This window comes from Chenopodium album, chromosome 6, assembly GCF_948465745.1.
Source record: "Chenopodium album chromosome 6, dcCheAlbu1.1, whole genome shotgun sequence".
Classification (NCBI taxonomy): domain Eukaryota; kingdom Viridiplantae; phylum Streptophyta; class Magnoliopsida; order Caryophyllales; family Amaranthaceae; genus Chenopodium; species Chenopodium album.
In genome coordinates this window covers 8,717,672-8,776,007 of record NC_137839.1, presented here as the reverse complement: position 1 = coordinate 8,776,007, position 58,336 = coordinate 8,717,672, and the positions used below count along the sequence as shown (strand labels likewise).

The 58,336-nt window shown below is 36.4% G+C and overlaps 5 protein-coding genes across 5 annotated transcripts; 1 reads left to right on the top strand and 4 right to left on the bottom strand.

Moving 5' to 3' along the window:
• The first annotated feature begins 24,235 nt into the window (after nucleotides 1-24,235).
• On the top strand, nucleotides 24,236-25,150 carry LOC145636629 (uncharacterized). Its single transcript, XM_081688196.1, has one exon. The coding sequence runs from the start codon at nucleotides 24,236-24,238 to the stop codon at nucleotides 25,148-25,150; it is 915 nt and encodes a 304-aa protein (XP_081544322.1).
• A 1,508-nt stretch (nucleotides 25,151-26,658) lies between these two features.
• LOC145636628 (auxin-binding protein ABP19a-like) lies at nucleotides 26,659-27,422 on the bottom strand. The gene is made up of 3 exons (XM_081688195.1): nucleotides 27,407-27,422; nucleotides 27,089-27,215; nucleotides 26,659-26,998 (listed from the first exon to the last, which is right to left on the bottom strand). The coding sequence occupies exons 1-3, from the start codon at nucleotides 27,420-27,422 to the stop codon at nucleotides 26,659-26,661; spliced, it is 483 nt and encodes a 160-aa protein (XP_081544321.1).
• A 5,349-nt stretch (nucleotides 27,423-32,771) lies between these two features.
• Nucleotides 32,772-33,715, bottom strand: LOC145634516 (auxin-binding protein ABP19a-like). The gene has a single exon (XM_081685940.1). It carries the CDS (start codon nucleotides 33,626-33,628, stop codon nucleotides 33,002-33,004), a length of 627 nt encoding a protein of 208 aa, XP_081542066.1. The 5' UTR covers nucleotides 33,629-33,715; the 3' UTR covers nucleotides 32,772-33,001.
• A 15,989-nt stretch (nucleotides 33,716-49,704) lies between these two features.
• Nucleotides 49,705-50,584, bottom strand: LOC145634515 (auxin-binding protein ABP19a-like). The gene has a single exon (XM_081685939.1). The coding sequence runs from the start codon at nucleotides 50,501-50,503 to the stop codon at nucleotides 49,877-49,879; it is 627 nt and encodes a 208-aa protein (XP_081542065.1). The 5' UTR covers nucleotides 50,504-50,584; the 3' UTR covers nucleotides 49,705-49,876.
• Nucleotides 50,585-54,661: 4,077 nt separating this feature from the next.
• Nucleotides 54,662-57,559, bottom strand: LOC145636626 (uncharacterized). Its single transcript, XM_081688194.1, has 2 exons — nucleotides 55,798-57,559; nucleotides 54,662-55,176 (listed from the first exon to the last, which is right to left on the bottom strand). The coding sequence occupies exons 1-2, from the start codon at nucleotides 57,557-57,559 to the stop codon at nucleotides 54,662-54,664; spliced, it is 2,277 nt and encodes a 758-aa protein (XP_081544320.1).
• Nucleotides 57,560-58,336: the final 777 nt, after the last annotated feature.

Below are 58,336 nucleotides of genomic sequence, written 5' to 3'. Positions count from 1 at the left end.
CGCAACACTAGACTTTCCACACTTTCACTTCATTCGATTATGATTTGACGTGAAAGGTACTCATCACTGGTTTGGTTTTGGGGAGACACAAACGGGTGTCTACAGAAGCCCCCACTTTGACTGAGTTTGGAGAAACGCAAGTTTCGAAAACAAAAGTCAAAGTAGCGATAGGGACGGAGAATGACTCAGAACGTTCTGCGATCCTAAATCACTCTTGTAACGCCAAATACCTGCAAAACTAGCATTAGTTAAACAGATAAAAGAGTTAAGAAACGCGTATCTTGCACCGTCGAGCTCACGCCTCTGAAAGTAACCGATTTGTTGCGACTTCGCTGTTTTGATGACCTTCTGCAAGCTAGAGAATGCCATCCCGCTTGAAAACCGCTATGCCCGTAACTGCTTCCAAATTAGAAGATTGCTTCGCCTGAAACGATCCTCCTCTGCTATGATAGTATTCCACATCCAAGGGAATACTATCGAAGATTATTTCTCTTGAAACAATCCTCAGTTGTTTGTGACAACTCTCCACAATCTAGGGAACGCCACCTTGCTGTTTCGATATTCACTCATCTCTGAACAAAGAGCTTCTTTTTGATATGTTCACGCGTCTCTAAACAAAGAGCTTCTTTTTGATATGACTCCAATTTTCGCTCTGATAGTCTTCGAAAAGATCACTGCTTCTTAATCCTTAATGCTGCTATGCCAGTACGTCGGCGCTTTGCTGCTTGTGAACCAATATGTCGGCGATCCTCTTTTATTTGGGAATAGTTGCCAACACAACTCTTGTATGATGTATGACAATTCGATTTAGGGAAATTTGTCAATGCCACGTAACAATCCATCCTTGGAAATGTTGCCACGATGAAGCGACAATCCGTATCTCGGAAAATTTGCCAAAATCTAATCTTTGGAAAAGTTGCCAATGCTTTGTAACAATCTTTCATAAGAACTTTGCTATGATTGACAATCCACATCTTGGAATATAACTCTTGAAAGCAATCCACCTTGGAAATTTGCCAACTATATGCAACAATCCTTTTAGGAAAATATTGCCACGATTGACAATCCGCGTCTTGGAATATTTGCAAAAAAGAGTCGACCGACAATACACTTCGGGAAAATTTGCCACTTGCTGAAATGAATGACAACCCACGTTGAGGAACCTTTGCCGATATTTATGATGAATAGAGACCTACAACAATCCTTTGGGAAATTTTGCCATAGGGAAATGGGTGTATGACAATCCAATCTCGGAAAACTTGCCAACGAGACGATGAATGTATGACAATCCGAATTTGGAAAACTTGCCAAACAAAGAAGGAGCACGACAATCCACGCTTGGAAACTTTGCCAGAGATGACAATCTAATCTTGGAAAAATTGTCGTTGAAGAAGATGCACGACAATCCATTTTTGGAAATATTGTCAGTTGGGGATGACAATCCAATTTTTGGAAAACTTTTTCGTTTAATAAGAACGCGCGACAATCCATATTTGGAAATATTGTCGTTTAAGTGCTTGATTTTGAACCGATTGTAATGAGCCAGTGTTTTAGGCGCTTAAGCTAAGTGAGACGATATTTCATCAGGTCGACCACTTATTGTGATTGTAATCAAACCGGCTACTTAATCATGTCAAATTGCTTATAGGGGCTAACTGGCGTACCAAGGAACCCGAAATTGTTGTATGAGGTCGAAATCACTTTTCTGAGAGGCTTCGAGCTCTGTCGTTGCTGAGATATTTCTGGCGCCAGGAATTGGAGTAGGGTCCTCCCTATTCTGCTGCACCTGTATTTATTTTGAATATAGAACTTTGCCAATATTTTTAATTATCTTAGGGTTGACCTAAGGTTTAGCATTGCTTGACTCATTGACTTGACACGACTCAAGGTATAAACTTGACTCGATGTGATCGACTAACTCGAGGTTGACTCGATTGAAATGACACGTGTGACTCATGACCCGTGTGTGCATAGTGTTGACTCAATGTGATAACGCGACATGACTCGTGTGTGCATTGTATTGTGATCGTGCGACTCGAAGATGCAAAAAAGCAAAAATTTTCCGTCATTTTTGTGGAGGGTGCCGACTTTCTCCCGAAAAAGAAAGACGCGAAAAAAGAATCAAAGTTTTCGAATGCATGTTGAATGAGCTTAGTCAATTGTTGTTTGATACTATCTCTCAAGGTGCAAGGATTAATCCATCCTAGGCTATCTCAACTGTTGACTCAACGAAAGTATTTGGGTAACTTAGGCACGGAGGCTAAGCACTTCATACTTCGTGATGCAATGACAATTATGAGTGATGAGTGATGTGACAAGGCATGCTTCATCGTTATGTTAAGATTTCATGACAAAGGGTTCCTAAGGGAAAGTATATTTGGTCATGTATCTGTTTTGTGTGTGATAGTGACACTAAAGCTAGGCCGCAAGGGCTAAGTGTGTGGAGAGATATTGAGAAGAGTCAAATGGTGGTGACTCTTAGGCTAGGTAAGCTAATGATGTAAGGATCAATCCCCCAAGTCTAGCTCTAAATGAAAAGGCCGGGATGAGCATAGGAGATCCCTTGATATGATCATGGTGTGAGTGTGTGAATGTGAATATGAATGCATGTTTATTACGGCCGCACCTCGATGTGAGGTTGCCTACGTATCCGTTAGGAATCAGGCCGAACGTAGCTCTAGCCGAACCTCACACAAGTGTGTATACCTCAAAAAGGTCTTTTTAAGGGTTGTAACGTGGTTAGGCTAAAGGCTGAAGAAGAAGAAGGGGATAAAGGCTCAAGACCTTAGATAAGCCCCCAAGGTGTGCAACCTCGCTTTTGAATCTTTATATTTTTATGCTTGAGTTTCTACTCTTTTTTAGCTCTCTTTCTTTTTGCTTTAGCATCTATTTTATTTTAATAAGTGTGGGCAATCCCGATCATGCGGTCTATCACTCACTCAGCATTCATGTTTCTCAGGCACGGTACCGAGCACTCGATAAGAGACGCAATCTGAGACATGTTCATATCGAAGATATTTTCATATCAAAGACGTTGGAACACTTGCCCTTTTGTACACTTGTTTTCATTTTTTGCTTATGCTTATTTTTGCTATTTATTTTAATCTTTTGAAATCACTCAAGCTTTTTTAGAATTGCATAAGTTACACACCATCCCATCCCAAGGTTAGGTAGATGTAGGTTGAAAAAAGAAAGGTCTATCGTTAGACGAGGCTCAAAGTGGCTTATGAAGAAAGGATTGTATATTTGAATGGTGAAAGGAGATATGATGTGGCTACAAGGGGTGCCTCAAATCATCGGTATACCTTGTGCTTAATTCGACATGGTTTTTTTTTTTTTTTTAATGCAATATAATGAAATGATCATATATAAGGAAATAAATGCTCATTTTATTAAAAAGGGGAAAAGGAAAAAAAAAACAAAACTACAAAATTAATCTAAAGGAAAAGAAAAGGTGCCTATTCTAGACTTATTGGGGAAAGGAGAAAATGAAAAAGAAATAGAAAAAAGAGGTCATGAAATCTTGTCGTTGAAGCTCGCCTCTGCCTTGTGTTGTTTGTTCCGATATCATCCAGTCTTCTCGCTAGCGAGAGGCAATGGGATCTTATTTGCCTCTATGAGATCTTGAATGAGGTTTTGAAACCTGTAGCATTCATCAGTAGTATGACCGCGCCCTCGATGGTACTTGCAATAGAAGTTTGGATTCCATCTCGAAGATCGATTTTCTGGTGTTGGATCCTCGGTAGGGCCAATAGGTTTGATTAATCCTCGATCATAGAGACGATCGAAAGCAGCATCGTAGGTCATTCTTGATTGTCCATGATTGTCCATGGCTAAAACTTCACTGAGATCAAAGGTACTAACATTGTTACTAGAGTGGGCGTTTTCGGAAGAAGAAGGATTGTCGCTCTTCTTTCCTTTCCAGCCACCGTGGTCACTATTGTTAGTAGCTTTTTGCTTTGCGATGTCATCTTCGATTTCAATTCCGATGTCATAAACGGCCTTGAAAGTATTCAAGTTGTGTTGATATTTTAAGTGCTTTGAATACTTTTCTTGGAGATTCTTGATAAACATCCTCACAGACTCCTTTTCGGTGGGGACCTCAATCATCTTAGCGGAAGTTTCCCTCCACTTATTAAAGAAAGAAGTAAAACCTTCATTCTCTTTTTTGTCTTAGCATCTCAAGTTGTCTATGGTCGGTTTCAACTTGGATATTGCACTTGTACCTATCAACGAAAGCGTTCACTATCGATTCCCAGGTAGAGGTTTTCTCCTTGTCAAGGGAGAAGAACCATTGTTGGCAAACGATTTCAAGAGATAGTGGGAACAGAGAGGGGAAAACCTTCTTATCGATACCCTTAATGTTCATTATAGTTTCGAAAGCTCTTAGATGGAAGTAAGGGTTATCTGTTGCCTTGAATTTTGGGATGTCAGTGGCGTTGAACTTATGTGGAAGAAGTTCCTTGTCCAGCGAGACCCCTTGTGAACTCATGCCCTGAAATTTATAGCCACTAGATAGCTTGCTTAGACTCTCTTGCATGAGATCCATCTGTTGTTGCTTCACGGGATCATTGATCTTGAGTGCCAGAAGCTTTAGTGTCTCAGTCACGGTAGCTAGTTGGTTCTTAAGATCATTGACTTCTTCTTGACTTGCCCTTATCTTCTTAGCCTTCCTCTTTTGACGAATTGGTTTATCAAAAAGTGAGACTTGAATAAAGAAGTTGTCCCTGATTAATCGCCCTTCTTTCCTCGACCAAGTACTGTGGAAAAGGAATTTGGGGATACTTATTGTTAATTATTTGACTCAAAATTTATTCAACATGCAACGGATGGAGGAAGTGAAGAAAAAATGGAATAGAATATGGAGGAAAAATGATGTAGATGGAGGGATATGAAGAATTAGGAGTAGAATGTACCCCCCAACTTCAAATGACGGAAAAGACCGACTCATGCATGAACCTAAGACATGGTCATGGTGTGGAAAGAGTATGTATGAAGTGTGTGCTAAGACTAGTGAGTGTAGGTGACATGTTAAGACTTGTGTCATGACCATGTGGCTAGACTCAAGCAAAGACTAAGTTAAGACTTCACGTATATGCATTAAACTGGACAGACTGTGGTATTTTAGTCATAACTTTTTATCTGTGACTCCGATTTGGATGAAACCAACTCCAAATTAAAGATAAAACTCGGGGCTACAGATCCATAGGCTGTAAGACTCGTATTTCTTCCTAGAACTCCGGATATGACCAAAACAAGTTGACATTTGTGCAGTATACGGGAATAAAAATCCGGGTTGACTTAAAGGAACTATGACTCGATTTTATGTTTATTTATTAGCTCAAATTAATTAATTTAATTAATTAAACAAAGTTCTTTAGTAATTAATTAGTTTATTTAGTCTTAACACAAGTCAAACAAACGGTTAAGAAAACATAGAATGTATGCACAACAAATAATGCACAATTAGTCAAGTAGGCACAATATGATGCAATGAGTTCGCAACCTAACCATGGCTCTAGTTCTCTAAAGTTCGGGATATGGTTTAGTCAATAGAGGGTCCATGGTTAATTGTCCGGATGCACCGCGTGGAAGCCTAACCGTGAAGGGTTGGCGCGAGTGGATGGGACACCGCGAGTTTTAGAAAAAACTCGCTTCCATGGTTTGGTGAATTCAACATCTCGGATGTACCCTTTGTTGCACGGAGCGTTCAATCGGGTAGATGGAGCATGAATTCCCAGAGGGTTATGTCCATATTTAGAACACATATGGGTTTCAGAAAAGTGAGAAAAAATTCAATCAGGAAGTAGGATCGAGCAAACAATACGAAAAACTGGTCGAAATTAGAACGCATATTTCTGGCTCGGTATTGGGGGAAATTGGCGCCAGCAATCAGAGACTAAAATACTGGCGTCTGGCGCTACGGCTAAAATGCTGACGCCAAGCTCTGGCCTCTGGCGCTACTTCCCACATGCCTCAGCAGCTTTCTGTGCTCGATAAAATTTTCCAGTTTCGAGCGGTGTTATTTCGGTCCTAGTTGTGAAAGATATTTCTCAAATTTCCTACGTGTAAAATCCTATGTTTTTAACTCATTACGGATGGTCTTTCTAATGAGATCTTTTTTATGCATATGACAATAATGTTAATCAAAATTACGCACATGAAATACTTAGAACGTTTCGAGTCTCATCCACTCATTCTAAATCATTGCCGAAACAAATTCAGGAATAAAAATAGAAATCCTTCCCAGTGGAGTCGCCAAAAACTGTGGGGAATAATTTCAACCTTTAATCCCACTAGCTTGAACCCCAATGTGATCATACACTAAAGTACGGTGGCGTCCAAAAGGGAAGAAGATAGAGCAAAAGAGTCGCCAACAAGTTTTTTAGGAACTTGTAAACCGTTCACGAGGTGAAGGTTACACCCCTTAACGATCCTAGAGATCGTCAACTCCATAAGGTCTTGAACCAAATAAGGGTTCGGGGATGAAGGTACAAATCCAACCTAAAAAAGATTGAACCTGCTCTAATAATAGGTCTCTACTTTATTCTGATCGTATTCATGTGCGCTTTCTGATTAACATGCAATCAATAGGATTAACCCTAAACCTGTTTATCTATGTTGGTTGAATTTAATGCACAAATAAACTATTATTGGCGATCATTTGAAATTATAATCATAATTAACCCTAAACAAGATTATTAATTATCTTATTAAGCGTGATTACAAGTACCAATTCCCTTTAAACATGCATAAAAGGCGTGATCAAGCAATAAATAAAAATATTATCAAGCAACATAATAATAATAATAATAATAATAATAATAATAATAATAATAATAATAATAATAATAATAATAATAATAATAATAATAATAATAATAATAATAATAATAATAATAATAATAATAATAATAATAATAATAATAATAATAATAATAATAATAATAATAATAATAATAATAATAATAATAATAATAATAATAATAATAATAATAATAATAATAATAATAATAATAATAATAATAATAATAATAATAATAATAATAATAATAATAATAATAATAATAATAATAATAATAATAATAATAATAATAATAATAATAATAATAATAATAATAATAATAATAATAATAATAATAATAATAATAATAATAATAATAATAATAATAATAATAATAATAATAATAATAATAATAATAATAATAATAATAATAATAATAATAATAATAATAATAATAATAATAATAATAATAATAATAATAATAATAATAATAATAATAATAATAATAATAATAATAATAATAATAATAATAATAATAATAATAATAATAATAATAATAATAATAATAATAATAATAATAATAATAATAATAATAATAATAATAATAATAATAATAATAATAATAATAATAATAATAATAATAATAATAATAATAATAATAATAATAATAATAATAATAATAATAATAATAATAATAATAATAATAATAATAATAATAATAATAATAATAATAATAATAATAATAATAATAATAATAATAATAATAATAATAATAATAATAATAATAATAATAATAATAATAATAATAATAATAATAATAATAATAATAATAATAATAATAATAATAATAATAATAATAATAATAATAATAATAATAATAATAATAATAATAATAATAATAATAATAATAATAATAATAATAATAATAATAATAATAATAATAATAATAATAATAATAATAATAATAATAATAATAATAATAATAATAATAATAATAATAATAATAATAATAATAATAATAATAATAATAATAATAATAATAATAATAATAATAATAATAATAATCATCATAACAATTATAATCATAATCATGTTCATGTTAACATTAAATCATAATAATAATAGCATGATCCTAGGCGTGATACTAACAAGATTAATAACAAACCCTAGCATGTCACTAAGCAGTAAAAATCAAATCTTTAACCCTAACATGATACTAACATGAATAAATATTAGGAATAACATAGGAAGCATCGTAACAATCATATTTAATATTAAAATTACCCTAGACATGATACTAGGAATATCATAATAACAATGTAAACATGATTTCTACATCATAATATCAATTAAAACCATTAAAGCACTTACTTTGATGCCTCGTACCTCTTTCTAATAACAAAATACACACGTTAGTAACTTCAAGAAAAATAATAAACAAACAATTAAATTAAATAATTGAAAGAGAGATTTGGGACCAAACCCTCAGAAATTAAACCTTTCACGTCTAGAGCGAAGGCAACTTCGAATATGGCTAGGTGTTTCTAGATCTTGTGAATGCGGAATTTTGTATGCGAAAAGCAATTTTTAGAAAAGAGAAAGAAAGAATTGATGAATGAATGAGAGAATTAGAGAATTGAAAACTAATTGTAAGTGAATATTCGTGAGAATTGGTTGTTGGTTAATGGAAACGGAGGTTTTAATACGTTATTTATAGAGAAAATCAGCCAAAAAGATAAAATAAACAAAACAGAGCCTGACGCACGAAAAACAGAGCTGGCGCAAACCCTGGCTAACTGGCGCCAGGCACCAACACTAGCGCCAGGCGCCAATGGTTAGCGCCAGGCGCCAATGCCTGGGGTCAGGCGCCAAGCTTGGTTTTAACGCGTTTTCGAAAATCAGATAAGTTTGCCGTACTAGAGGATAAAATCATATAATTTCCTCGAAAATGCTATTTGATTTTGATTAAAACTCTAAAAAGTCAACAAAAGTCAATTTATCAATGCTAATTAAATTAAGAATGAAAAGAACCTTCTAGAAGAATCTAGAAGACTAAAACCATTCCTAATTGCATTAGGAATGATAAATCATATTAGGCCCTCCCCAAGATCATTGGGCCGTATATAAAGCTTAAACCGGGCCCAGTTCAGTAATTTGGCCATAACTTCCTCAATATTAATCGGAATTGGGCTTATAATATATCGTTGGAAAGCTCTTGTCAAGCCCCATCCAACTACACTATTATTGGACCCATATCATGGACCAACCAAACCAACCAATAAGTTTGGCTGTTTTCTTAAAATAAGTTTTCAAAAATAGAGAGAAGAGAAAAGAATTAAAACTATCCGCAACACTAGACTTTCCACACTTTCACTTCATTCGATTATGATTTGACGTGAAAGGTACTCATCACTGGGTTTGGTTTTGTGGAGACACAAATGGGTGTCTACACTTAATTTTCAATAGGTCCATGACTTTGTCAGCCACACTTGGCTACTAGATAATATATGCTCTCCCATGTTTTCTCTTTCCAAACAACTGAGCTATGTTCGATCCTTAATTCGAAACTGGTGTCTTAATAATAAGATATTCTGGGGTGTTGACTGGAAAAAATTCTCCCAAGATCTGTCGGTTGAAGGGGAGACACTACATTCTATCTCGGATGCTTCGAACTACTTATCGAATATAGTTACCTCTAAGGAAAATATTTTGTTACAACTCCAATTCTGGAGACAGCGATGCAAAAAGGACTGGATTCTCAAAGGAGACTGCTCTTCTAAACTCTTGTTCTCAAAAGTTAAGTATCGTCAGAAGAAGAATGTTATTTCTTCCCTGGTTGACGACCAAGGTCTTGTGCATCATGGTCAGTTTTGTGGTTTTTCCAGATTTTAACCGATTTTAAGTCCGTACTAATTATTATGTGAGAATAAAAACCCTCGGTCATGGGTTAAACAAAAGAGTAAACACATGAAGGTTAGCACCAAACAACCACATAGCATTTAGGCACGATGATGTAAAAAAAGTTCGCAACCTAGAGTCAAGATCTATGTTCAACTATTGGTCAAGCTTTGGGTGTCAAAAGGGTACCATGGTTAAGAGTTTGGACGCGTTAGCAAGGCAGCCTCCCTTGAGGGTGTATGCCAACGGGCGGCTCAACGAGTTCGTGATGAAATCGAACTCGACTCCATGGTTTGGGTGAATTTAATAACTCGGATGAACCCTTATTGCCATGAGAGTTTTTGGGTCGATAGAGCTTAAATTCCCCGGGGCTAAGACGCATGTAGAAAACATACGTTTTTTTAGAAAAATCGAAGGAAGTTGACTGTGCGAAGAGAAAATAAGCCACCGTACTGATTTTAGGAGTGCCGTGACACGGCAAAAATTCCCATGCCACGGTACTGTACACCGCCAGACGGTGCACTGTACCGTGACACGGGAATTTTTGCCGTGTCACGGCAGTCAGAAGATCTGACTGGTGCCCTGTTTTCCTTTGCGCGCAACCAAGTTATCCAATTTTTTCTACGGGACAGACCTGAATGCGACGTTAAAACGTCTATGCAGATGCAAAAATGCCAAATTAATCACAGGAATATTTTTTCAAGAATCTTTCAAGTCTCATCCACTCATCTTAATTAAATACCGATCACTCAAATCGATAAATAATCAAGAATCCTCCCTAGTGGAGTCGCCAAATTGTAGGCGTCGCTCGAAGTGCGCCTACGTAAAAAGCATGTTGTGAATATGCTTGGCACTCATAGGAAGTGGGAATTGACATATACGATTAGGGACAACGATTAGGGACAAATAAAGTAGGGAGCCGCCAACAAGTTTTTAAGGAACTTGTAAACCGTTCACGGATCATAAAAGCCAACCACGATAAAGGGACAACGAAGGCAACAACGATTGACCCGTGAAGGTTACACCCCATTCATAATCCATGAGATTACTAACTCCATATGGTTCGGAACCACGAAAGGAGGATCGGGGATGATGGTACGAAGTGAGTCATGGAGTCACATTCGCCCGTATTGGCCTCTACTCGATTCTTATATTGAAAAGTGATTCCTGCGATCTCAAAGGCATGCAAACAAAAATTCAATTTGCTCCAAACTATTATTAAGCTAAATTGGTTTAATATTAATGCAACATATAATTCTAAAATATTTGTGATCACTTCAATTAATAACAAGATTAAAAAGGATTCTAAACCGGTTGTCCAAATTATCTTATTATGCGTGATTTTCAATTACGTATTCCCTTTAAACATACAATATAGTGATCAAAATAAATATAATAAAATAAACATTAACATTGGAAGCAATTTAACAATAATAGCGTTAGTCAAATCAAATATAAAATAACCTAATCATGATACTAGCAATATAAAATAAAATAAGAGTAATTAATTTAATTAATTACTCACATTCTGCGCGTTCCTTTAAATTGATACATCATAAATAAATTGTTAGTAACTTCAATAAAAATATAAAGCAAATTAAAATTATTAAATTAAATTAAATAAAAAGTAGAGTTAATTTGGTCTAAACCCTCAGTTATTTGTACCTTTCACGCCTTGGTTAAAGGACGGAACCTCGGGTTAAGTATAGACTCCTTGGAGTGCTTAGGGGAATTATTATGGAAGAATAATGAGGCTAGAAATTAGGTTAAAGAGGGAGAAGAGAATGATTTTTGGTGTAAGGTGAGAGAGAATGATTATTGGTGCCCCGTACATCAGAAATGAGGGGGTATTTATAGAGAAAATGTGCTGAGGGAGCACACGGAACCCTAAAATGATAAAAAAAAACCTAAAAAAAGTATCCCGCGACACGGCAAAGTGTACCATGACACGGGAAATCCCACCGTCAGACGGGAAAATTTCCCGTGACACGGTACAAATTTGCGTGACACGGGAAATATTTAGGTTACGGGAAGTGAAAACGCGTTAAGGGTTTACGCGGAAAAGACACGGAATGTCCCGTGACACGGCACAGGTACCGTGACACGGCAATATCCACCGTGACATGGTACAGTACACCGTGTCACGGTATGGGAGACGCGGAAATTACACGGAAACAGCTCCGTGTCACGGGGAATCCCACCGTCAGACGGTGTAAATTCCCGTGACACGGTGGAAAATGCCGTGACGCGGGAGTTGTTTAGGTACGAAGAACGCAAATAGGACACGGAATAGCCCCGCGTCACAGCAAGGGCACCATGTCACGGGGATTCCCACCGTCAGACGGTGCAATTTCCCGTGACACGGTGGAATTGCACTGTGCGCGGTGATTTCAGGTTTTTACCCGTTTTTAAAACAATCATAACTTTTGATTCGTAACTCGTAATGAGGCATATAATATATCAATGGAAATCTTATCAAGTATACTTTCCAACCCAATTAGAATCAAGTCAACATAATATGTAGATTTTAAGATATGGCCGTTTTAGTGAAAGGGTGTCGGTTTTAGGCCGAGTTTGGTGTTTTGCTCATATCTTTTTCGTTATAGCTCGGAATTGGTCTTATGATATATGGTTGGAAAGCTTATTTAAAGGCATATACAACAAAATAATAATTGGATCAAAATTGTATAGCCATAAAATCAATTTCTCTCAGTGGACACGAAAAGTGGAAAATAGGTTATGGTTTAGGGAAATGAGCTAGAAATTGGATTGGTTCATGAAATATGTTGGATAGAACATGAATTTAAGAACTCCAAAGATTAAATACTCAAATCGACCAATAATGGCGCTGAAAGGTGTTCATCAACGGGTTTTTAGGTGTCTACATAAGCCCCCACTTTGACTGAGTTTGTAGAAACGCCAATTTTGAAAACGATAGTCAAAGTAGCCGATAGGGACGGAGAATGATTAAAGACGTTCTGCAATCCTAAATCCTTCTGTATACGCTGGTACCTGCAGAAAAATGTTAGTTCTACAGATAAAAGAGTAAAGGGATAGAATGCTTATCTAACACCAGTGTATTGGTGGCAAATGAGCTTGGTAGCTTCCTATGCTTGAAGGAATCCACCAGATGACGTCTGTTGAAACGCTTTCCATGCCTGAGGAAAGCCGACTGAGGAGTTTGGTAGTTTTCTATGCCTGAAGAAACCTACCGGATAATACTTTCCATGCTTGAGGAAAGTCGACGTATGAATTTGGTGTCATTCTATGCTTGAAGAAATCCACCGATGATGCTTTTCATGCTTGAGGAAAGCCGACTTGGCGGTTTTCTATACTTGAAGAAAAATCCACCGATAACGCTTTCCAAGCTTGAGGAAAGCCGACTTGGCGGTTTTCTATACTTGAAGAAAAATCCACCGATAACGCTTTCCAAGCCTGAGGAAAGCCGACTGATGAATATGGTGTCATTCTATGCTTGAAGAATTCCACCGATAATGCCTTCCATGCTTGAGGAAAGCCGATTTGGCGGTTTTCTATACTTGAAGAAAAATCCACCGGATAATACTTTCCATGCTTGAGGAAAGTCGAAAGATGATGAGATTGCAAGTCTTTATGTATCGAGAACCTTGCGTCATGAAATGATGGTGGTCCGCTTGTCCCGGGACGTGGGCTGTAGATGGTTCGCTTGTCCCCGGACGTGGGCTGTAGATGGTCCGCTTGTCCCCGGACGTGGGCTGTAGATGGTCCGCTTGTCCCCGGACGTGGGCTGTAAATGGTCCGTTTGTCCCCGGACGTGGGCTGTAAATGGTCCGTTTGTCCCCGGACGTGGGCTGTAGATAAAACCTGCAAAAATAAATTTGCCAATGGACTCGTATATACTGTGATTGACTTGACCACTAACTTGACCAAGTTTGACTTGATGTGACATGACATGTGTATGACTTGTGTGTGTGTGTGTGTGTGTGTGTGTGTGTGTGTGTATATGTGTGTGTGTGCAGACACAAGCAAACGAAGATGCCAAAGCAAAATTTTCCGTCAATTTTTGTCATGAGTGGAGGGTACCGAATTTCTCCCGAAAAAGAAAGATGTGAAAACTGAACTTTTATTTTCGAACTTCCTTCCAAAAGAAAAGACGTGAAAAAAGGAAAGAAGTTTTGAGCTTCCTCGTTGAGCAAGACAAAATGAATCGCATGGATTGAATTGCTTTTCTTGAAAGTAATGTATGCATGATGCATGTCCTTAGGCCAGGAGGCTAAGGAAAATTACATCATGTGACACGATAAATGAATTAACTTAGGTCTTGGAGCTAAGCATCAAGAAACGATCTTGAACGTCACTTAGGTCTGGAAGCTAAGCACGTATACAGATGAAGTGATTATTGCATAATGAACGTTGCTTAGGTCAAGGAGCTAAGCACGATATGCTTTGTATGATTAAAGATCATTGATATATAAATGTTTCTCAGCACATTATGCAATGCATGAAATAATGAACATTGCTCAGGTCAAGAAGCTAAGCAAGTATACAATGTTTCTTTTAATGAATGTTGTCTTGAAAGATGATGAAGCATGCGCGGTAGGGAAACAAGATTTCATGATAAAGGGTTTCTAAGGGAAAGATGATATGGATATGTATGTGTGAAAGAAGTGTGTGAAAGTGATACTAAGGCTGGCTGCAAAGGTTATGGTGATGGAAATTTATGTGAGAAGAGTCAAAATGGTGACTCTTTAGGCTGGGTAAGCTAATGTGATGTGGGTTCAAGCCCACAAGTCTAGCTCTAAATGGGTAGGGATATAGAGATAAGCATTGGATATTCTTTGACTCGATCATGTATAGATATGAATATGAATGTGGCCGCACCTCAATGTGAGGTTGCCTACGTATCCGTTAGGAATCAGGCCGAACGTAGCTCTAACCGAACTTTGCACAAGTGTATGTACACCTCAAAGAGGTCTTTCAAGGGTTGTAATGTGGTTAAGTTGATGTTTTAAGGAAGAAAGGGGTAAAAGGCTCAAGACCCGAGAGAAGCCCCCAAGATGTGTAATTGCGAATTTGAAAATTTTGAATTTTGCAAGTTTATTTTCAATATATATGTTTTTCTTCTTTTTTTTCATTCTTTTGAATCAATGTAGGCAATCTCAGATCATGCGGTCCATCATTCACTTAGCATTCATGTTTCTCAGGCACGGTACCAAGCACTCGATGAGAGACGCAATTTGAGACATGTTCATATCAAAGACATTGGAACATTTGCCTTTAGACATTGTTTTATTGTTGCTTTGCTGCTTTTTTTTTTTACTTGATTTTTGAATGTTATACAATTACACATCTTCCAATCCCAGGGTTAAGTGAATGTGGGTTGAAGAAATGAAGGCCAAACGTTAGACGAGGCTCAAAATGGTTGATGAAGAAATGGAATGTGATTGAACGGTTAACAGGGAATGACATGGTTGCAAAGGTGCCTCAAGTCATTGGTGTACCTTGGGTTTAGTTCGGTAATTGATTTTTTATTTTATTTTTTTTTAATTGAGAATGAATGAATGAATGAAAAATTCTATGATCGAGATGTAAAGGAAAATTGCTCATTTTATTAATGGAAAAGGTGAACGAAACACATGAAACATATAAAAATTCAAAATGGAAAACCTATGCTAGACATGAATGGGGAATGGAGATGAATAATAAAGAAAGAAATCATGAAATCTTGCACAAAGGATCTGTTGTGCGCCTTGTGTTCATTACTTCTTGCTGCCTGGAGGGACAGGAAGTTTGTTTGCATCCACCAAGTCTTAAATGAAGTCCTTCAAATTCCAACATTGCTCCGTAGTGTGGCCCCTTCCTTGATGGTACTTGCAATGGGAATTGGGATTCCATTTGGCGCTCCTTTCTTCAGGTTTTGGCTCTAGAAATGGCCCAATAGGTGTGATCAAGCCTTGACTGTAAAGGCGATCAAAGGCCGCATCATAAGTCATTCCTAAAGGAGTGTAAGTTCTTTTCTTCTTGGGCAATGGAGTATCAAGAGCTAACACTTCATTGAGATCAACTTGGCTTATATTGTTGATAGTATTTTCGTGCTTAGAAGACGAAGAAGAAGGATGGTCGTTCTTCTTGTTTTTCCAAGTGTTATTATTGTTACTACCAGCAGTCTTTATTAGCTCATCCTCGATATTGATGCCGATGTCGTATACAGCTTCGAAAGTGTTCAGTGGAAGAAATTTGAGATGTTCCCTATATTTATGACACTACCACAAAAACAAGAATAAGTAACATACAATACACAATGGTTGAGTTTCATAGGCGATCTCTAGAAATATGCAGAGCGCCTATGTAAGATAGGTGCTTTGTAAGTTAAACCTATAGAGCGCCTGTCAGAGGTAACCGCTCTATTTGATAGATACAAATATTACACTAGATAATATAGAGCGCCTGTCTTACTTAAGCGTTCTATATATATTATATAAAAAAAAATAATCGCATCTATATATATATCACTAACCCTAACAACTTTCCTCTGAATCTAGAGGTAGCCGTCATGCACTTCTCTAGTTTCTTTTATTCATTCCCTATCTCCCTCCTCTAACCCTAACTCCTCTATCTTCAAAGTTCTACCTTTATCCCTCAAGTACACCTGCAACCCCTTCAATCAGCCTCAAAAACCCTTCAATCACCCTCATAAAACTGACTGAGAAATCTTTCCACCGTCATCGACTGAGCCGGAGAAGCTTATATTTTTGTTTGAATTATAATGTAAAAGTGTTGCAATAAAAATGATTGAGAAATCTAATAAAGATGCAAAAAAGTATATGAAGATTAATCTCATTTATGTTCAAATGTCAATGTTCAAATTTGTTTTTTTTAAAGTAATTGTTATGATTTTTTTTGCCTTTTTTTCGATCTAAATTAGTTCATGATTTCATTCTGATTCAAATATCTAATTTTCATTTAAAATTTCTTTTTACTTCTCAATTATTTTAGATCTGTGTTAGCGCGGTTGCTATGTTGGTGTTTGGTTTTCATGTAATAATCTTTGATTTATTAATTTTCGATCTATGCTTTAGATTTTATCTAATTCAAATTTTTGATTTTCATTTTATCATTTCATTTTAATTCTCAATTATTAATTTTAAATCTCATAAAACTGATTTAAACCTTTAGATTTGGCTTAATTTTTATTTTATTAATTATATTGGAGTACTAAACAATAGCAATAATTTTTTTTTTTTGGCAGTGCTGGCTGTTGTTGTGTTGATTTGTGGGTGGTTGATTCGGGAGTGTCGGTGAGCAGGGGTGTTGGTTGTGGCTAATGTGATTACAGTGGTGGTTGTCGGATCGTTGTTGAAAAAATTAGAACTCGGGTGCAAAGCAGGTGGTTGTGTCGCTGATTGTTGTGGTGTGGCCTGGTGTGGTGCTTGGAGGTGTTGCTAGCAGTGGTGGTTGTCTAAAATTGTACTAGCTAGCAATATAATTAGTATTTTTTCCTTAATTAGTTTTTGTAATTGAAATGTTTGTATATAATTTTTTTGATAAATAAAGTGTTATTATTAATTCATTATGGTGTTATATTAATTATGTACGTATTATTATTATTATTATTATTATTATTATTATTATTATTATTATTATTATTATTATTATTATTATTATTATTATCATTATCATTATTATTATTCTTCATAATAAGAATAATAATAATAATAATAATTTCTTTTTTTTAAAAAATAAGTATGGAAAAGAGATCGCCTATCTGTGATAGGCATTCTTGTTTTTCATACCTATAGAGCGCCTATCTTCAGATGACAGCTCTGTATTCCATGTATTTTATTTATTTTATACATCGAATAGAGAGTTGTTATCTTAGATAGGCGCTCTATATTCTATAAGATATAGATCGCCTCAAACAGGCGTTCTGTAAACTTTATAGGGCACCCCCTCAGAGGAGCGCCCTAGAGGCGCTCTATAAACCCTATTTTAGGCGATGTGTATTCCCCTTTTTGTAGTAGTGTGAGTCAGATTTTGAATAAAGAGGAGAACCATCTCTCTTTCTTTGGGGGGATCTACCAAGATTGAAGTTGTTTCCCTCCACCTATTCAGATAAGCGGTGAAGCCTTCATTATCTTTCTGTTTGAGAATGGAGAGTTCACGTTCAGAAGTTTTAGTTTGAATGTTACACTTGTAACGATTCATGAAACTTTCGGTGACATCTTGCCAAGTCGCAGTACGCTTGGCATCTAGGGAATAGAACCATTGTTGGCAAGCATGTTTTAAGGAGAGAGGGAACACCGTAGGGAAGAGTGTTACGTCCAATCCCTTAAGAGTCATGGTTGCAGAGAACGCCTTCAAATGGAATATTGGACTGTCAGTAGGCTTGAACTATGGAATATCAGCAGTGGAGAACTTTTCAAGGAGTCTGTCTTTCACATCCAAAGGAGTGGGAGGCCGTTCCACATAAGTGAAATCCTCAGAAATCTTACTCATTTGTTCCTTCAGTTTGTCAAGGGTGGAAACAGTGACCTTGTTTTGTTCCATGGTAGTGACCCTAGTGGTAAGGGTTTGCATCATGGAAGACAGTGCCTCGATGGATTTGTTGATGATGTTCTCAATATCTTCTTTAGTGGCCATTGTAAGGTGATGAGTAATGGAGATGGCAAAGTTCTCTTTGAACTCCTATTAGATCTGAGAGATTGTTGCGGTAATGACTTGAACCGTATTAATCTATCCCTGTTCCTTGACCAAGTAATGTGAAATAAAATAATTCACTTAATTGTTTGACTCATTGCTCAAGATAGGAAAGGAAGGAAAAAAAAAATAGACATTTGAAAACAGGAGAGAAAACTCCACTCATTTTTTTATTATGACGAAAAAAGGGTGCATGAACCTAATATACGATCATAAACGACCTGGTGCACGACTCGAGTCAGAACATAAAGAAAGTGTGTGGACTATACTTGACTCGTGAGTGACAAAGTGATGTTATAAGACTCGTGGTATGATCGCATGACTAGACATGAAACCAAAATGACTGACGCGAGGACCAAATTAACACGGAAGACTTAAAAAAAAGCTGACTGGACTTATTTCAAGGGCACCGTGACACGGAAGACTGTACCGTGTCACGTGACAAGCTGCCGTGACGCGGTGTTTTTTTTTTTTTTTTTTTTTTTTTTTTTGCAGTTCCACCGCGCCACGGTGGACTGTGCCGTGGCACGGGAATGTTTACCGCGCCACGGGAAACTCCACCGTGCCACGGTGGATGCTAACGTGGCACGGGGATTTTTTTTTTTTTTTTTAGAAATCCACCGTGTCACGGTGAAAATTTGCCGTGGCACGGTAGAATTTCCCGTGGCGCGGCAGACTTTTTTTTTTTTTTTTTGCAGGTCCACCGCGCCACGGGAAACTCCACCGTGCCACGGTGGATGCTGACGTGGCATGGGGAAATTATTTTATTTTTTTTTTCGAAAAAAAAAATCTATAATTTTGAAATTCTACTTGTTTATTTTTAAAGGGAGGATATCATCCGACTTACTCCGAAAAAAAACGACACAAAAAAAAGACTACCCTAAAATACGGTCAAAAAGTAGTGCACGACTAAAGAAAAAAGTGTGTGAACACGATATGTGAGTGAGGTGAGGCTATGGACGCGTGTTTTGACCGTACAGCTAGACATGACACCAAACCGGACACAACATCCACATACGTACGCACAAGAATAAAAAAAAGACTGACAAGACACTTTTCCTGGGCAGCGTGTCACGGTGCAGACTGTCGTGACACGGTGCAGTCTACCGTCAGACGGTAGTGAGCCCCGTGTCACGGCACTATTCACCGTGGCGCGGCAGAACATGCCGTGACACGGTGCGCAGTTCCAGGTCAGTTTTGTGGTTTTTCCAGATTTCAACCGATTTTAAGTCCGTACTAATTACTATGTGAGAATAAAAACCCTCGGTCATGGGTTAAACAAAAGAGTAAACACATGAAGGTTAGCACCAAACAACCACATAGCATTTAGGCACGATGATGTAAAAAAAGTTCGCAACCTAGAGTCAAGATCTATGTTCAACTATTGGTCAAGCTTTGGGTGTCAAAAGGGTACCATGGTTAAGAGTTTGGACGCGTTAGCAAGGCAGCCTCCCTTGAGGGTGTATGCCAACGGGCGGCTCCGCGAGTTCGTGATGAAATCGAACTCGACTCCATGGTTTGGGTGAATTTAATAACTCGGATGAACCCTTATTGCCATGAGCGTTTTTGGGTCGATAGAGCTTAAATTCCCCGAGGCTAAGACGCATGTAGAAAACATACGTTTTTTCAGAAAAATCGAAGGAAGTTGACTGTACGAAGAGAAAATAAGCCACCGTACTGATTTTAGGAGTGCCGTGACACGGCAAAAATTCCCATGCCACGGTACTGTGCACCGTCAGACGGTGCACTGTACCGTGACACGGGAATTTTTGCCGTGTCACGGCAGTCAGAAGATCTGACTGGTGCCCTGTTTTCCTTTGCGCGCAACCAAGTTATCCAATTTTTTCTACGGGACAGACCTGAATGCGACGTTAAAACGTCTATGCAGATGCAAAAATGCCAAATTAATCACAGGAATATTTTTTCAAGAATCTTTCAAGTCTCATCCACTCATCTTAATTAAATACCGATCACTCAAATCGATAAATAATCAAGAATCCTCCCCAGTGGAGTCGCCAAATTGTAGGCGTCGCTCGAAGTGCTCCTACGTAAAAAGCATGTTGTGAATATGCTTGGCACTCATAGGAAGTGGGAATTGACATATACGATTAGGGACAACGATTAGGGACAAATAAAGTAGGGAGCCGCCAACAAGTTTTTTAAGGAACTTGTAAACCGTTCACGGATCATAAAAGCCAACCACGATAAAGGGACAACGAAGGCAACAACGATTGACCCGTGAAGGTTACACCCCATTCATAATCCATGAGATTACTAACTCCATATGGTTCGGAACCACGAAAGGAGGATCGGGGATGATGGTACGAAGTGAGTCATGGAGTCACATTCGCCCGTATTGGCCTCTACTCGATTCTTATATTGAAAAGTGATTCCTGCGATCTCAAAGGCATGCAAACAAAAATTCAATTTGCTCCAAACTATTATTAAGCTAAATTGGTTTAATATTAATGCAACATATAATTCTAAAATATTTGTGATCACTTCAATTAATAACAAGATTAAAAAGGATTCTAAACCGGTTGTCCAAATTATCTTATTATGCGTGATTTTCAATTACGTATTCCCTTTAAACATGCAATATAGTGATCAAAATAAATATAATAAAATAAACATTAACATTGGAAGCAATTTAACAATAATAGCGTTAGTCAAATCAAATATAAAATAACCTAATCATGATACTAGCAATATAAAATAAAATAAGAGTAATTAATTTAATTAATTACTCACATTCTGCGCGTTCCTTTAAATTGATACATCATAAATAAATTGTTAGTAACTTCAATAAAAATATAAAGCAAATTAAAATTATTAAATTAAATTAAATAAAAAGTAGAGTTAATTTGGTCTAAACCCTCAGTTATTTGTACCTTTCACGCCTTGGTTAAAGGACGGAACCTCGGGTTAAGTATAGACTCCTTGGAGTGCTTAGGGGAATTATTATGGAAGAATAATGAGGCTAGAAATTAGGTTAAAGAGGGAGAAGAGAATGATTTTTGGTGTAAGGTGAGAGAGAATGATTATTGGTGCCCCGTACATCAGAAATGAGAGGGTATTTATAGAGAAAATGTGCTGAGGGAGCACACGGAACCCTAAAATGATAAAAAAAAACCTAAAAAAAGTATCCCGCGACACGGCAAAGTGTACCATGACACGGGAAATCCCACCGTCAGACGGGAAAATTTCCCGTGACACGGTACAAATTTGCGTGACACGGGAAATATTTAGGTTACGGGAAGTGAAAACGCGTTAAGGGTTTACGCGGAAAAGACACGGAATGTCCCGTGACACGGCACAGGTACCGTGACACGGTACAGTACACCGTGTCACGATATGGGAGACGCAGAAATTACACGGAAACAGCTCCGTGTCACGGGGAATCCCACCGTCAGACGGTGTAAATTCCCGTGACACGGTGGAAAATGCCGTGACGCGGGAGTTGTTTAGGTTCGAAGAATGCAAATAGGACACGGAATAGCCCCGCGTCACAGCAAGGGCACCATGTCACGGGGATTCCCACCGTCAGACGGTGCAATTTCCCGTGACACGGTGGAATTGCACTGTGCGCGGTGATTCCAGGTTTTTACCCGTTTTTAAAACAATCATAACTTTTGATTCGTAACTCAGAATGAGGCATATAATATATCAATGGAAATCTTATCAAGTCTACTTTCCAACCCAATTAGAATCAAGTCAAAATAATATGTAAATTTTAAGATATGACTGTTTTAGTGGAAGGGTGTCGGTTTTAGGCCGAGTTTGGTGTTTTGCTCATATCTTTTTCGTTATAGCTCGGAATTGGGCTTATGATATATGGTTGGAAAGCTTATTTAAAGGCCTATCCAACAAAATAATAATTGGATCAAAAATGTATAGCCATAAAATCAATTTCTCTCAGTGGACACGAAAAGTGGAAAATAGGTTATGGTTTAGGGAAATGAGTTAGAAATTGGATTGGTTCATGAAATATGTTGGATAGAACATGGATTTAAGCACTCCAAAGATTAAATAATCAACGCGACCAATAATGGCGCTGAAAGGTGTTCATCAACGGGTTTGGTTTTGGGGAGACATTTTTAGGTGTCTACAACTAGTAATTTGGAACGACCTTGTAACGCAACTGAGATTCAGGATGCAATGTTTGATTTGGGAAATTGCAAGTCCGCAGGTCCAGATGGAGTTACGGCAGAATTTTTCAAAGTTCATTGGCCCACGGTGGGTGCTTCGGTGGTTGCAGCTGTACAGAGTTTCTTTCTATCGGGGTTCCTTCTTAAAGAATGGAATCATTCACTCCTGGTCATGATTCCAAAGATTGCTACTCCTTTGGAGGTTTCCCACCTTCGGCCTATTAGCCTTTGTAATACAATCTACAAATGTGCAACTAAGTTCTTGGTTGCTAGAATCCGTTCGTATTTGCCTGGGTTAATCTCGGATTCTCAACATGCCTTTGTCCAAGGGAGGGTTATTTCAGATAATATTCTAGCGTCCCATGAATTAATGGAGAAAATCAATTCTTCCAAGACTGGTACTAATTGGCTTGCTGCACTCAAGATCGATATGAGTAAAGCCTATGACAGAGTTCACTAGAGTTTCCTTCTACGGGTGCTTCAAGCCTATGGGTTCCCAGCCAGATGGCTCCAAATGATTCACCAGTGCATTTCCACAGTCTCCTATAAATCTCTAATCAATGGTAATACTTCTGAGGCTTTTAAGCCTAACTGTGGCCTCCGTCAGGGGGATCCGTTATCCCCTTACCTCTTTCTATTCTGCATGGATGTTCTTTCCAGAATGCTACACTTGGGTCAGGATTTGCATTTGTTTCAAGGAATAAAAATCTCTAGGTAAAGTCCTGTTATTTCCCACCTTTTCTTTGCTGACGATGCGATGGTCTTCTTCAGAGCGTCTGCTCCTTCTTGTACGAATATTATAGAGATTATTCATCGCTTTACTAAGATTTCGGGTCAACAGCTGAATCTCAATAAGTCTCTGATTAAATTCAGTCCTAACACTACTACGCTGGCTCAGGATGAATTTAAAGCGATTTTCCGTATGACACAAGTTCAAGGGTTTGATCATCATCTGGGATCCCCCATTGATTTCATGGCAAAGAAAAAAGATTGCTTCCAATTTCTTGTCGACAAAATTGTTGGTCGCGTAACGACGCTCAATGCTGTCAGACTCTCGCAATCACAAATGTTAATCTTCATTAACTCCATCTTGGTGGCCATGGCTTCTCATCTCCTCTCATGCTTTGAAATCCCAACCTCAATTACTGGGAAAATCGATAGCTTATTATTGAAATTTTTCTGGTCCCACTCCGGAATTCAGGGAATGCATTGGGTAGGGAAAAGGAAGATGCATCTTCCTCGAGGAATGGGTGGGTTAGGAATTCGGTGTATCTCAACTCTAAATAAAGCTCTTCTTATGAATCAAGTTTGGAGAATTGTTACCCACCCTCAGCTGCTCATCTCCAAAGTTTATTCTGCTCGTGCTCGCTTCTTGTCGCCAACTCCTTCTCAGGAAAGACGCTACTCGGGTCGACAGTCCTACGGTCTTCGCGGTCTGCTTCATGCGGATGCTCTTTTGTCAACGGGGTGCAATTGGAAGGTCGGCATTGGCAATTCCATTCTAGCTGGAAGTTCAAATTGGGTAAATGGTAAATCGCCTACCTCCCACCCAGGGGTCCTCCTCGCCACTGCGAAGGATTGGACAGTTAATTTATTCATTCATCCTCAGACCCTCACTTGGGATGTGGAAAAAGTACATCAGTGTTTTATACCGGCGGATGCTTCCACAATTCTTGCCATGGAATTTCCAGCTTTGTAGAAGGAGGACTTCTGCTTTTGGGCAAGCACTATGTCAGGGAATTACTCGGTTAAGACAGGTCATGCAATGCTCACTCAGCCGCTTACTTCTTATTCAGTAAGTCCGTTTTGGAAAATCCTTTGGTCCCTGCAGTTACATCCAAAGTGGAAACTATTTTTATGGAAGTTATTCCACAACGGTCTAGCGGTCAAAAGTGAGCTTCAACGCAGGGGGGTTCCCATACAGGATGTGTCCTGTGATCAATGCAGTACACAGCAGGAAGATTTCAACCATCTGTTCCGAGATTGCACTATTGCAAAAACAACTTGGAGGAGTGGTGCCTTGGGCATCCATTCAGAATTACATGGACACCTTTCTCTTTCAGATTGGATCCAAGACTATATCCGACTTTTCATTAGTCATGATGGACTTTTCAGTCCCAGTATTAGCACCTTTGTTGGTACTCTATGGGGTCTTTGGTTATTTAGAAATAACATGGTTTTCAATCCTGACACTTCTGTCACAAGACCCTTTGATCTGCAACTAGTGGATATTCTTCACTCTCATACTATCTATATGGATGTGGACACAGGGAGGGAGCTTTCTCTCTCTCCTGCTGATCTCCCGGGTTTGCCCCCGCCTGGGTTTCATGTAGCCCATTTAGGGCACAACCACTCAGGCTCATCATTCTTAACGATTCAAGTAGATGGTTCTTGGTTCAAAGACACACAACAAGCAGGAATGGGTTGGTGTCTCGACAATACAGATCCTCTAGATGATAGGATTGTTGGTGGGAGTAGTTTTGGGTTTTGCTCCTCTTCTCTTCACTCGGAAGCCTTAGCCTGTTACTATGCCTTGCAATGGGCTTCAAATGCAGGCATTCAATCGTTTCATCTGTTTACAGATTCTTACAATCTGGTCACTCTTCTGCGCGAAGATGGACGAGGGGATATCCGGTATTTATAGCTGGTGCAACAAATCCAACGGGTAGGGTCTAATTTCCACCAGTGTAGTATTTATAAAGCTGATCGGGCACGCGTTCACAGGGCGCACCAAATTGCAGGGGAAGCTGCTGTCCATCTCATTTGCTTTAGCAGTAATTTGTTTTAGGTTATGTCCTTTTATCCTTTGTCAAAAAAAAAAAGAAATTAAATAAACCGAGAATTTAAAAATAAGTATAAAGAATACAGGAGTAGCTTAAGATGAATATTAAGCGCGCAGTGCCGAACACTTGCTTCATCCGCATTACTTTCTTATCACTTGTTGAAACTTAAAGGTTTTGATGATGAGGAACATAAAATAAAGCAAACTCATCTAATAAAGGTTTTCAAGTGTTTGATTGGTTTAGGTGAAGTTGATCGTGGTGATGGAAGAAGTAACTGGAACTAAGAAGACATGAGGAGATCTTTATACAAAAAGTTAAACAGAAAAGAAGAAGAGTTCTCTAACAAGAACTGAGTTCCCTAACAGGAACGTTCCCTAACAGGAACTTGAAGCCAGCAAGCTAAGGTCCCTAAAGGAACTTAGTCTATGTGAAGCCCAAGTAACCTACCTGTACAGAAGCGCGGCGCAGCAATTTAATTTAGCTAAGGTTTTTATCTTCTAGATTATTGTTAATTTGTTAAGTAGGTTAATGCACCAGATTTATTAGAAGCGTGGCAAGTTTGCTTGGTAAATAAATTATTAAGGAAAATATAAAAGATAGATTTTAGAAAAGATTTTCTAAAAGGTTTTATTTCTTAAAATCGGTTTGTTAAAAGATATGATTCTTTTTAACAATATCTTTCTATCTTATTTTCCGGAAAAGATTTTCTTCAAATATGATTTTCATAAAAACGTGTTTTAAAGATAAGTTAAGTTAACTTATTTATCTTTTAGAAAACCTACTTTCTATACAAGTCTTACTTTTATAAATAGTAGAGATCGAAATGGTTTAAGGTTTTTGCGAGTTTATGCGTGGAGAAATCACTGAGCATTAATTGAGTAAGTTTACCAAGCTTCTAACTTGTCATATTAGTTTCGAATTTCGTGCATAGCTTGTCTATCATATACTAGGTGTCATACATTTTTATTGGTTGGGTTATTTGGGTGAGTTTGTTATTTTTACATTGCATATACAGATTGTGTAAGCTTCTAGTGTGAAGCTGAGAGTTCTGTACTTTGGCAGTACAAGTGAATCTAAGTGTGCAGACTTGGTTGGGTAGGATAGGGTCCTACCGAGTAGCAAGTGTGGAACTTGTGAATAAAGGTCTGTGTTTAATAGGTTGTAACTTGGTGTTTGCCCTATTACAGTGAAGTGGTTTGTGTTTGAAATCTCTAAGGTAGGGTGGAGGTTTTACTTCCAGTTGGGCCCTGGAAGGTTGCCTAGTAAAATCTGTGTGTCTTTGCAAGTTCCTTTATGCATTGTTTTATTATTCCGCAAAAGTAGTCAGTAAGAACTCGATACAATTCACCCCCCTCTTGTATTAACCGTCTCAACTAACATCACTCAAGAGTGTTATTTTCTGGGCAATGTCAGCAGGTAAATTTCCAGCAAATAAGGAGGTAGGAGTGAGTTGTAGTGCTGGATTTGCACCGTTCAAACTAACAAATGCGGTAGCCGGAGTTTTACCTACATTGATTTGGAAGTGAAGCATGGCTTGTGGAAAAACCATGACATCATCAACCTCTAATCTGCTATAGTATGTGGTGTTGTTGGTATCAATAAATCCAGCAATTATTGAACCTTTTACCAAAATAAGAACTTCAGACGTACGGTGGAATGTACTGGGATCACTCCTTCTACGGCAAAGTCTAACCTGGCCATAGATATGCCTAAACCATTAAAGGCTGGAAACACATCCAAAAATGCTAATGTCACATTGTTGCCAAAAACATTCTTAGGAGTTTTTTCACCCCGAAAACCTGTTTATATAAACAAAATTATTAGTTGTAACTTTAGCAGGATCTTTACAAGCATATCCTTTAGGTCCTCTGGGAAGACTAAGATCCCCAACACAAAAGTCGAGTTCTATGGCTTGCGGGACAAAGGCTAAGAGACAAAAGATAACGAAATTCGAAAGTGTTCATATATTAAGCTAGAAATAGGTGTTACAAATGATGGATAAAGGATGTAATAAAGAGATAGGTTTTTGTAATGTAGATGGGTGGATTGTATTTTTGCCGAGTTTGCATGTTTACGTGGCAGCTCTCTGTCTAGATTATTAAGACTTGTTCAGTCACTTGATCGAGACGACATCAATGATCAATCGTTTATTGACTATCGTAAATTATATTCTATTGAGTATATTAGATTAATCAAAATCAAAGATGTTAAAGTATATGATTTTATTATTGACTCAAAGGTTGCATTTATTATATTTTATTGAATTTATTTGTATAACAATTTTTAAGAGAATGTACTGCTTTGATTTTTTTAATTAAAGGTTTCTTAGAAATGTATACTTCAATGTTTATATATTTTTTTAAAATATATATTTTTTCTTAAAATTTTACATGCTTAAAATTTACTTTGGCACCTAGCTAGTTAGTTAGTTACTTACATAAGCGTAAATTATATTCTTACATTTTTGGCTTCTAATTTGGCTTTCCTAGCTCTTCAAAAAAAAAAAAAAAAAAAATTAAAAAAAAATAAATAAATAAATTAATTAATAAATAAATAAAAAAAATAAAATAAAAATCTATTTAATAATAATTATTAGTAGTATTAGATGAAACCCATGTGATACATGATTTGTTTGTATTTTTTTAATAAATATTTTACTAAATACTTATATATTTGTCTAATAAACTTTGTGATATTCGTTTGCTTACTACTCAAATTTTTTTATTATAAAATGAATTATTAATATTTTTTGATGAAAAGATGAATATTAACTTTGTTTTTCTTATTAGATAAAACTCGTCATGTAAAAAGATGATATTTTATCACATAATATTTCATGGCTGATCACATACACTGTGCGATCGAGATTAATTGGTCAGAAGTTACTTGGTTGGTCAAGGGTACCTCAATCGATCAAGGGTTACTCAGACGATTAGGGGTTACTAACTCGATCAGTGTTTGGGTGTGTCTCAACCGGCCACACGATATGGCCAACCACACAAAAAACACGTTGATTTTATTTTTATAATTAATATAAATTTTTTATTTAAATAAATTGCAATTCTTTTTTCATTGGCTAAAATATATCTTTTTCCTATGTGACGCTCTAAAATTAATCTTTCGTGACATATATAATCTTATTGTAGCATTTTAAAATCATTAATCCTACATAGCAGTTTTTTTTTTATTTATTTATTATTATAAGCTTATGTAGCGCTTTAAAAAAATAATCTAATGCGGCATTATCCGATTGTAGCGTTTTAATTAATTTTCAATGGCACTCTAATAATTACTTTTTAAAAAGTTAAAATCCTATGTGGCACTTTAAAAACTCGGGAAAAACTCCCCTTTATATATACTAGTTTTGTGCCCGAACGATGACCGGATTGTCCTAAACTTTTTAGCTTAAATACAATCATATAACCATTTTTGATAATGTAAAGTATTTAGACATAAAATATCATACCGCTTATTTATATAATAGTGTACTTTTAAATTTATATTTTTATTTGTAAATAGATAAATATGTTATTATTAACTTGATATTTTTTTATTGCATGCACTTAAATTATTTCTAATGAACTAAAAGTATTTTTACCCAACTAAAATTATTTTTCCGACTAAAACTTATCTTTACCGATTTCCTATTTTTTAATAAAATATATTTCATTAATGGATCTCATTTTAAGAACTTTTTTAAACGAATTTTATGATGAAAATAGTACTAAGTTATAAGATATTTATTAAATGTTATAATTAATTTGTATATATGAAATATTAAAGGTTTATCAATAATATAACACTATACGACATTTTATCTTGAGAAAAGCTATCTAAAATTCGCTCACTTAGCATTACATGTGTCATAATAATACCTATTTGTTGCCTATGTGGCTCGACACATGACGAAAAACTGAAATGTCAAGTGCTAATGTCTCGTGGCCTAACTGCAAGTCTAGCTTTTTTTTTTTTTTTTTTTTGACAATAAGAAAAAGGGATTTCATTAATAAAATATTGCCAAACGACACTTACATATAGTTCTTAAGAAATCAAGAATTCCAGCACAAGTACACACCTTAAAACTAAATACATTGTAGAATTGATTAACAACGACCTTTATAAAAAACTTTATCTGAAGTAATACAATCTGTGAGTTCGCACTGATTCGGCTTCAAATTCACGGATGCATAGTCGTTTGAGTAAAAATATTCATGTGGTCCTCTGGATTCTTGTAGACAATATGAAACCCTATATCTTCAACTCTTACCATGCATAGAAACATAAAAAGAAAATAAACTCAAGAGAAAAATCATCATCTCAAGGATGAGAACTATTTATTGAAAGCAATTTTTAAATTTTTGGGCCTTACCACCGGAAAGAACACCAGTGAAGGCCCCTACAAAGATTCACAACTGAGATCAAGAGGAAAAAAGATTGTAGAGATGAAGAGAAAAGGGAGAGGAGTGAAGGATATTAGAGATATGATATGATATTAGATTATTATTTTGGTATCTTAGGGATATTCAATTATTCAGCCCTACGAAGTTGACTACATGCCCAGAGTATGAGAGTAGACTTTTTATTTATTCATTTATTTATTTCCAATTCACATATTTGTTAAATTGTCATACAATAAATATACTTGATCAAGAGTATACCCTTTAGAAATTGGCTTATATCTATCTATAAATTAGAAATAATATAACGTCAAAAAGACAAAAATAGTGTGTCCTTGTCTGGTCTTATATTCAAGTTTTTGTTTTTGTTTTTGTTTTTTTAATTTAATTTAATTTATTATTTTGGTAACATTTTGATCCATTACATGTGTCTCTATGGAATTTCATGCCTAATTAAACTTTTTAAGTCAAGCCACTTGTTACTTTGTTGGCATAGTTTATCAAAATCAAGATTATACTATGATTCAACAGGGGATTTAAGAATTGAATCAGTTGCATTTTCAGATTTTACGAACATGCATAATTAAGACTTCAAACTTAAGTTTCATTGAATCTGTTTATATATAAGTTAAAAAATTAGTTATTAGTAGAAAATACGCTTCATATTTGTTTACTCACCATATATTTACTTCTACATACCTTCTCAATATATATATATATATATATATATATATATATATATATATATATATATATATATATATATATATATATAATTAACAAAATACATATATTTTAATAACTTTGTCAACAAATTGTAAATTTATAAGGGTTTTCCTAGTTAAGTGATATATGTTTTAATTTATAAGATAAAAGTTAGGAGAAATATGTAAAATCGGGTAAAATTATATTGTAAATTGAATTATATGACCAAACTATATATGAATTATAAAATTGGAAGTTCTATGAAAATCTTTGATTTTAGTAACGTTAATTGTTTTAAATGTAGTAAGAAAATTATCATTATTAGTGGCGCTTTGTTTTGATTTTTTTTATATATTTGGTAGTAACACCTAAAAAAATTATAGTAGTAACCATTCATTATTGATCATGTAATTTTGATGTTTATATATACAATTTAAAATCATTCATTGTTGGCAAAATTGGCCGCAATACCCTAAAGTATGGTTTAGCTACACTACTGAGCACCCTGAACTTTGCATAATTGTGGTGTTAGGTACGACGCGTGCCTTAAATGAATTTTTTTGGCCACTTATTTTATCGGAAGAGGTGCATCCGCGTGTGTCAAGTGGAGATGAAATGTTTCACAATTTCTTTAAATTGTTCTGGAGAGTGAAAATTCATTTCCTCCAATGAGATAAGTGACTTAAAATTTTCATTTAAGGCATGCGTCGCACCAAACACTATAGTTGGTGGTGTTTTGGCTACTAGCCTACTACGCAAAGTTAAGGGTGCTCAGTGCACCTAAGCCATAATTTAGGGTGTTTCAGCCAATTTTGTTTTGATTGTATATTTAACAGTATTAAACTATGATTGCAAGAAAATAGTACAGTGATGGAGTTTGTATGACATAAACAAATTAAATTAAGAACAAGAACCTTCATTCTCATATAAATTAATACATGAGAGCGAGGGATGGCTGAAGTTATTAGAGCTCTCCTCCCGGTTTCAGGTGATCCTTGTTAGAAATAATGCAAAGGAAGCTTTTTATTTTTTTTGGAGAAAAACTCTTTGTCCTACATTGGTGGGATAAGGAAGGTTTTACTTGGTTTAAATATGTGTGCTTCTACTTTGATGTTTGAAGTGGTTTCCCTATTGTTGTGGGCTAGAAGGGGGCATCCCCACGCGCGCGCCACCACCGGCGTGTGGCCGATTCGGTTTGTGTTCATGGCACGTGCGCGGTGTGGCTACCTTTTTGGGCCAAGTCGTAACTGACATTCCAGTTTTTATGAGATCGTTCAGTTATGAAGCCCGCAACAACGTTTGACTCGGTTTTTTGAATGTTTATAGCTATCCTTGATTTTTCTCCCACGATTTATTTTGTGGTTTGATTTTTTCCATCAGTTACGATTTTTTTCTTCTATAAAAACTGAGTTTTCGTGGCTTTTCAAAATATATATATAAAAAAAAAACCGATTTCCTTCCTCTTTCTCTATTCTTTCAGTTTTCCTCTAATTTAGTTCTGACCATATTTTGAGTTCCTAATCTCTCTTTTTGAGTGCACATTAAGAGAGATCGTTGTGTTAAATCTTGGGGGGCAACGCCATCTCCGATTGCACCATAGTCGGGGCAAATTTTACTTCTAAGACAGTGTTCTAAACACGTCACAGCTTTTCACCTACATTAAACAAATTCGGCCCACATTTTCTTCTACATTTTTTCTAATTTTACAATATTTTTACCTACAATCCTAACATCAATTCTCATCACCCGCCCTTGTACCTCTCTAAACAACATTGATAGAATGTTATATATGCAATATGGAGGAGTAATTCAATTTTATTATGGTTTTCAAGACAATTTTACGAACATTAATTATTCCCTTTGTTCATGAATGTTTGCAATAATTTAACTGCACACATCAACACATGGTAGTGCACTACTTGAATCTTTGACTTTATAACAAATATTAATTGTCGTGTTTGTGGTTGATTTTCGTGTGGGTGTGGGTTATTTTTTATGGTGATGTGGGGTGTTGCCGTGTTGGTGTGGGTTAGTTTCCCTTGTAACTAAGGTTATATGTTAAGCGTTGTTAGTGTACAGATTGAAAGTTAAGACTTTGATTAAGTCGTAGTCAAACAATGTACGTAGTATAAATTATGAGGAACTTGCATAATTCTTTTTTGTTTCGTTGAAATTAATTATCATGAAATAATATAATTGTTTTGATCATATAGGTTATTTGGGTTTGTGTGGTTAACGGTGGCGGTGTAGGGTATGGGTTTCGAAAGGAGGACGTAGATTTTGAATCCTAGTTACTTATATTAATTTTAAAATTTGGTCATGCAATATCTGAAAAGAATAAGTAAAAGAAGGTACATATGAAGAATAAAGGTCGAAGAAGTATAACAAATAGATAAATACATTTTTATTGATCATGAGGTTATAAGAAGTATACAATCATTAAAATTAATAATTAATTACGTAACATGAAATGTAAGAGAGGGATAAGCTATGAGTAATACAATGGGCATTCATATACCCTTTATTTTCATACTATTAAGAAATAAATAAGTTGGACACTGAGATAAATCGGTAGCTTAGAATATAAGATTAGCTTAAAAATGATATTACTTAAGCTGTGCCGAAAATTCGCTTCATTCGCATTACTTCTTTACGACTCAAGAGTGTAATTTTCTGAGCAATGTCAGCAGGTAAATTTCCGGCAAATAAGGATGTAGGAGTGAGTTGTAATGCTGGGTTTGCACTATTCAAACTAACAAAGGCAGTAGCCGGAGTTTTGCCAACGTTGATTTGAAAGTGAAGCATTGCTTGTGGAAATACCATCACATCCCCAACCTCTAATTTTTTATAGTATGCGGTATTATTGGTATCAATAAATCCTGCAATGATTGAACCTTTTACCAAAAGAAGAACTTCTGACGTACGATGGGAGTGTACTGGGATAACTCCTCCCACGGCAAAGTCTAACCTGGCCATAGATATGCCTAAACCATTGAAGGCTGGGAACACATCTGAAAATGCTAATGTCACATTATTCCCAAAAACGTTATTGGGAGTTTTTTCACCACGGAAACCTGTGAAAACAAAATCTTCGGTTGTGACTTTAGCAGGATCTTTGCAAGCATATCCTTCTGGTCCTCTAGGAAGACTAAGATCTCCGACACAAAAGTCGAGTTCTATAGCATGTGAGAGAGAGGATAACAGACAAAAGGCGAAGAAAAATGAAAGATTTCTCATTTTGTTAGAAGCTAGAAATAATAGGTGGTGCAAATGGTGGATAAAATGAGACAAGTAAGAGGTAGGTTTTTGTAATGTAGATGGTTTGATTGTACTTTCTTTGCGGCAATTGACACCCTTTATATAGGATTGGCCAAGCATGCAAATGTATGAGACAGTTAACCGTTGTACGCGGCTTAAAAAATAATAAAAATGACGTATGCAATAATTTAAAGAGGAATTTGATTATTTAAGAGAACCAATTCAATTATTTTGTAGTAGCATTTTATTGACTCATAGTTTGCATTTATTAATCCGTTGATTTTATATTTATCCATAGACTTCTTCTTTTTCTTCTTGTTCTTTTAGTTTGAGGTTCCTTTTTCGTTGATTTTAAAAGTACAGAACAAGATAAGTCATCTAAGGTCTTCCATTAAAATTTCCTTTTAAAAAAAAAACTGTCTTCAATCAAATACGGAATATTTCATATATTTCCTAAATTATTACTTTGTATTAATTAATTTGAAATTAAATGTCAAATCCATGCATAAATTACTGTATTCAATGTTAATTAGTTCCTTTTCCTATGATCACACATTGTTCTTAGGGTAGTATTCTATTTTCTTTTGATTAATTTTTAAAAATCATTTCAATTTATAGTAGAGGCTTGAAATTATTTTTCTTTCTGGAATATTTTTTTTTATTGTTACAATGATATCCGCACAGTACATCGGCTTTTGGCTTGACTTTCCTCCTCAAAGATATGAATGACTAATAAATTATTTACTCCGTACTTTTTTTGTATATTCGGTATTCGGCTTTCTGCCCCATAAAGTTGACTAAAAGCAAGAGACTAGAGGTATTAAATCTTTTATCTCAAATGCCAATGCGTGGTTCATGCAAGCGGATACACGATGCGTATAGTGTATAAGTGTATTCCAAAAAAAAAAAAAAAAAGCGAAAAGAATATTATATAAAAATGTAAAAAAACATTTAGTTAAAGTGAAAAGAAATATTATAAAATTGTAAAGAGCAGAAAGAACTTTTCGTCCAAGGGTAATCTCTTACAATACTTACCCTTTTATAAGGTAGTTTCTTACAACATTTTTTTATTAGGTAGTTTTTCGCAAAAAAAAAAAAAAAAAAAAGTGTTTTATAAGGTAGTTTTTCACAAAATATCCTAATAATTTTTTTTTTTTTTTTGGGTGCAAATGAGGGCAAAGCCCGAAAGAAATAAAAAACAAGCTAAGCAATAAAATGTGGCAGTGCCACTCCTAACACATCCTCCCTAAGAACGTGCCTTATTTCTATAGGAGGCGCATCAAAATAAGTCACACGATCCTCCTGAGCAACACCTAAGTTAGCTAGCACATCAGCCACTCTATTCTCCTCCCTATAACAATGAAAGACATGAAAGTTACTACCAAAGACTTTAGATAAACTATGACACTTCTTGAGAATATGCGCACACTCGCCTCCTTGCTACTCTTTGCTTTTGAACGCTTCAACACAAGCCGCATTATCCATCTGAAGGATTAGCTTCCGTACACGCATATCAACTGCCATCTAAAGTCCATAAAGTGCTGCTTGTAGTTCTGCTCTGTAAGCATTGCACACCCCTATACTTGCTGTAAAGGCCTTCAAGAAGCATCCATCTGAATCGCGCAAGATACCTCCTCCCCCTGCCTGTCCTAGTGTGCCTTTAGAAGCACCATCTGTGTTCAAGGTAACCCAACCAGTAGGTGGAGCAATCCATTTCACTAACACCTCCTGCTTAGGTCTTTTGATAGCCCAAACATTAGAGCTCTCTTGATCAGAGAAGGCATATACAGTTTCATCCACCCTTTGATGAATAAAAACACCTTTATCAAATGGGATTTCTGCCTCTCTTCCAAAGCTTTCACAATTTCTCCATTTCCATATCCACCAAAGAGTAATGGCAAAACAGATTGGCCATTTTTTAGAGTAAATAAGACCATTAGCTTCAATGTTTTTTTTAAGCCATACCCGAAGATCACCAGTGAGGAAGGAGGGGTAGTTAGCAGCACTACCAACACTTTTCCAGATTGCTCGTGAAGCAGGGAAGTCACGGAGCATGTGCAATAAGGTCTCATCAGTATTATGCGTGCATCTTTTACAACGGGGATCATCAGTCAAGCTTCTTTTCATTCGATTAGCATTGCACAGGACACGATCATGAAGCAGCAACCACAAAAAGACACGATTCCTCTGCTGTATGGGAATTGACCAAGCCAATTCCCACTTAGAGTCTGTAGCTACTTCCTCATTGTTGCGCATAATTTTCAGAGCATACTTGATGGAGAAACCGCCATTTTTCGAACCCTTCTAGTACCTGATGTCAGTTGCATTAGGGTCTTCAACCAAGGAGTGTGCTGCAATCTGTTGCAGGGTGAATTGGGGTAGTAGGTTGGTGAATTTATCCCATTTCCACCCCATTCCCACATCCCACATCTCTGCCACCATAACCCCATCTAATTCACTTGGAATTGGGGCAGTGATCAAGTTGTTGATCTTAAGTTTTGATGATGACTCAAGGAATCTAAGCAAACCCATTAGGAGCTTTAAGTTTTGTCTATTAGCTTTGATGTATGGAAAGGTTTAATATGCAACGAAGTTCTAGAGTCAGAATGGAGCATGGAACAAGGTCTAAGGAAGAGCTGTGGATAAGTATAGAAGACAATCAGAAGCCAAATTCCTTGAGTGAGGAACTGAAGCTCCAGAGTCGAAGCTTCACAGTATTTCAAGGAGTCTATTGTATATCTTTATTGTTTATTTTAGGCTTCTTGTATTTTTGCTAAGTACATTGTTAATTGATAGGATTTAAGTGGATTTAATTTTATAAAAGATTTTATTTTCCATACTTTAACTGGTTTTAATATTATTTCGGAAAATTATCTTTTTTAGTCAAAAATATCTTATTTATCAAAGGACATTCTGTTTTGATTTTATCCTATTATCTTGGAAAATCTGACTTGGTAAAAACTCTTTTGAAAACGAATCTTTTACTTGGTCAAGGAGGTTGAGAAAATTAAGGGAGCAGTAAACCACTTCCTTGTATATGCTTCAGCTTGCTGCCCAAGCATCCATGAACTACACTTCCTAAATTAATGGAAGTTGTGGTGTAGTGGGAGTTAAGGCAAACGTAAAAGTTTCAACTGCCTTCCTCCTGTATAAATAGGATTAGTTTTCTGTTTTGAAAAGTACACTTGAGCATTACAATTCTTAGCTTTTCTAAAAGAGTCAAAAATCCACTTAAGTCCTTGAGTGTCTTTGTACTTAGCATCTTAGAAGTTTTATCTTGAGTTGTATTGGGGTAGAGTTTGGGTAAACTCTAGAGTGTGTAATTGCTTTGAGTGAAGCAAGGAGAAAGAGAGAGATTCGAGAGCTCAACTGATTGAGGGATCAGTTGAGGGGGAACTTAAGTTCGTTGAGGAACTTTAGTTTAGAGTCTTAATTTGTAATAGGTTGTTTTCCCTGTTATTATTAAGAGTTAAGTTTAAAATCCCTTGTGGTCGTGGTTTTTCTTCTTGATTAGGGCCAAGAAGTTTTCCACGTAAAATCTCTCTTGCACTTTAAAGCTTTTGTTTAAGTTTCTTTAAGAATTCCGCAAAAATTACCCTAGTTCCTCCACAATACAATTCACCCCCCCTCTTGTATTGTTCATTCGAGTCAACAATTGGTATCAGAGCCTGTTCCTCGAAGAAATCAGGAAATCATGACGAGTTAAGTTCCTGGAATCAAGATGAACAATCACGAGAAACTGGAAGAGGGCTACTCTACACAGCGTCCTCCTATGTTCAATGGGAAATTCTACACCTATTTGAAGAACAGGATGGAGATTTTTATCAAAGCCGACAACTACCAGGTTTGGAGAGTGATCGAAGTTGGTGATTTCGAAATTACCAAAACTGCTGGTGAAAATGAGGTAGTACCTAAACCTATGTCTGAGTTTGATAAGGAAGATTTTGAGAAAATGGAAATTAATGCACTTGATGTTAAATTACTTCATTGTGGTCTTGGACCCCATGAACACAACCGTGTTATGGGTTGTAAAAATGCTAAAGAAATTTGGGATTTACTTCAAGTTACTCATGAAGGAACTAACGAAGTGAAACGCTCTAAAATTGACTTGCTCATGTCAAAATATGAACGATTTGAAATGCAACCAAAAGAATCAATTCAGGAAATGTTAACTAAATTTACTAACATTATTAATGAGCTTGTCTCTCTTGGAAAGAAAATCCCTATTGATGAGCAGGTCAGAAAAATTCTAAGAAGCCTCCCTCAAGATGAGAGATGGAGAGCCAAGGTAACAGCCTTACAAGAAACAAAGGACTTCACAAAGTTCAAAATTGAGCAACTTGCTGGTTCCCTCATGACTCATGAGTTGTACCTAGGAACAAGCAATAGTGAAGGAAACCGAGGAAAAGGCTTGGCTCTCAAAGCTGGAGATTAAGAAGACTCTGAAGTAGATGAAGAAGAGGCTGCTATGCTGGTGAGAAGGTTCAAAAGAATGTTCAACCGAAACAACAAGTCAAGGAACTTCACCAAGAAACCCTCTACTTCAAAGGCTGACTCTGGTTGTCACAAATGTGGATCTCTAGAACACTTCATTCGTGAGTGTCCACTTTGGGATACAGAGAAAGGTAAAGGGAAGGCAAAGGAACAAGTTTAGAGCAACTACAACAAAACTCCTTTCAACAAAACAGACATTAGGAAGGCTATGATTGCTGCCTGGGGAGATTCTAAAAGTGAGGATGAAGAGGAACAACCTGAAGAAGAAACAGCTCATCTATGTCTGATGGCCAAACTTGATGAAAAGGCTTAAATGATGAGCTTGCTAAAGAGGTATTCCTTGATCCTAATGTACTTAAGACTTATACTAAAGATGCTCTCATTGATTTAGTGTTTGAATTGGAAGATGACTGGACTCATACTAGTATTTGTCTAGGTGAATGTCAAAGAGCTCTCAAAGTCTGCAAGGAACACAGTACGTGGATTGAGAATCAACGAACTGATGTTCAAAGTAGATTTTTTAAACTTTTTGACAAGAATCTTCTCTTAAAAGAAATGAATGAGAAACTCAAGTTTGAAAATATCATGGTTAATGTAGAACTGACTCAATACAAACTTACTAATGCTAAAGTGTCTCCAAGTTCCTCCTCTGAATCTTTGCCGAAATTTAATGAGGACTTTGAAAAATTAAAATATGATCTTTACGAGTTAAGAATTGAAAAGGCAAAATTCGAGAAGGAACTTGAGCTTCGAAAAGAAAGAAGCTTTAGTCAGTTTGGAATTCCTAAGTGGATTGAGAATGCTCAAACCAAAAGAACTGAAGGTCTAGGATTCACCCGTTCTAAGCATAAGGGCAAGAAAAAATATGTAGACCTGCCTAGCTATAAAGTATGTACCTTCTGTGGTAAAACTGGTCATCTTGTTGCCACTTGTAACAAGAAGGAACAGTCTGTTAGCAAGAATGTTAGGCAAGTTTGGGTAAAGAAATCTGATATTGCTTCAACGTCCAAGGAACCCAAGGAAACCTGGGTTCCTGAATCTAACCAATAAGTTCTTTTGCAGGTCCTAGTGAGGGGGAACAACACGTGGTACCTCGACAGTGGTTGTTCAAAGCATATGACAGGGGATAAATCCAAGTTTCTCTCACTAGAGGCTTATCTAAGAGGAACTGTGACCTTTGGAGACAACAAAAAGGGTGAAGTAATTGCTAAAGGAAAAGTAGGAAGGTCCAGTTCTCATTCAATAGAAAATGTACTTTTGGTCGAGGGTTTGATGCACAATTTGCTGAGCATATCACAATTTTGTGATAAAGGAAACTCTGTAAGTTTTACCTCTGATTCATGAAACATCATTAATGATAAAACAGGAAGGGTTGTTCTTGAAGGAACTAGAAAAGGGAACACATACATTGTGGATCTAAATTCTGTTCCAAGGAACAACCTTACCTGCCTGAGTGCCATTAATGATGATCCTTTATTATGGCATAAACGTTTTGGACATGCTAGCTTCTCACTCATGGATAAACTTAGAGCAAGGAACTTGGTTATAGGGCTTCCCTCAGTCAAGTTCCTCATACAACATATCTGTGATGCATGTGTGAGAGGCAAGCAAGTCAGGTCTTCTTTTAAAAGCAAAAACATGGTCAGCACCACAAAGCCATTGGAGTTAATTCATATGGATTTGTGTGCCATGCATGTTCAAAGTAGAAGTGGAAAGAAATATGTTTTAGTTATTATTGATGATTTTTCTAGATTTACTTGGGTGATTTTTCTGTCTAGCAAAGATGAAACTTTTGATGAATTTGTGTCCTTTGCCAAAAGAGTACAAAAGTCAAGTGGAAATCAAATTATCCACATTCGATCAGATCATGGAACTGAGTTTGAGAATTCAAGATTCGATGACTTTTGCAAAGAAAATGGCATGGATCATAACTTTTCAGCCCCAAGAACTCCTCAACAGAACGGAGTTGTTGAAAGGAAGAACATGACTCTAGAAGACATGGCAAGAACTATTCTCATAGCAAGTGGTCTTCCAAGGAACTTCTGGGCTGAAGCTATTAATACTGCATGTTATATTATTAACAGAGTTATGATTAGACCAATCATCAATAAGACTCCTTATGAACTGTTTAAGGGCAGGAAACCCAATATTTCTCACTTTCGAGCTTTTGGATGCAGGTGCTTTGTTCATAATAATGGGAAAAGGAACATAGGAAAATTTGATGAAAGAAGTGATGAAGCTGTGTTCCTTGGCTATGCATCAAATAGAAAATCTTACAGAGTTTACAATAAAAATACATTGTGCGTAGAAGAAAGCATTCATGTGATATTTGATGAATCTAATATGTTTATGAATGTGCAGGAACAAGACAATAATGATTATGAAATTGGTATGATTAGAGACAGGGAAGAAGAGGAAGAAACCAGCAAGCAAACCAAGGAAGTAAGAGAGGAACCTGAGCAAGAACATTAAGAATATGCAGAAGTTCCTAATCAAGAAACCCCGGAGGAACAAGATCATGGAGAATCTGGCAATGAGGAAAATGCAGAAGAAACTGAAGAAGAAGTGTCTTAAATAGGAGTTCCTGCAAGAGAATTTCAACCAAAGCCATTCAAATATCAAGGCTCTCATCCAACAGACCTTATTATAAGTGATATTGGTAGAGGAACTCAGACCAGATCACAGATGAGGAACTTCTGTGCCTTTCAAGCCTTCCTATCCATTATTGAGCCAAGGAACCATGATGAAGCACTAAAGGATGCTGACTGGATAATTGCCATGCAAGATGAACTCAATGAGTTCGAGAGGAACAAGGTCTGGCATCTTGAAGAGAAACCTAAACACAAAAAGGTTATAGGGCTCAAGTGAGTATTCAGGAACAAGCTAGATGAATATGGAACAATTGTAAGAAACAAGGCAAGACTTGTTGTGAAGGGCTACAATCAGCAAGAAGGTATTGACTTTGAAGAAACTTTTGCTCCTGTTGCTAGATTAGAAGCCATTATAATGTTAATTGTTTTTGCCTCTTTTATGGGTTTCAAACTATATCAAATGGATGTTAAGTGAGCTTTCTTAAATGGTTTTCTTGAAGAAGAGGTGTTCGTGGAACAACCTCCTGGTTTTGAAAATCCCCAATTTCCTAATCATGTCTTTAAGCTTGATAAAGCTCTTTATGGGCTGAAACAAGCACCTAGAGCTTGGTATGAAAGGCTCTCTAAGTTCCTTCTTCAAAATGATTTTAAAAGAGGTAAAGTAGATAAAACTTTGTTTTTAAAATCTGAAGGAACTGACTTACTAGTTGTTCAAATATATGTTGATGATATTATTTTTGGGGCAACTAACGAAAACCTGTGCAAGTACTTTGCTGAACTAATGAGTGGTGAATTTGAGATGAGCATGATGGGGGAACTCAACTTCTTTCTTGGACTACAAATCAAACAAACAGAAAGAGGTATTGCAATTCACCAACAAAAGTATGTCAAGGAACTACTGAAGAAATATAACCTTGACCAAGCAAAGACCAACCATACACCAATGGGAACATGCACAAGGTTAGATGAAGATCTACAAGGAACTAGTGTAGATCAAACCAAATACAGAGGTATGATTGAATCCCTTTTATACTTAACGGCTAGCAGACCTGATATTGCATTTAGTGTTGGCTTATGTGCAAGGTTTCAATCTAATCCTAAGGAGTCACATCTTACAGCATTAAAAAGGATCCTACGATATCTCAAAGGAACTGACCATCTTTGTCTCTTCTATCCTAGAAGTGATACTTTTGATTTAAAAGGTTTTGCAGATGCTGACTATGCAGGAGATTTGGTGAATAGAAAGAGCACTTCAGGAATGATTCAGTTTCTCGGGCCATGCCTATTTTCATGGGGATCCAAGAAACAGAACACAGTGGCCTTGTCAACTGCTGAAGCTGAATATATGGCTGCTACTGCTTGTTGTTCCCAAGTTCTTTGGATTAAACAACAGTTAAGAGATTATGGTATGAAGTATGATTGCATTCCTATTTATTGTGATAATACGAGTGCTATATGTATTTCAAAAGATCCAGTTCATCATTCTCGTGTGAAGCATATTCACATAAGGCATCATTTTCTTAAGGATAATGTGGAAAAAGGCTTAATTAAGTTAGATTTTTGTGATACTGAAAATCAAATTGCTGACATTCTTACTAAGCCTTTGAGCAGGGATAAATTTGAAAAGATGCGTATGGAACTTGGTATGATACAATCCTCAAGTTCCCCCAAGGTATAAGTCAATCATGCATGCATTATATGTATCTTGCACAATATGAATATGTGAAAGCATAGTCCTGAGAATTAGAATGTATGGCATTACATATGGGATTGTGGCTGTATGTGAAGAAATCATTGTATTTAGCTTATCGATAATATTAACAAACTATGTTGATTTGTTCCAAGTTCCTCCAAAGTATTTCATAAGATTTCGTTTTTATCCTTTCTCAAATTAATTAGCTAAGTCAGTTAATTAATTTTATCTTCTTGAAAATCTTATCTTATATTCTGATTTGAATTATCCTTAAAATATCTATCTTTTTAAATTCAAATCCATCTGTTAAAATTCTTTATTCAAATACCCTAGAACCTTCGTATTTAATTCTAAGCCTCTGATCAAACAATTAATCTAGACTAACTTGTCAAATCATCTCAATCTGACCAAGTGAGAAGTATTTTTACCATATCCCTTCAAACGACACCTACCACATTAAATTCACCTTCTACACTATTCCACCGACCCATTTCAACTCTCAAAATTCACCCCACTATAAAATGAAACCAAACCCTAACCACTGTTCCACCACCACCTTACTCCGTAAAATACACTCTCATCTTCAGTGATTCTTCTCCAATTCCCATGGAAATCTCACCAAAAATTCAAAACTCACCTCAAAAAGAATCGCCCATGGAAATTGAGACTGATACCTCAACTCAAGCCCTCATTGAAAACCCTCAAAACAAACCTATGGCTCGGAGTGATTCGAAAAAGCGGAAGTTAGCAGTTGAAGAAGAATTGGACTACGAGGAACTTGGTGAACCGATTCAAGGGGAAAAATCGAAATCTCCTGCTGCCAAGAGACTTGAAGCAAGCTCTGAACGTTTCATCGCTGGTTTTTGCATTAACCTAAAGTGGTGTGAGTCGTGTAAGTATTCTGAACTTCTTGATTTACTTGAAGCTAAAAATTGGGTTAAGTTGTTCAGTGAATGTTATGACAATGTGATTGCTCATGCTCCGTTTAAAGAATTTTGTGCAAATTTTAGGAATGTGAATGGTGTGTGTACAAGTAGAGTTAAAAACAAGAAAATTAGTTTTGATGCTGATGATTTAGCTGCTGTGTTTGGAACTCCTAATGAGGGGTTTGATGAGTATTTTAAAGGAGAAACTGAATTAAAGGTTGAAGGTGTTCCTATTGAAAAAATTGTTGAATCAATTGGGGGTAAAGCTTCCAAAGTTCGAACCAACCATAATCTGTTTTCACCTATACAAAGCTACTCTTTATTTTTGTTCACTTGGCCATTGTCCCTAGAACCCAGCATAGACATGAGGCAAATCATCTTGATGCTGTCCTTATGTACTGCCTTGAAAACAAAATACAAATAAACTTTCCTTCCTTGATGATCTAACACCTCAGTCACTGCCTAGCCAACCATTTGAAGGTTGGATATGCAAATTTGCTAATTACCCTTCTTGAAAGCTGTGGTATCTCTATGGCTAACTATGAAAGCCTCAAGCTTAAAACAAACCACTACGTACAACCTAGAACCCTTGAAGCTAGAAACCTGACTGTTGTTGATGGAGTCACCCAATTTCTCACTAAATCTCTCCCTAAACCTAAGCAAGATGAGAGCAGTGTGAAGAAATTAGAAGAAGAGGAGTTGGACAGATGGTTGGAGGAGGAAGAAAGTGAGGGAGAGGGAGAAAAGAAAGAAAAATAAGTGTTATTAATGCCTGCAAAGAGCACTCCCAGTGCTAGAAAGAGGAAGAGTACAAGGTTAGCTTTTAGGCCAAAAGGGAAAGACAAGGCAGAATCCACTACTATAGTGGATTTGTGTGAAGAAAAGGGTTTGGGAGAAGAGAAAATTTTTTTTCAGGGGGAACAGGGCACATTCAAAGAAACCACAGTTCAAGCTGGTGAAGGAATGAGTTTGACTGGTCTTGGTTCTGTTAGCTCTACTTTGCAATTGAGATCTCTCAAGGATACAGTGCAAAGGCTTGTTGATGCTCAACCTGGTTTGGTTCAGAGGATTGAAGCATTAGAGAAGGTGGTAGGAGACCTGATGCATGCCTCCAAAGAACTCACCACCATCATGCAGCAGAGCACTTCGACCATATTACAAGGCCAAGCTGATCTTCTGAAGAAACTGGAGGATCTAGTCATTGAAGAAGTAGATGCAGGAGAAGAGCATCCATCATCTGCCCTAGAAGCCTAACCTTGTTTCTGTCTGTCTGTCTGTGTTTATCTTTGAACTTGGTCTGGATTGAACTTTGTTTCATTTTGCTTCTTTTGGTCTGTAAACACTTAAAACAGGGTATTTTCTTTTGTTTTTGATGTTCTGGAGGAACATCAGTTTGTTTTTATGGATGATGCTTGTTTACTTTATGATTATTTGCATACTATTTCTGCCTATATGTGCTTTGTTCTTTGCTCTGGACACAAACCATTATCATGGTGCTGTGTTTAGATATGTATCTTTGTGTGCATTAATTTTGATGAACGCCAAAAGGGGGAAAAGAAAGGCAAACTCAATTGTTGACAAGCTCTCCATCCATTTCAAATAGAAGGTATAACTATAACTTTCATTCAGTTCCTGGTTTAATTGTTGCTAGTTCATTTTTTCGTTTTAAAGTTTTTTTTTTCTTTTTTCTCTTTTTCTGATTGTCTTTTAATTTTATTTTGTGAGTTTGCTTAGGTTTGTCATTCATCAAAAAGGGGGAATATTGTTGATCTTAAGTTTTGATGATGACTCAAGGAATCTAAGCAAACCCATTAGGAGCTTTAACTTTTGTCTATTAGCTTTGATGTATGGACAAGTTTTATATGCAACGAAGTTCTAGAGTCAGAATGGAGCATGGAACAAGGTCTAAGGAAGAGCTGTGGATAAGTATAGAAGACAATCAGAAGCCAAGTTCCTTGAGTGAGGAACTGAAGCTCCAGAGTCGAAGCTTCACAGTATTTCAAGGAGTCTATTGTATATCTTTATTGTTTATTTTAGGCTTCTTGTATTTTTGCTAAGTACATTGTTAATTGATAGGATTTAAGTGGATTTAATTTTATAAAAGATTTTATTTTCCATACTTTAGCTGGTTTTAATATTATTTCGGAAAATTATCTTTTTTAGTCAAAAATATCTTATTTATCAAAGGATATTCTGTTTTGATTTTATCCTATTATCTTGGAAAATCTGACTTGGTAAAAACTCTTTTGAAAACGAATCTTTTACTTGGTCAAGGAGGTTGAGAAAATTAAGGGAGCAGTAAACCACTTCCTTGTATATGCTTCAGCTTGCTGCCCAAGCATCCATGAACTACACTTCCTAAATTAATGGAAGTTGTGGTGTAGTGGGAGTTAAGGCAAACGTAAAAGTTACAACTTCCTTCCTCCTGTATAAATAGGATTAGTTTTCTGTTTTGAAAGGACACTTGAGCATTACAATTCTTAGCTTTTCTAAAAGAGTCAAAAATCCACTTAAGTCCTTGAGTGTCTTTGTACTTAGCATCTTAGAAGTTTTATCTTGAGTTGTATTGGGGTAGAGTTTGGGTAAACTCTAGAGTGTGTAATTTCTTTGAGTGAAGCAAGGAGAAAGAGAGAGATTCGAGAGCTCAACTGATTGAGGGATCAGTTGAGGGGGAACTTAAGTTCGTTGAGGAACTTGAGTTTAGAGTCTTAATTTGTAATAGGTTGTTTGCCCTGTTATTATTAAGAGTTGAGTTTAAAATCCCTTGTGGTCGTGGTTTTTCTTCTTGATTAGGGCCAAGAAGTTTTCCACGTAAAATCTCTCTTGCACTTTAAAGCTTTTTTTAAAGTTTCTTTAAGAATTCCGCAAAAATTACCCTAGTTCCTCCACAATACAATTCACCCCCCCTCTTGTATTGTTCATTCGAGTCAACACAAGTCTTTTAAGGGAGAATCAGTTGCCCACAAGTGATCCCAGAACAAAGCAGAGAGACCATTACCCAAAGCAACAGCCGATCCTTTCTTAATCCATCCTGCATTATCAGTGATCCCCCTCCACACATTTGACATATTTGTCGTTATCTAAAGATCACAGCGCCCCTTACAGTATTTTTGTCTCAGTACTCTAGACCAAAGTGCATTTGGTTCTGAAATTACTCTCCACCCTAGCTTTGTGAGAAAATCTGAATTTGATTGGCGAGCAGACCTTAACCCGATTCCACCCTTGTCCTAATAATATTAACGAAGAGAAAACTTTTTTTTAACGAAAAGTAAGTTGAGACCGGCGATTACGTGAACCTAAGATGATTAATGTTTGTTTTTCAATAAGTATGTAGAACTAACATAAAAAGAACAGTACATATAGATCAATAATACTGGACATAAAACTATTTTAGCGGAAAAAGAGACCAACACGGGCGCAACCCTAGACTGATTAATAAGTGGCTTTTGTTGAAGAGAGTTACTCCATCGGTTTTTAAATATTTGCTCCACTTTTCTTTTCTGACCGTTTTTAAATACTTACTCTATTTCCTTTAATTTTTTGGAAAGCTTTTACAATATTTAATTCATTTCTCACACTTAGTGGATCCAACATAATACTCTCTCTCCTCCTATTCTTACACTACTTTTGTATTTTACAATTTTTAATTTTCTCAATTACCCCACTAACTCCATATTTTATTGCTTTTTCCAATTTCTCTTAAAACTCCGCACACGGAGAAATGGAACAAGTATTTAAAAACGGATGGAGTACTAATCTATCACATTTCCCTCTTTATATGTGAACAAAGAAAATCTATATACTCCCTTCGTCCCGAAAGAATGATCCTTATGACCTAAATCTAGCCCCAAAACAATCATTTCAATTGTGTTAAAATGCTCTCTTATTTAACCTAATATTTGTGCAAAGTTAGCTTCCCCATGTAAAGTTTGCTTTTTCATGTAATTTTATTACTTTCTCTCTCTACTATTTTGCAAACTCCATATGAATTTAACTTTCCAATGTACTTTTACTACTATCTTTTTTTTTTCTTGTAAAAAAAAAAAAACTACTATCTTTTTCACTTTCTTAATACCTGCTAAATCAATCCAAAAGGGTCGTTCTTTTGGAAATGGGGGGATTAATAATTTTCTTATAAATAATAATTTTAAAAATAATTTTTTTTTTGAAGAAGAATATTTAATGTAAATGTAAGACCAGCTAGGTATCTTATACTCCCTCCGTCCCCTTTTGATAGTCCCTTATGGGCATTTTTCACGGGAATTAATAAACACAAAGAAGAATAGTTAAAGTACATTGAAAAAGTAAATTGACATTGGGTATGCAAAAAATTAGAGAGAGAAAGTAAAAAAGTACTCTCTCCGTTTTTAAATACTTGTTCCATTTCTATTTTTTGCATTATTCATTCGTCCTATTAAAAAGTAAATACTTGTTCCATTTAATATTAATGGTTGTTGCAAAAAGTAAATTGGGTAAATATTTTGGGACTATCAAAAGGGGATGGAGGGAGTATTTTTTATAGAATATTTTAAAAAATAATTTTAAAAATGTTTAATGTAAATGTAAGACCAGCTAGGTATCTTATACTTCCTTCGTTATATTTTAAATTGCACCATTTTGTATTTTATGTTTGCCATGCATTACATTTGCTTAGTGATTAATATCTTTAATAGCTTTAATTAAAGGGAAATTCTCAATGGTACTCTCCAATTTTATAAAATTCTCAATGGTAAACACTAAAATATCAAATTATCATTGGTAACCTATAAGTTGTAAAACTAATTCAATGGTAACATTAGTTAAGTATTTTAAGAATATCTTAACCATGGTTAAAGTTTTAAAAGGGAGATAAAAGAAAAATGTCTAAAATACCCCTATTGAACAAAAACCCACCACCCCTTCTTCCCTCTGCCATCCCTGCCCGCCAACCTCTTCCTCCATAAAATCCGGCCACCTCCTTTTCCGGCCACCATTTGGCCACCTTCCCCCCTTTCCACTCCATTTTCCAAGCAACCCCCTCACCATGAAACCCCATACCCCTAACCAACAACCCCAAAGGCCCAAACCGCGTCGAAATCAGTCAACTCGACGATTCCACCGGCGAAATCACAGCTGACCCTTCTCTCTCCTTTGATCAATCTTACCCAACCACCAAAGCCATCTTCATACCCGAAAAAGATTGCTTCAAACCCGATTATCTTGCTACTTCCCCCGATGGTTTCGATGAAGATCGAACCAGCTTCAACGAATCGGGTCAATTTTGCCGCTGCCTTGAATTGATGCGGATTTCGGTTCCTAGGCGGTAATGAAGTTTGGTTCAGTGCGGCTACGACGCCTGTGCCAAGGGATGGCTGGGTTGGGATGGAAATTGAGGGAAGAGAGAATCAGGAAGGAGATATGAGGGAATCGGGGAAGGAGATATGAGGGAATTGAGGAAGGAGAAGTCGCCGGCGTCAGGGGAAGGGAAGGAGAGGGTCACCGGCACAAGGGGAAGGTGGGTGACGATCGCCGGTCGCCGCTGGCAGGGGAGGGGGCTGGCAGTGGGTTTAGTTTAGGGTGGCTGGGTTTTTTTTTTTTAATAGGGTTATAGTAGTCATTATGCCTTTAGTTAACTAGGGTTAGCTTATAATTGCATATTTATATCATTAATGTTATCATTGAATCAGAAATGGTAATTAGTGAGTACCAAAGATAATTTCATAAAACTTTGTTTACCATTGAGAATTTTATAAAATTGGAGAGTACCATTGAGAATTTCCCTTAATTAAAAAAAAAAATTTGAAAGTTTATAATGGGAATCTAACTACATTCCACGTAACATATTGTGTGACTAAGTTTAATAGCTTAGTCATAAATCATTGTACGGTCAAAGGAGATTGTGTGACTAGTTTAAATATCTAAATGGTGAAATTAAAAAAATTTCAGAAATAACTGCCAATATTGATTCCAAGTGAAAGCTAATAAGCTACTTAGCAAAATGATGACATAAAACTCATTATTAATACACTTCAAATTATTTTTACCCCTCTCCATTACTTCCATTACGCTAAATTACATTCATTTCTGTTACGACATATATAGATAATTCAAATTTCAAAACTATATTTCTCTTCATTGTTCTTCCAAATATTCTCACACTTTATTTCTGTAATGGTATTTTTTCATTTGAAGCCTTTGATTATTTTATGTTTTGTTTCTTTTATTCTTTATATAAGAAATATCAGTTTTCTTACTTATACATGCAGGGTATAATTGAACCCTAGTACATATTGATGCGATGAATCAAAGGCCAAATACTTATTTAATTAAAATTTTCAAAAGTAAAAGCTACTTACTAAAGATCGGCAAAGCTGAGGGAGTATTAAAAAAAAGATTTACATCTCAAATATATTAATCATGAGAATACAAGGGGCATATAAATACCCTTTATTTATCATCACTAAATTTAGAATAAAATTATTGTGTTGGACATTGAAATAAATTGGGGGCTTATAATTTAGAATTAGCTTTAGATAGATGGATATTAAGCTGTGCCAAACATTCGCTTCATCCGTCTTACTTCCTTACGACTCAGAAGTGTGATTTTCTGGGCAATATCAGCAGGTAAATTTCCAGCAAATAAGGACGTAGGAGTGAGTTGTAGTGCTGGGTTTGCACCATTCAAACTAACAAAAGCGGTAGCAGGAGTTTTACCAACGTTGATTTGGAAGTGAAGCATGGCTTGTGGAAACACCATGACATCACCAACTTCTAATCGTTTATAGTATGCGGTGTTGTTGGTATCAATAAATCCTGCAATGATTGAACCTTTTACTAAAATAAGAACTTCTGACGTACGATGAGAGTGTACTGGTATCACTCCTCCTACGGCAAAATCTAACCTGGCCATAGATATGCCTAAACCATTGAAGGCTGGGAACACATCTGAAAATGCTAATGTCACATTGTTCCCAAACACGTTGTTGGGAGTTTTTTCACCACGGAAACCCGTGTATACAAAATCATCAGTTGTGACTTTAGTAGGATCTTTGCAAGCATATCCTTCAGGTCCTCTTGGAAGACTAAGATCCCCAACACAAAAGTCGAGTTCTATAGCTTGTGAGATGGAGGCTAAGAGACAAAAGATAATGAAAACTGAAAGAGTGTTCATTGTGTAAGCTTGAAATAGATGGTACAAATGGTGAATTAAGGATGTAAGTAAGAGATGGGTTTTCGTAATGTAGATGGGTTGATTGTGTTTTCTTTATGGCAAATGACACCCTTTATATAGAATTTTGCGAGTTTGTCAGTTTGCATGTTAACGTGGTAGCTCTCTAGTCTCTTGCTAAATGTCTTAATAAGACTTGTTCAGTCACATGAGATTACACCGTTTACCAACTATACCGTTGTAGTACGCGGCGTTAAGTGAAATTAGTTTAATCAAACTATCAAATCAATAATTCTCGCGCGAGTATGATTTTATTGACTTTTTAAGTTTGAATTATTATATTGTCTTGAATTTATTTGTATAACAAGTTTCGAGAAAACATATTCGATTGATTTTATATTAGAGTTTACTAAGAAAAAAGTTTCAAATTTGGGGGTTTTTTTAAAAATATTTTATAGGTGTGTCAAAAAAAAAAGTTAATTTTTTCTTTAGCATTTTTTTTTTCTTTGGCCTTGTTTGGCAAATGGCTGTTGGCGGTTGGCTGGTTCACTTGGCTTATTTGACTAGCTGGAATGTTTGGCTGTTTATAATGACTTTTGAAATTGGCTGTTTAATCTGGTTGTTTATAAAAGTGTTTGGTAAATTAATTGTTGGTTGTTGGCTGTTTATTAGATGATTTGTGGACCAACAAGCCAAAAGCCAACAAAAAAGCTACTCAAAGCAGCTTTTTCATTTTGGCTTAAAAGCCAGCTTTTTCGCTGACTAAAACCAATTACCAAACATATTTTTTGGCTGTTTGACCACCTAAAAAAGCCAAAAGCCAAAAGTCAAAAGCTAACCAAAAAACCATTAAAAAGCCAATTGCCAAACATGGCCTTTGTATTTAGTGAGCCATAAGGTTAGGGTGAGAATCAAAACCAGAATCTCTTGAAATCGAGTGGAATGAAGCTCTAACCACTTGAAATATCTCTCACTCTCTTCTTTGACATTATATATATATATATATATATATATATATATATATATATATATATATATATATATATATATATATATATATATAATGTTCAAATTTAGTACTCACATGTTCTAAACCATAAACTAATTAAGTTTGATGTCATAAATTCAAAATAACTTATTCCAAAATTTTTACTTATATGTTTTAAATTTTAAAATGTGTGTTCTAAATTTTTTTAATTATATGTTCCAGATTTTAAAGCATATGTTCTATTTTTTTTACTCGTATGGTCTAAATTTTTTACTCACACTTTCTATATTCTACATCAGTTTGTTCTAAATTTTTATTCACATGTTCATAATCTTAAATCAGATGGTCTAAATTTTACTCATATGTTTAAAATTTCACAAAGCAAATTTTATAAATTTTAAATAAGTTGTTCTAATTCTTAAATCAGATGTTCTAAACATATTACTCACACAAATGTTCTAAATTATTACTCATATGTTCAAAATTTTAATTTGAGTCACATGTTCTAAATTTTAACTCCTATGTTCTAAATTTTTACTAACATGTTCTAAATTTTAAATCAGTTCTTATATAAGTAAGAATTCTCACATATGGACCTATTCTCACCGGATCCCTCCCATTCATATATATATATATATATATATATATATATATATATATATATATATATTCATATATTTTTTGCTTCTAACTTGTCTTTCCTTTTCAACTATAAATTCAATACTTGTATAGTTGTATATTGAATTTAGCCCCACAAAGTTGACTTTTTTTTTTATTATCTCAATTCGCAAAATTGTCAATTGTCAACTTGTCATAGTTTCATACAAGTACAATATAAATATACTAGATCAAGTCATTAAGTGTATACTCCTTAGAAATTGGCTTATACTCGATCTACATACATATTAGATATAATATAACGCAAAAATAGTATATTCAAGATGTTTTTAATCTTTAACAAGCAATGTTATCCTAATTATACGCAATGTTTATCGTCCAGACAACCGTGCGACAGATTGATTGACCAAGTATAGTGTCCTTCAACACTCAGCTAGATTTTAATCAAGTTCATTGAAAGCTTAGTAGAATTTTAGAGGACTTTAGGGGTGTGGTTTTACCATGCTTTATCCCTCCGTGGTAGTTTTTTTTTATTTTGTTGTTTGTATTTTTCCTTTATTTGGCTTTATTCCTCTTCTAGATTAAAAAGAAAAGAAAAAAAAAAAAAACCAATGTAAATTATAATTTGTTACCTTTATGAATTGAATGCCTCTTACAACTTAATGACATTAAGTCTTACCCGTGTTATTTATACGAAATAGTTTTGTACTTCCTCCATTTTAAATACTTACTATATTTTTAATTTTTATACATTATTTGTCACACTTTGACTAATGTTTGTTATTTTTCCATAAGAAGAAATATAGTCTTGTGGGTAGGGGTGAACATGGTCTGGTTTGGTGCGGTTTGAGTCTAAACCAAACCAAACCGCAAAATACAATTTGGTCAATTTTCCAAACCAAATCAAACTGTCAGATTGTGTGAATCTCCTTGATGGAGTCATTCTCATTCATCCAAATATATAGGTGTATTACAAACCCTAATAAGAGAAGTATAATCAATGCTAATTACACACAAAGAATATCAACAGAATATGAATATGAAGAGATTAGTAACATAATCTCTATCACACCCCCGTAGTCTAAGCGGGAGGAGGTCGAACGCTGAGACTAGACCGAAAGTCTTGAAATAATTGTCGCGACAAACCCTTGGTGAAGATATCAGCGTACTGATAAGGAGAAGGGACATGGAGCACCTTAACATGGCCAAGAGCGACCTTATCACGAACAAAGTGAATGTCCATCTCTATGTGCTTGGTACGTTGGTGTTGTACCGGATTGCAAGACAAGTAGACCGCAGAGATGTTATCACAATACACCAAGGATGCCTTACGCAAAGGACAATGTAGCTCAAGAAGGAGGTTCCGGAGCCAACAGACTTCGGCAACAACATTCGCGACACCTCTATATTCTGCTTCAGCACTAGAATGAGACAAAGTGGGCTGACGTTTCGCAGACCAAGAGACCAAATTGTCACCCAAATAAACACAATACCCAGAAGTAGAGCGGCGAGTATCGGGGCAACCCCCCCAATCGGCATCCATGTATGACACAAGTCTCGTGGGGGCAGACCGATACAAGTGTATGCCATGATCTAGAGTGCCTCGGAGATATCGGACAATACGCTTCAAAGCGTTAAAATGTGGTTCCCTCGAGTCATGCATGAACAAGCAAATCTGTTGAACCGCGTAAGTAATGTCCGGCCGTATGAAAGTGAGGTACTGTAGGGCACCGGCAAGACTCCGATAAAGAGAAGGGTCTTGAGCAGGTGGGCCATCAAGAGCCCCGAGCTTAGATTTGGTGTCGACCGGAGTGGCTACGGCTTTGCAATTTGCCATATTAGCTCGTTGAAGAATCTCCCCAGCATACTTACTCTGACTCAAAAACATGCTATCCTTGGTACGATGCACCGAAATACCCAAAAAGAAACTCAGGTTACCCAAATTTGTCATAGAAAATTCAGATTGAAGGAGAGCAATGATGTCGGATTTTAGTTTTTCAGAAGAGGCGGTGAGGACAATGTCATCAACATATAAGAGTAAGTAAGCAATATTCCGGCCATGTCGGAAAATTAAAAGTGAGTTATCACTTTTGCTACATACAAAACCAATCTGAAGGAGATAATTAGCAAATCGTTGGTACCATGCCCGAGGAGCCTGTTTAAGACCATACAAAGATTTTCGGAGCCGGCACACATAATGAGGAAACTGAGGGTCCACAAAACCCGGAGGCTGATGCATAAAGACAGTTTCTTTAAGATCCTCATGAAGAAACGCATTTTTAACATCAAGTTGATGAATAGGCCAATCCCTCCCCATAGCAATGCTCAAAACCGTACGGACAGTAGCCGGTTTCACCACCGGACTAAATGTCTCATCACAATCAACCCCAATCTGTTGAGACTTGCCATTCACAACAAGTCTTGCCTTGTGTCTCTCCAAGTCACCATTTTCCCTGTTTTTGTGCTTAAAAAGCCACATGCATCGAATAATGTTCACCCCTTCCGGTCTTGGAACAAGTTCCCAAGTATGCTGTTTCATAAGAGCATTATATTCCTCATTCATGGCGGCATTCCAAATTCGAATCAAGTTTGGCTAATTTGGGATTTTTAGGAAGATCAGAAATTGCTTGAGCCGAGCAATTGTACATCAGATTTGGTTTAAAAATCACACTTTGAGCACGAGTAGTCATAGAATGTGAAGGAACTGGAATTATATGTCGAGATTGAGGAGTAGTGACAGCATTAGGTGGAATTGATCCAAATTGGATCAAGGGAGAAGAAGGGGAAGATGGCGAAATGGGCAGGGGAGTCCGCAGGTGAGAAGTGGCCTGATGGGCTGATCCGCGGCCCATCTGCGGAGTGGGCTGGAGAGGAGTTTGTGAGGGAGAGTTAGGAGGGGAAGGAGGCGGGTTTGTGTTTAGGGGAGGTGGGCCGTGTCTAGTGGGCTGAGGAGTTGGGCTGCCGTGAGCCTGGATGAGAATAGGGGCCATGATGGGAGAAATAAGGGAGTCCAAAAACTCATAATCTGAGTCACGAAATTTGGAGAGGTCCGAGAAGGGGAAATTGTCCTCTACAAATGTGACATGTCGAGAAATCGTGATCTTATTCGTTGATAAATCATAGCATAGGTAACCCCGATGGTTGGAAGGGAATCCCAAAAAAACACATGGTTTAGAGCGTGGGGCTAGCTTATGAGGAGCGGTGGCACTCAAATTTGGGTAGCAAAGGCATCCAAAAGTACGAAGATGATCGTAAGTGGGTAACCTACGGTATAAAACTTTGGTTGGTGTTTTGTTTTAGATGGTCTTGGAGGGTAGAATATTGAGAATATAAGCTACCATATGAATTGCATACACCCAAAAAGAAGGTGGGAGAGAGGCATGAAAAAGAATTGTGCGAGACATATTGTTGATAGTACGGATTATTCTTTCGGCTTTGCCATTTTGGGAAGAAATGTTTGGGCAAGAGAAATGAAAGACTATGCCATTTTTCGCACAAAAAGTAAGAAAAGGAGAATTGTCGAATTCCCGGCCATTGTCACTTTGAAAGGTTTTGATGTCCCTTTCAAATTGTGTTTTTACAAAAGCACGAAAATTCAATAAAATGTCATAGACTTGGGATTTGAATTTGAGAGGAAAAATCCAAATAAAATGAGAGAAATCATCAAGCAACACCAAATAATATTTATGACCCAATTTGCTAGTAATAGGAGAAGTCCATAAGTCCGCATGAATTATATAAAAAGGGGAAAACGTTACAGTAGTAGACGACTTAAAAGGGAGTCGTACATGTTTTCCTAAAGGACAAGAGTAGCAGAAAGGAGTACTAGTACGCTTATTACAATTGATAAGATTGTTTTTCCTAAGAAAATCAAAAACTGGTGCGTCGGGATGTCCAAGTCTATGATGCCAAGTAGAAGGAGAAATTGCAGCTAGAGAATGTGGAGTGTTTGAAGCGGAAGTTGGGGATAGAGGATAGAGGTCCCCCACACTATTGCATCTCGCTAGAATTGTCCCCGAAAGAAGGTCCTTCACAGAAAAACCGAGAGGGTCAAATTCAACAGAAACAGAATTATCACAAGTGAATTTTCTAACAGAAATTAGGTTTTTAATAATGCTAGGAACATATAGGACATTCTTGAGATGGAAAGAAGAGTTAGGTGGGGGGGTATAGGTGGATCCGTAGCCATAAATTGGAATGCGTTTGCCATCACTGACCAAAATGTATTGAGGAATGCTCAAATTAAACAGTTTAGAAAAGTTACTCGAATCACGAGTCATATGAGAAGTCGCCCCCGTGTCCATGTACCAACCGTTGTCGGGAGTTTGGAAGCTCATGGAACTATAAGCTTGACCGAATTCCGTAGGGGTCATTAGGGGACCGTAACCAGATTGGGCCGGGGTAGCATAATAAGCTTGGTGTTGGGCAGGTCGTGGGCCCAACAATGATGGTTGTTGCTGCTGGGCCCTAAGTTGCTGAAACGGGCCCGTGGGATATGGGCATGGTGGGGATGCCCAATTTTGGGGTTGATGTTGCTGCCAAGAGGATTGAGCCCCCCATTGTGGGCCTTGTTGCTGTTGGGCTGAGAATTGCGGACCATTGTTGGACTGATGATGTTGTGGGGAGTTAGAATTTCGCACCCTCCCACGACCTTTTCCATTTCTGTTTTGCCCACGGCCGCGACCACGGCCACCACGACCAGCACCACTACGGTGGCCGTCGGACTGATGTTGGGGCTGCGGTGTGGATGCCGCAGAATTAACGGTGGCCGGAGACTGCTGCTGTGCAACTAGAGCTTGCTGCCCGTGTTCATCTTGCTTGGATTTTCGGGTTTCCTTGAGCAAAAACATAGAGCGGGCCTTGCTGAAACTCGGGGTTGGGTCGGTTTGGGAGATCAATGCAGCAACCGTGTCATATTCCCCTTTAGTAAGACCAGAAATCAACTGAAGAACCATCTTCCTTTCGGAGACCGGGTTATCAACATTGCTTAGTTGATCAGTCAGAAGTTTGATTTCCTTGCAATATTCTGCCATATTAGCAAAATTCTCAAGTCGAGTGGTGTTGAATTTCTCCTCCAAATACACAGCCCTAGTGTGCTTGTTGTCATGGAAAACGTCTTTAAGCCGAGTCCATAATTCAAGTGCGGTTGCGCCTTGTTTCATGATAGTGTGAACAAGGTCTTTGGAGATAGTACTGTAAATCCAACCTTTGACAATAGCATCTAACCGAGTCCATGTCGCATCATCAATATCTGTGGGTCGAGAAACGGAGGCATCAATGTGGTCAAGAACATTGTACGCACAAGCTTGAATATGGAAAAGCTCAACCCATGTGGCATATTGCCCTTCCTCTTGATCAAGGGTGATGCTAATCAGATTTTTGATGTTGTTTACGGCATAGGCGGGTTGAAAGGTTTTAGAGGGAGGGGGAGGAGTTTCATCATCGCCGGCCATGGAGGATGGAAGGAGAGATGGCGGCTGCTAGAAAGCTACGGTAGGCCAAGGGTCGAGAAGGATAAAGATAGAAGATAGGGAGACACCCTTAGGCATCTGATACCATGTCAGATTGTGTGAATCTCCTTGATGGAGTCATTCTCATTCATCCAAATATATAGGTGTATTACAAACCTAATAAGAGAAGTATAATCAATGCTAATTACACACAAAGAGTATCAACAGAATATGAATATGAAGAGATTAGTAACATAATCTCTATCACAAACCATATTAGTATTGAAACCAAACCAAACCAAACCAAACCGTAATAATGCGGTTTGGTGCGGTTTGGTTTTCGGTTTATGATGAGACGACATTTTTTCCGAAAAAATTGTCAAATATTAATAAATTTATAATAAAGTTTAAATAATTAGCCCAAAGGGATTAAATTTTACTACAATTCAAGTTTTAATAAAAATAACAACCAACTAATCAAGTGCTAAGTGCTAACACAATAAGAGCAATATGAGTTATATGACCTATTGAATTTTAAGTATTGATATTTGAGAATGAGTATAGAGTATAGAGTATAGTAGTATACTGACCGTATAGTCTTCTAATGATTTTTCATGTTTGTTTTTTTTTTTTTTTTTTTTTTTTTTTTTTTTTTTTAAATTTTTTTTATAATATATAATAACTATTTTAATTTAATTAAAAATTATATAAATATTAAAATGCGGTTTAATGGTTTACGATTTGGTTTGGTTTATAATTTTCGAAAAACCAAACCAAACC

What these genes read in the sequence shown, in the direction of transcription:
- LOC145636629 (XM_081688196.1), top strand. Translation starts at nt 24,236, where the DNA reads ATGTCAGGGAATTACTCGGTTAAGACAGGTCATGCAATGCTCACTCAG.
- LOC145636628 (XM_081688195.1), bottom strand. An exon ending in AATTTTGTTTATATAAACAG is followed by an intron (nt 26,999 to 27,088) that starts GTTTTCGGGGTG and finishes TTAATGGTTTAG; the next exon opens with GCATATCTATGGCCAGGTTA.
- LOC145634516 (XM_081685940.1), bottom strand. Translation starts at nt 33,628, where the DNA reads ATGAGAAATCTTTCATTTTTCTTCGCCTTTTGTCTGTTATCCTCTCTC.
- LOC145634515 (XM_081685939.1), bottom strand. Translation starts at nt 50,503, where the DNA reads ATGAACACTCTTTCAGTTTTCATTATCTTTTGTCTCTTAGCCTCCATC.
- LOC145636626 (XM_081688194.1), bottom strand. Translation starts at nt 57,559, where the DNA reads ATGGCCGGCGATGATGAAACTCCTCCCCCTCCCTCTAAAACCTTTCAA. An exon ending in TCCTATTACTAGCAAATTGG is followed by an intron (nt 55,177 to 55,797) that starts GTCATAAATATT and finishes TCACATTTGTAG; the next exon opens with AGGACAATTTCCCCTTCTCG.